The sequence below is a fragment of the Mauremys mutica genome, chromosome 16, assembly GCF_020497125.1.
Source record: "Mauremys mutica isolate MM-2020 ecotype Southern chromosome 16, ASM2049712v1, whole genome shotgun sequence".
In the NCBI taxonomy this organism is placed as follows: domain Eukaryota; kingdom Metazoa; phylum Chordata; order Testudines; family Geoemydidae; genus Mauremys; species Mauremys mutica.
Window position 1 is genome coordinate 17,063,877 of NC_059087.1, and position 71,155 is coordinate 17,135,031.

Below are 71,155 nucleotides of genomic sequence, written 5' to 3' on the forward strand. Positions count from 1 at the left end.
TTGCCCATTGAGCTAGTTTTGTGAGATCCCTTTCCTAACTTTGCAGTCTGCTTTGGACTTAACTATCACAAGTAATTTTGTATTATCTATAAACTTCTACCACCTCCCTGCTTACCCCTTTCTCCAGATCATGTTTGAATATGTTGAACAGCACTGGACCCAGTATGTATGTATTTGGGGAAGAAAGGTGCCATATACATGCAAAAGAGTTATTGTTCTAGTGTTACTTGCAAATGAAAGCCTAATCCTGCAAATTGTTCCACATCGGTATATCTCTGCAACCATATGAAGCCTCACATGGCACAAGGATCTGTCTGGTTATATAGAACAACTTATAAGATCAGAGCCAACGCTGCCTTTTTTTTCCCTTCAAAGTGACCTCACTGTATGGGGAGGGATGTTTTGACTTCACAACACACAAACTGATTGAACACACCCACACACACACACAAAAAAGAAGGAAAACCATTTATAAATGTCACTGTCCAATGTCTTTTCAATTTAACTGTAATAAGATTATCTACACATATCTATAAATATCTACAAGTATCTACACTGTTTGCAGATATGACTCTTTGGTTGTCTTGACTTTTTCCTACACTGCAACTATTATGAAAACAAAACCAAAAACATTTGTATAATCTCTGAAAGAAAAAAATAAATATAACAACTTCATTAAACAAAAGCTTTGGCACTAATCAATGTCCAGGTAACAAATCATAGTGAAAACTCTGAAATAACAGCGACAAAGCAACAGGGCATGTCAGAAAGCAGTTTCCAGCTGACTAATAATATGCACAAGTCTATTTCACATCAGCCTTTTTGAGAACAGTTATTATTGTGTAGTCGGACACTAAAAATTTCACAATTCACTGCAAATGTCAAATAAAAACACATGGTGCTTGCACAAATCTTCACAATTGATCCAGATTTTTGTAATGGAAAAAGTTACAGAAAATATTCACATCTGCCTGTATCTCTTCTGGATAGAGCCTATTGCTGAAGACTGGATAGACATTACTATGCGATCTTAACATTTGCCACCTTCACAAGGTAAGGAATCCTCTTTCAAAAAGATACCTAGAGAACACTGTGGAATTTGCAATGCAGAGGCACTAATATGGATGAATCAGAGGACATAAAATATAACCCATCTCTTTTCACAGAATTCTGTGGAGCGGGGGAGGAGGACGGAGGCACTTATAAACCCACATGGTCAATTAGCGGTTAGATCCTTCTCTGAAATACAGGACTGGCTTGACAAGTGGTGGAACACCAAGCCAAAATGTAGTCTGGATATTCATAATGTGTAGCTGGAGACATATGCCAGAAGCGACATTTTGGGATGTGGACCATCTCCACAAGAAAAGCAACCTGAGGGAAGACATAAAATGTACTTTCCAGATGTAAGAAGGGGCACACAGCAAGCAGCCAGTTGCAAAATGGTCACTGTAAGACTGCAGCTCTGCCAGATATAGGGCCAGCCCCTGAAAAGCATGTTGGGGGGGGGGAATTCTCTAAAAGGCCAGACTGCAATAGAGAGTATTAAGAAACCAGGAAATCACCAGGCAAGGTAGTGTTGTAGGGCTGCTTTGGTGGTGTTCTCATCACCAGCCATCATGACCCCTCTGAGAATATGAAAATATGGCCCAAACTTTAGCTTTTTTTCTGGATGCTTGTAATGACCTTAATACCGATTGTTGGGAAAAATAAAAATCTGTAGCACTGTTCTTGGCCTGGGGCTACATTAGAGAAGCACAAGGCCCCAAACAGTTGCTTGTGTATAAAGTTGCCCCCTACTCATCAGTCATGAAGAGATGGGCTCTGGGAAGGACCTAGCTGGAGGTCACCTGGCAACATCAAAACATTTCCTAACTTTAAGCCCTACTTCCATCGCTAGTCCCCTGGAAAATACGGTGGGGGGGGGGAAGGTCTAAAGCCAAGGGAGCCCCAGTCCTCCCACAGCAGTAAGTCACCACAATCCCACGTGGGTGGCTCTCACGAGGAGTAGGACCAGGCCAAGGGACTGCAGGTGCCCAGGGCCAGCTGCGGAGCACAGGACCCCGCCTCGTTCGGTGTTACCATGATTCCCGCCCAGAGCCCACGTGGGCCAGGCCTGGGCGTTGGGAAACCGAGAGTCTGCGGCTGGCTCTGCCGCGGGCGAGTCACCCCGGCCGGCCTCCGTCCCGGGGCCTCGGGAGCACGAACCATCATCAGTGCGAGGGGCCGTGAGCGTCGCTCACGCGGGAGCGGGACGCGCCCCCTCCGGCTTCGTCCCCGGAGCAAAGCGAAGCGCCGCGGCCAGTCGGCGGATGCCCCGGCCCCGCCCCCGCCCGCTCTCCCCGGCGAGCCCGGGGGCGGGTGGGCAGAGCCGAGCAGCCGGCGCGCGGGGCGCGGGGCGGGGGCGCACACCATGCAGGGCAGGGCGGGGCCGGGCCGGCAGGGGGCGGGCGGGTTACCGCGGCCCGTACTCATAGCTGGGCGGCGCGCCCGCCGCGGAGTAGACGTTGGCCGCCGGCGGGCCCATGTGGTGGTGGTGGTGGTGGTGGTAGCCGTGGCCCCGGATGCTGGGCAGGGGGTAGGGGGCGGGCCGGCTCTTCGCCCCCAGGTAGTGGTCGTAGGCCGCCGCCGCCGCCGGGTACTTGTAGGGGTGGTGGTGCAGGGGCTCCGAGGCGGGGGGCTCCAGCCGCAGTTCGTGGTGCGGGGGGCTGGGCCGGCTCCCGGGCGGGCTGCTCAGCTGGACGAGCCCCCCCGCGCCGGGGACGGGCAGGGCCGGGCTCAGCACCCGCGACAGGAGCTGCTGGTGCGCGGGGTCGGCGTGGAGAGGGGTCCCGCTGGCCGCTTCCCGCTCGTACTCCCGTCGGCTCTCCGCAGCGTCTGCAACACAGCCCGGGACACGGAGCAGGGCAGCCGGTTAGCGCCTGGCCAGGGCCCCCAGCGCCCCCCCCCCGGTCACTAGCACCCCAGCACCGAGCCAGGCCGCCCCCCCCGGGCCACTGACAGCCCAGCACCGAGCCGGGCTCCCCCCGCGGCCACTGACAGCCCAGCACCGAGCTCCCCTCCCCGGGCCACTGACAGCCCAGCACCGAGCCAGGCCGCCCCCCCCCGGGCCACTGACAGCCCAGCACCGAGCCGGGCTCCCCCCGCGGCCACTGACAGCCCAGCACCGAGCCCCCCCCCCCCCCGGCCACTGACAGCCCAGCACCGAGCCAGGGACCCCCCCCCCGGGCCACTGACAGCCCAGCACCGAGGCGGGCTCCCCCCGCGGCCACTGACAGCCCAGCACCGAGCCGGGCTCCCCCCGCGGCCACTGACCGCCCAGCACCGAGCCCCCCCCCCCGGGCCACTGACAGGCCAGCACCGAGCCAGGGACCCCCCCCCCCCCGGGCCACTGACAGCCCAGCACCGAGGCGGGCTCCCCCCGCGGCCACTGACAGCCCAGCACCGAGCTCCCCCCCCCGGGCCACTGACAGCCCAGCACCGAGCCAGGGACACCCCCCCCCCGGGCCACTGACAGCCCAGCACCGAGCCAGCTCCCCCCGGGCCACTGACACCCAAGCACCGAGCCGGGTCTCCTCTCCCCTCCCCACCCCGCGGCCGCTGGCACCCCGGCACCGAGTCAGCGCCCCCTCCCCGGTCACTGACAGCCCAGCACCGAGCTAGCTCCCCCCCCCCACCGGCCACTGACACCCAAGCACCGAGCCCGCCCCGGCCACTGACACCCAAGCACCGAGCCCGCCCCCCCAGCCACTGACAAGAAACCACCGAGCCAGCCCCCCAGCGCTCTCCCTGCGATGCGCTCCCGCCTCCAGCTACTGACACCCCCCCGCCCCCCCGACAGCCGCTGACCCCCCCCCAATCACCCAGCCAGTGCCTCCGGAAGGTGGGGGAAAGGGAATCCCACAGACATTGACCCCATTATCTAGCTACAGACCCCAGCGCCCTCCCTGAGCCTCCAGGGGGTTGGTTCCCCTAGACACTGACCCACCCCGTCGCTCACCCTGAGCCTTGAGAAGAGCCCTAGACAATCAGCTCTTCCTTCTCCTGGAGCTGTTCTCATGTACTGAACCCAACTTTACCCAATACGTTTCAAGCACACAGAAATTTTGAGGATTCAGTTACCCTTAAAACAGGAGGATGGAGGGCTGCTCTTAAATCCTCTCACACAAATCCTAGTGAGAATGTGCATGCCCCATGGAAACACCCATTGCAAAAACTGCTCGTTGTAAGCATGAGAAACTTTTAAAACTGCCTTAAAATTAATCCCAGAATGAAAAGAGTCTCCCGTGGAATGAGTGGGAAGCAGAGCAGATCTGAATCCATGAGTGTCACAGACTTTTAGGGAGTTCAGTAGATGCACAGATTATGCTGAAGATAGGGGTACAGAACGGGAGTTATATTATTTCATGTCCTCAGTAACAATATATAGCTGCAATATTTTGCAGCAACAGTCCAAACCTCAGCAGTTACAGGAACATTGCTGTAGCATTGTAAGACTTCCATAGCATTTTCTTCCCACAGAGGGGTCAAATGGTGTCACCCTAACTCATGTTTAAAGTAGATTTGTCTGTGAGTAGCTGCACTAAAAATCCGTGGGGGTAGCACAATCTGGTCTGATGAGTATTTTTTGTCCTGGATCTTTTAGTCTGCACCAGCCCCAACAATCACAAACAGGGAAGCTTAGAAAAACCTTCTCTCCCTCTCTACCCATGTGAACTTTTCCATTTAACGTCACCACTTTTAAAAAAGGAAAGCCTTCAATTCGTTTCGCTGCAAAGACTAGGTTAAAAAAAAACCAAAAATCTAAAGGCGGGGGGGGAGAGGAGAAAATCCAGGGGAAAAAAAGCAATGATTTTTAAATGAAGTGTTTAAACATTGTGTTCAACAGAAATCTGTGCTCCTGGGACAATACATTCTGACTGTGATAAATAGAGCTGAATTGACTGACAAGTTTGTACACGCTTGAAATTTTTGCAATTGTGTAACACTAAACAAATACAGACTTTTCTTTATTTTAATAGGCCTGGAGTGTGCTGGGAGAAAGGCCCCTGGTTGTCTTTGCAGTTGTTTACTCTGTGTAATGGAAAAAAAAAATCAATGAAAAGTTCCCAGTGTGTATGCTTAAACCATGCACTAGGTTAAATACAGCTCCTGAATATTATGGGATCTACACTGAAAACAACCAACTTGCTTTTTCAAAAGGGCAATGCATGCAAAGCATCTTTAGGATATATGTGATTGTGGGTATGTCTCCATTTGTAAACTAAACATTTTGTCAAAATGCCTGAGTGAAGGAAACTCAGAATTAGAAGCATATTAGGAAGGAGGGTGATATATCTTAGTTTAAATTGGAGGGAAAAGCCAGTGTCAGATACTACAGTGATGGGTGTTTTAGAAATACTTTAAAAGATTAGATTAGGCCCAAGATGTATGCTTTCTTTAAAATGAAAACAAGTTAAGATTATTTTTAAATATAATCCCAGTTATTAATAGAAATGTTTCAAATTTTTATGTCTCAAAATAATTTGGATTTAAGCATTCCTTTTCTGCCTTGTGGTAGTGTATGAAAACCCAAGTTGAAACTGACTAAAAAAATGAAATTCACCTGTGCAGATTTACAGCAATTATTGGTGGAAGTAAAAACAACAAACACCCAAGCAACACCCCCAACCTCTCCCCCGACCATAAAGGGTAAAAGGTAAATGAAAATGTTCAGCCTCTTGATTTTGATTGATTAATAACACAGGTAAGAAGATATACAGGATATTTATATGTCCTTTATGTAAACTGAAAGTGTGTGCAAGTCTGTGAAGATGGAGGAAGATGCAGGAAGCTCACCTTTCTCAGTCCCATTCTGATGTGCAGGGGAAGATACTGGATTCCTGGACCTGGCGAAAGCACTCATCAGAGGAAGGGCCCCTGGTCTGTGATTCCTGGGCCTAGAACAGGAAGAAAAGAGCAGCCGAGCACTGTAATTGTTTCAGTCTAAAGGGCACTGCCTACACATTAGGGAATTATATTGCTCTGACTAACATGGCCCTATTAATAACTCCAGTATGCAACTAGGACCTGATCCCACCCCACTGAAGTCAATAGGGCTACTCAGGTGCTTGAGGCTAAGCAGATGCTTAAGTTCCTTGCAGAATGGGGGCCTTAATATGGTTAGTAAAGGACAGCAGACTTACCAGTCTTCTGGATCACAGTCTCTGAATCCTTTAGCGAAGGGGTTGCTGGCAATCTTGAGTTGTGTGATCTGAAAGGAGGGGGGAGGGCTTTGAGTGGCACTTGCAGATATTTCTGATTAGAGAGTGCCTACTCCTTTAACCTGGCTTCGGGGACAAATCAACCGAGTTTCACCCAAATACTATGTGCAGTCCTGGTTCCTCTTGGAAAATTATAGGCACCAGCAGGTTTGAGAGCTCTCTCTGCTTTGGAATACAGACATGTGGTTTCCCTCTGCTCGAAAATGCAGCATTGTATGCTATCTAATATGAGTTCAAGGCGAAGGGAGAGGCAGCCCGAGTCTGCAGCTAAAGCTGTGTAAATGCACTTGTAAGAAAATGCCACATTATATGGGTCACCACCAGAGCAGCTAAGACAAATCACTGGATAAATCATACTTATGTATTTATTTAATTCGCCAGGGAGAAGGCAGGACATTTTCTATATTTAAGCAAATCCACGGATAAAGTATGTGATTGTGAGTTTCCGGAATGGGTTGAAAAACAAACTTTAAGCCCCTCAGTGACAGTTCCAGCCTTAGAGGTCAAACTGATAGAAAGCAGGAGAGAAAGAGCAGCTGTCCTGAGCCATCAGGCAAATGCCAACTTGGGAGGGATGGGGGAGCCCCTTAAAGGCGCAGCACCCAGCTCTCAGCCCAGACGTCTTTGAATATGTGGGTTTTGGATGTTGTCCAAATAATAATCGTGGATTTTTTTTATCTGTGTAAATTTGTTTATTTTTAAAAGCTTGAAACAATTACAAAGGGTGGGATCTACACCTTTTGCTTCCTGGGAACAGGCACAATTAACTGCTAACAAAAATATAAAAATAATCAAATAATAGCTAATAAAATAAGCGGTCTAACCTTCCTACAAGACCCAAGAGCTACAAAGGGAAGAAGGACTCTGGCGTTCAGGCAGCTCTGGGTGTTAGATAATAATATTTTACCTTGCACTATTGCGAAAGATCCTTAATTTGAAACCCTAATTATAGACACGATTTGCTCCTCGGTTTATGCTAAATGGATGTTATTTTAAAAAAAACGACTGGATTTAAAGCTACCCAAAATATGTTCTATGGTTCGTGTGTTCCTAACGAACAGACCCAAGGATGGCGAATGCAGATAAGTAAAATAGCATATTTGTCCAAACAAATTTTGAGTGACATTTCGCAGCGTGAAGGCTGTAGTTTCCCAACGAGCCCGGGTCTCGGGTTTACATAGGTAATGATGTCCCTCTGGATTTGAGGAAGTTTTCTATGGAGTTAAAATTGCAAATCTGGAGCTCACGCAGCTTCCTCAGAGTGCAACAATGTAGCTTTGGAGCAGGGCTCCCCGAGCTATCAGATTCCATGAAAAGTCAAGGAATGGCTTTAGCAGATGGATAGGAGGACATCTCCCTAGACACCTACCACAACTCGAATGGAGACTCAGAGACTGACACTTAAAAACCACAGTTCAGCTCAGCCGTCTCGTGCTCCAGACCTAGAGAAATCTTCAGCGAGGCGGCAAAGGCCAGCAGATTGTTTCAGGGAAAACAGGCAGAACTCAGTCAACGCTGTTAAACGGGTAGGCGGTGGCTCTGCTGGCCCATAAAAGCTAATTCAGGCCTGTTCCAAAGTCCAGTGAAATTGACTTCAGCGGGCTTCGGATCAAGCCCTAAATGGTTTGCAGTTCAAAGACTTATTATTTGGTCTCCTTGCTCCCTTTTCTCTGAAAGGAGGAGGAGGAGATCTCTAGCTCCTAGGCTTTGGGGCGACTATCAAATAATTTAGTACCGCAGCTTGTTGTACACATGAGAAAATTAATGCTTAAGATGGAACGTGTGTTTCTAATACAAACAGCAATTTAGCTTCTCTACAATTATAAATCACTCCGATGACTGTTTAAATAATAAAACTGTATATTGAAAAGGTTATACATTATCCTCCCAGACTAACTTGTGTTGTAGTCTGACATTTCAGATATTACATTGGTTTTGGATCCAATGATCAACCCAACGCAACGGAATGATGTCTGTGTTCCCTTTGTTATAATCACATCTTTGTTATTCATGTTTTATTTGGTTTCTCACTGAATGCTTAGTCATTTCTGCTGGATCACACAGACATATTTTCCCCTCTTCCCCTTAACTAAAGTCTATAGCATAGTAATATACTTGCTAAGAAGATTTTCCCTCAAACTCTCCTTATGCTTTATTATACACGGTAATATGAGATATACAACAATTCTCTGGAGAACATAACAAGGGGGATCCGTCTAGCAATCCCTGTTTCAGTCAGTGCCTGTGACCCCGAAGGGCTCTTGCTTCACAGTTGCTATAGACTTAACATATTTTTTTCTTACAGAATCCGAAATGCACATTTGCAATGCTGCTGGGGGGAGGGGAGAGAGAGTGCGTGTGCGCCTTTTTAACAAGCTCTAATTATTCTAATCGAGATAGACAGCAAAAACAAACAAACAAACTCAATATGACTCTTCACGTGCGTGTTTTAATCAATATGATGAAAAAAGTGCTTAAACCCAGAGCATCTGGCAGCTCTCTGATTAGAAACGGAATCTGAGTTTTGCAGATCTGGCATAACTACTTTTTTTTTTTTTGCATTGAGTTGCTTGAAAACCTTATTTAGAAAATCATGCGATCTTTTTTTAAATTAAAGAGAGAGTGTTGAAAGGCGATTGCATTTACCCAGTTCCAAGAAGCTAAAGACCCAGTCTATTTATTTGTGTACCAACAAAGTTTCCATTGGCCGGGTATTACCTTTTAAGCATTGACTGCTCTGAATTAATACCCCCGCCCCTCCTTCCCGGATCTCCATCCATCAAGGGGAAGGTTTTGATAAATGAAGTATCGGAGGGTTTGTGTCTCAGTAATGAACTCCAGATCCTCACCCTGTGATTCTGATAGGCGGTCACGGCGGTGAAGCGGGTCTCCTCGAACACAAACGTTTTAAAGTTCTCCTCCGCATACTTCTCGCTGTCTTTCCTGGGGTCCACGTAGACCACATGAAAACGGGGCTGGTATCTGTGCATGGAGTTCAAAATGATCTGAATGATAAAACGAGCAAGGAGATCATAATTGATTCATTCTACACCAGGCCGAGCGCTGAGAGGAGAGCACCGCGCTATGGGTATTGCACCCCTCCCTGCACAGTGTCAGGCTGGCAGCCTGGAAATGGTCTCCTGGGGGTGGGGTGGGGGTGTCAGAGAAACAGCAGGGTTGCAGCTCCTCTGAGGCTACGTCGGTGCATAGTATTGATTCGGGTTAATGAAGGATTGATTCTTGCTATGCAGTGAAACGCTCCGCACAAGCGCTGCAGAAGGGGGCTCCCGTCTGAGCGGGATTCCCCAGGGAGCCTGCCCCCTTTGAAGAGGTGACCTCACTGGGGGAAGTTTGCAGGGAACAGAGAGGAGCTGCTACAAGCCCATAGGATCCGCTATTCAATATAAAGAAAAGGGGGGATGGGGGGGGTGTACCTGAGCTACTGGGGAGCACTGAACTGAATGGAAATAGGCGGGAAATCTTGGGACATACCCAACATATGGAACAGGAATGGGAGGACCAAAATGGCTATCAAAAGAGAACAACGTTTAGTTAACTGTGGGCTCCAGCCTGTTTTCCTTAAACACTCATTGTTCCCAATGCAGTCAGTGCCCATCTCTCTGAAGCCAGTGGAAGTGGTGGGGATGCAAGGAATGAGGGACTCGGGCCCTCAGGGGAAAGTTCAAAGCTAAACTTAAAAAGTGTCCTATGCCTCCTCCCCCTGGGCCCGACCCAACCCCTGGCGTCAGCATTGGGGCTGGCAGCAGATATGACATTTGGGGTGTTTCCAGTCAGAATGAGCAGTTACTGAAAGGACCCGATCCACCATTGCCAGATCCTTGCTAGATCGTTCAGGCATTTTGACACCAGGTTTTATTCCAGTTAAACGTGTGCCCTGGGGGTTTCCTTTTCGTGTGTTCAAGAAAATCCACGTGCTGAAGATTTCACGTGCCATTCTCCTCCCCTTTCAGTGCCCCCGATTGGTTCCCCTCCCTAACACTTACGTGCCCGTTGTCATCCAATAAATTGTTGGTCAGCTTCAGTTTATCGAAGGACACTATTTGTTTCATCCACTGGGCTCCTTTAGCAGGAGAGTCGGGGTGATAGTGAACTCTCCCTGGGGTAGCAGGGTCAGCTTTGCCGGCCACCAGCCAGGAGGAGCTGTGGAAGGCATATCTGCAAAGGAGAGGCAAAGCTCTGTCAATGGCACTCGTGATCCAGTTGGTTAAACATGTGCCTGGTAACCCACAGTTTAATCGGAGTTCTGCTCTGGACTAGCCACGTAGGCAAGTCCTTACAAAAACTCCAGGGTTCTCTCAAGTCTTTCCCCATCTACACCATGGGAGGAGAACACACGTGGGCTGATCCTGTTCTTAGCCAAGTCACTGGTAAAATTCCACTGATTTCAATGGTGCAGAATCAGGTCTAGTTAGCTAAGGCCAGATGCTAACATTCCTACTCACGTGAGCAGTCCCATTCAAGTCAAGGGAACCACTGGCTACTCAGCCTGAGTAGCCATATCAGCATTTAGACTCTAAGATTTGAGTTAAGTATTATTTTTGTCGGTGGATTCCCTATAAAAGCCTCTAGGCTGCTCTGGGAAGGGAAAGTCTAGTTTTTACACAATTAAATCTAGCTGGAAAGCTAGCGGAACAGAAGGAGAGCGCTTCCGAACTAATGAACGGCCTCTCCTTCCCAGAAAGCCAGCGGTAAAACGCCAGACTTGTTGACAAACAAAAGGTTTTCCTAAGCTCTCTGGTGGAATTCGCAAAAAGGAAAATTTGCGCGACAGGGAAAAATTATAGCTACCTGCACATATTTGGGATGGAAGCCAGAAATGCTACCGAATAAATACAATTTAAAAAGTGAAAGGGCACCCTTTCCACAGTAATGTTCTGGCTTTAAGTTAAAAGTGGACATTTATGTGCAGTTTAATAGCGGCTCCAGAGTTTAGCAGTCTTGCTACAGGTTTCAGAGTAGTCTTGCTACAGTCTTTCAAAGTCCATATTCAACGGTAAAAAGCAGAGAGAGCAATCTTCTATGCACGTGTTTACTTTAAAAGCCAGTGTATGCACAGGGGGAATTATACACCATTGGAGTTGAGCAGAAACATTACTTTTTAAAAAAAAGATATTCTCAATTGGATGTTACACATCCCATTTCCCCTGACAAGCAAACATTTCTGTAGCGCCTTGAGAATTTGGATATCTGTCTAAATATTTATATATTCGACGCTGAGATTCATATGCACACTGGCTTTTAGGCGTCCTGATCTGAAGCGAATTGGATAATGAGCCTTTCACTGTCTTCAAATTAAAGGTGTTACAAATCAAACCGCATCATTGATTTGTGAGCCGCCTATTTCCCAGGTCGCCTTCCTATGCGCTCACTGAAAACAGAGAAAGAATTTGGAGAAATATGCGGTTGGCTTTGTTGGTGATTTTCCGAAGTGGCCTCAGGCTAGGACAATACAAGCTCTTTTCAGTGAAACAGAAAGAAAACTAGTCTCGGAGGTTAGCGCGCACACAGAGCAATACCCATTCCCTTGCTGTCCACAATCACCCCCCAAAAGCAAAAGCCTGTGGGGTTATTTAATACGAGGTGAAAAATGAAATGTGGTTCTTAAAAGGAGGTCTCTCCGGCGTGGAATCTCCACGAACATTGATAAATAGCGAATTCTACAAACACTTTTCCTCCTAAAATCGCTGGGCTATAGTTATTATGCTGAGAAAGCAATTTTACAGGCAGCAATTACCTTGTTTTAGAAGATTGACATTTCTCCCTGCAGATGCAGTTTATTAACATAATTTTAATGTTTTTTTTAATATGAGAATTTGGGGCGAGTTGTTTTTCCCCCCGAGATAAGTAAGAGTCTCATAGTCATGAATTAAAATGATTTTATTTTTACCCACTAATATCTATGTTTTGACTGTGTGTACCTGCAGAATATCCTGTTAGGATGAGGGAATATTTTACTTTAAAATATGTTAGGCCGAATTCTGCTCTCAGTTATACCGACGTAAATTCGAAATCACTCCTAAACTCAATGGAGTGATATGGAATTTACAGCGAATCACACCGAATCTGACTGGCTGCTCCCAGGGCTAACTACAAAAAGAGGTGGCACCTTTTTATTACAGCCCAGATATTGTATTTTAAAACAACCTCCCCACCACCACCACCACGTGTGGTATTTGGAGAAATCTTTCCTTGCAGTGAGGAAGCCGCAACGGATTCAAAACAACAAATCGAGTCCACTAGACTTTTAACTTCAGCCCAGACTTAAAGCACATCGAGATTCAAACTAACTAACTGTCCCCGTGATAGAGAAGAATGCGTCTATCATTCGAGTCCTGGGGCTAATTAGGTGATGTCATAGACCCTGGACATTTGAAAGCCAGGTCAAAAGGGGAGCTGGAGGGCAGGGGAGTAGTGTGAATCCATTGCTGGGACAGGAGATATAGATTTAATGGCAGAAGCCAACCTAGACCCAATCTATTTTTTTAAAATACATATTTCACCTTTTTTCTGCGAGAATTACTCAGGCTGTCGTGCATGAACTCTAAGCACTCGTGTAGCTGTAACCAAGCCTAATTTATGAGCTGTATGAAATATTAGGAGTAATTTTAAACCCCAGGTTCAAATACGTTTCAATTAAAAAATTCTCTCACTCAGCATCTTGCGCGGAGTAGCCGGTCACTGGGGTGCGTTTCACACCGGAGAGCTGCCGGGGTTAAGAACAAGGCAGGGAGGGGCGGGGGGGATCGTGTTAGCGTTTCTGTCCTCCCTCCCTTCGCCATTCAAAAGCAGGGCCGAGCCGGATCCAAAGCCCACTGAAGTCAGTGGAAAGGCTCCGACTCGCTGCTTTGGGCACTGAATCGGGGAAATGTCATTTCCATGTGTCTCTTCCCCTCGGTTCTCCATCGCAGTCCCGGCTAGGGGACTCAAGGAAACGCTTATTCTACTTGCCGATATCTTTTGTCGTCCACGGGTACAAAATCCATTAACAACATGTAATCAGCCATGGGGTCCATTCCAAAGATCTTCACCTGGAAAGTAGGGAACATGCGCCTGGGGCAGGAGAGAAAAACCACAAGGCGTGTGTCAGAACAACCGCCAGCTCCTCGCCCGCAGCGAGCGGGGACTCGCCTCTGGCCACATTTCACTCCGTTCCCTCTGCACGGGGATAGTGTCTCTCTTGCAGCTAAAACCCGTTCCTCCTTTCTGGCTGCAGATCGATGGACCAAGCCCAGAATAGGTGAGGAACGAGGGTGAGTTAGAAACACTGTATTCATCCCTGGAGCCGGGGGAGCTGGAGGACTTGACAGATCAAAGGTTTACAATATTGTGGACTAGAATCAGCTCGCGGGGACGCTGAAAATGCAACAGATAATGGGAGTGGGGGGTTCCACTGAACAGACGTAGGGCCCAATCCTGAACGCCTTCCCCAAACAGACCCCACAAGATCAGCCCCTAGCGCATGCATGAAGTTAGGTTAGCCGAGTATTTTTACACTGATGTCAAATTGCCTTCTAGGAACCGGTCAAACTTTCCTATTTAAAGAAGTCGCCGAAGGGACATGAAAGAGCTGGGAACCGCTGAGAAATTAGCTTCAGTTCAAAATACCTCTATGGGTTAGCGAGTCTAGATGAAGCTAACACAGGGCTCCTGTGTTTTAATAACGAGCTGTTATTCCTGGGGGGCGGGGGAGGCTTAGAGATGCGCCAGGCTGGCGGACAATCCGAGCGTCTCTCTAGAAAGCTGCAGCTCTTGGTGGCGCTGTCTGTGTCTCCCCCCGACCCCCATTTCAATAGCGTGTGAGAGAGGGGGGTTACTTTCCCTGCCATTTGGCAACGTCCCCCCACCCCGCGAGCTGTTTGCACAAGGTTGAAAGCTCGTTAGTTTCAAGAGTCTCTTGCAGGGTTGTGCACAAATGCCTGATAGTTCCCCGGGGCTGGTGGCGGGGGGGGGGGGGAAGGGGGCTTTATAAAGGAGCTCCCGGGAGAAATCTGCCCGTGAACTCGCACATAAAACGTTGGCTAAACATTCAAGTTTGATTTCTGTGATTATACCTACAGCTCTAAATCCTGTGAACAATCACCTAGAAAGCAGAATGTCACTAGGACGGGAGAGTGGCGATCTTTTTCCATTCCCTTTCGGGGTCTTTCAGACATATCTCCACAGCTCATGCTCGCTTTCCAAAAAAACCAAAACACAACAACAAAAACACACACAAAGAAAAACAAGCCAACCAAAAACCAACACAGACACACACACCCAATAAAACAGACGAAATCTGTGCGGGTAAATAGCAAGAGAGGAGACCCCCCAGCCTCACACACGCAGTCCAACTGATCCTAGCGCATCTCTCCTATTAACTCCCAGCCGAACAGCACCGATCTAAAGAACTGCTGCGTTTGTGGGGTCTGAACACGCGTCCGAGCCGCTCACACACTGCAGGGAACGGAGAGGCTCCAGTTTTGCTGCTTCTCTCTCAAACCCTCCAGGAATGTCTACCTTTTCACACCCACTTTGCTCGGCTCCCTGAGGTTAAAGCAGGAGTGAAGTGTGTGTGTGTGTGAGAGTGTGAGTGCGCGCTGCGAGCTCTGTATCCCTGTCTCCTCTCCGGGACTAGCTGGACTGGGACTGTCGCCTCCACAATGGCAAAGGAAGACCCGTGAAATACGCCCAGAAGCCCTTTGAACTCATTTACTTTCTCGCCGGGCTAGTGGGGTAGGTGTCATTTCTGACATTCCATCCCCGCTGTACCGAACACACACGCTCCAGGCCAATGGGGCTGGGGGGGGTGTCTGTGTCTGTCCTGGGGGGTGTCACAGCGTTCCCCCAGCTCCCTACATTTCCTGACGCGATAGTCACTCGGTTCCCACAACGGTGCTTGCTCCTCGCACTCGCCCGGCGCGCTCGGACTGGGGGACAGACGCTCCTTTCCAGCGCCGAAGGGGCGCAAGGCCCCCAGCTCTCTGCTCATTTTGCAGCCGACTGACCAAATTGGGTCTCGGCATCTTTACGCTTTCCAGCGAGGCGCGCGCTCCGCGGCACTGTCCCCAAGCCGGGCAAGCGAGCATGGGGCAGCTCCCCTCCCGGGCAGGCTACCGAGAAAAGCGGAGAGGGGCTTTTGTGGGTCTCTCGTCCGCATTTCCCTCTCTTGACTTACACCAGGAAGGGGCTCGTTCTGCTTTGGCACCTTGACCCGCACACACAAAACCACCCAGCAATGCGTTTGGAGGCCAGAATTCGCCAAAGGCTGCGAGGTAAAGGTGAACTCAGACGAGCTAGTGCAATGGAATATCAACCCCCCACACACACACACCCTAGTACGGAACAAATGCGCCAAGTGACAGTGCTGAGGGGCTGTTTACCCCAAAGCTCTGGTCTGCTTCTCCTTCTGTGGTAGGTTTGCTTGTTTTGCAAGGCGAGCAACCAGCGTGTGGGGTACTGCAGAAAGCGCGTGCAAGGGAACTTTAACCCACCCGCCTTTAAATTTATCCACACTGAAGCTCCAGGGGAAAAGTAAAAACCTACATTTAGCAAGGAGGGTGACTAAGAAACCGAGCCCGCTTCCCTTGACTTCATTGGAACGCGGTTATTTCTATTACACCTTTTTTTTTATCTCCAGTAAATTTTAGCCCGGTTCCAAACCCATAAATTCCCGGAGTTTTTGTAACAACAACAATTACTGCTGCTTATTCTAAACAGCCTAAAACGACACAAGCCTCCATGAAAACACAGGGCGCTCCAGAAACCAACGGGAGGTAGCAAGCTAGTTAAGAAGCCAATTGTGACGCTTTTGGTTGTTAAAGTTATACCAGCTCCCGAGGAAAGCATAATATTGTCATACGTTACTGATTTGTTTTAGCAAAGCAACACGGGCATTTAAACCGCCCTCTAGTTAAAAGATTTAAACCCTTATTAACCTTAACTCCGGTGTTGTTTTTTTTTAAATGAAGCTTTAAACAAACAATTTAGCTTGATAAACCCCAGCTAAAAAAACACCTAAGGCCAACACAAGCCACCGTGAAAAGAAATGAGCCCATTAACAGGGCGCAGTAGGGCTACCTGGAAGCAGCAATCTGCCTGTCAGATCTGTTTGCGTGTTTTATTTTACCACCAGTTTTACATCCCTTGCTCGGTCAATTAACCCGTTCGTCATTTAAACCCACTCTTCGTTTTAATATCAGCTCCGCACCTGGACAGTTATTTCACAAGAGTCTCCTGTACAGTCCTTGCCGAGTTATTTATAATACCGCAGTTCGGATTTCTCCCTCTGTCTCACCCACCCCTCGCTTGTCTGTAAAATCAAAAGGACGCTTCAGAGCTAAAAAAAATCCTCTTTCCCCGAAAGGCTCAGCTGGTAGCTAAAATGGCCTTTTCCGTTCAAAAAATTAAAGCCAGAGAGACTCGGATGCGATTTGTATTCAGTGACGGCGGGTCATGGTGACACTAAAAGCATTAGGGGAAATAAAAGGAACAATCCTGAGCAACATAGTAGCGGCTGCAACCCGGCGCGAAGAAATCTCCCGTCGGAAGGGCTAGTCAAACCCAGAGCCCCGCCGCGAAGACTAGGAAGGAGACTATACTCCGTATAAGGCCTGGCGCTGAAGGTACAGGGCTGGCCTGAGAAATGCTTTGTCTACATGAGAACAAGCACGCGGGGGTCTGATTTTCGGATTCTCCCCACCAACCCCCGCACTGCAACCGGACCAAAGCGGTGACACGAGCCTGAGCGCTACAAAGCTCCTGCACCCGGGTTTGGAAAACTGATTTTTTTCCCCTCTCCCCGCCATAACCCTTAAAATCAACAGAGGCATCTGGCCTGTCTCTGGGCTAGAAAGCAACAGCCTGGCTTGTGGGCTTTAGAGATGCTGAAATCTTTGCCTGGTGTATTGCTCACAACAGACAACAGCTCGAAGGACACGGGGCATGATTGCTGGATTCCGCAGCCTTTTAAAGGTGAAGTTACAGGGGGTGCCATTTGCTAACCTGCTCATCAAGGTATTGCTAAGTGATAGGATCCACCACATCAGTAACGACCGGGGGAAGTCACTCTACAGACTACAAGCCACAAGTACAAACTCCCATGGCTAAAGTCAAGCCAAGCGGGTCTTTGTTACCGCTTGAAGAGCAGAGCGCGCCTCAAAAGGCCGCACAGAAAGAGTGACACGACACGGTGTTTGCAGACACGGCCCCAGCGGGCAAAGATTTTAGGAAGTCTTACAAGAGACCACATCGCAGTGAACCCTCTTTATTCTCTCTCTCAAATGCTCTAAGAAAACGAGGAGCTCACAGCAGCTCAATACCAACGCAACTCAGGGTCAGTTTAGCTATTTCACTTGAGATCACAATCCGATGGAGTCTAATTAAACAGACAGGGTCATAATCCTGCCCCCCCACCAGGGTAGCTGTTGAATTAGCCGTAGCACAGAGCTTTCCCTTTTAAACACGATAAAACGTTCGCTTCCTTTGTTCATTTCGACGACGAAGCTTTATGCTAACTGGGTGTGCTGCCTTCTTGGGTTTACACGGATGGGTTCGATCCGGCTTTGCTCAAACTGGTAAACTACCCACTGAAATGGCTGGGAGATTTACGGGAGAAAAGGATGCTGGATGGGGCCCCGTAATTACTATTCTCAGCGCTGGTAATTTGTGGATTCCAGAGAAGGAAATGTGGAAAGTACTGGGAGCTGCTGTGGCTTCTTATCTGTAATCTCTTCACGCGCGCTCTAAAACATCCGAGCGGGGATCCATTTCTGCCCCAGAAATACGTTTGACCGGAGGTGGGTGTTAAACGGATCCTGCTAATCTTGTTCGTAAAGAACAGTGTCCTCTGCAAATAAATCTGATTTTAAATCTGGCGTTTGAGTGTCAAAGGCAATGTTAATGGTACTGACTCTGGTGCAGTACGGTAATCAGTCTTCGACGTGTTACATAACTTCCCCCCCCCACACACACACAAACACAACTTTCCTATTCGAATCCGTGCTGGGGAGTTGTGTACATTGTAATGCACTGCTGTTAACTCGGGTATCTGTACGGACTTTCACAGAACATTAGCTCCACAAGAAAATTGCCGATTCTGCTCTCAAAGCAGCGCGGGGCTCGAATGACTTTGTTGAGGGCTAGCAAGCTGATTACCCCGACAAAGGGGATAGTTTACAATTGTCCGTTTTCTTCTGTCTTTGCTCGCTAACATTTCACAATGTTAAATGTGACGGGAGCCTCACGCTGCTCTTAAACGCAGCACTAACGTGTACGAGGCATGAGTCAGAGACCGAAAAACAACAGCGGCTCATTGGGTCGGGATCTAACCCCGCAGCCCTCGGCAGAAAGGGCCGGAGCAGGGCCCCCGCACAGCGAGGAGCAGCCCACGGGGCGCTCTCGGTTATTTCGTTGTCACACCGGGACATTTCCCGCTGGCGGGATTATAAACGTTACGATGCTTTAAGCGCGCAGTAAAAACGTATTTTCCTGCGCTCGTAAAACCGATCACAAACAAAAAGCCGAGGGCGCCCTAGGGTAGCGAATTGGGTGGAAGCGGGGTTCGCTGGGCTGACAACTCTGGGTGCAGGGCTGAGCGGGGCACCGGGAGAGGGACCCTTGGGGGACACCCCTAGGATTGCGGGCTCTGGGGCGCTGCGTGCGTGCGGAGGGGCCGTGAAATGGCTTCCACACACACCCACCCCCCAGCACGAACCTGCGGTTTAAAGCTCGCCCTGGCTGAAAACTCCCTCCCTGGGCCTGCCGCAGCCCCTGCGAGCGGGAAAGCGCCACTGACCTGCCGGCCTTGGTGACGATCATCTCGGTGCCCAGCTGGTTGAACTCGTCCCACAGCGCCTTCATCTCCAGCTGCACGCTCACGTTGGCCACCTTGGGGTTCTTCTTGACGGGCGCTTTGGCCGCCGGCGCGGCGGAGCAGCCCGAAGCAGCAGCCCCGCCGCCGCCGCCGCCGCTCTCGGCTGGCTCCGGGCCGGGCGGCGGCGGGTTGGGGCCCGAGCCCGGGCCGCCCCCGAACGGGTAGCCGTGCTGGTGCGGGTGCTGCTGGGCCGAGCAGGGCTCGTAGTGCGGCGGCTCGGGCTGCCCGTAGGGGTCCCCCGGGGAAGGGGAGAGGTGGTAGCCGCCGGAGGCGTTCAGGCTGCTCAGGCTGTTGGCCGTGAAAGCTGCAACATCGCAAAAATGGGACAGCTGGGTGAGCCAGGGGCTGGAGATGGCTGAAATCATTCCAAAAACAGGCGGTCAGGGCTCGGCTCCGGCTCCCCGCTCCCCCTGCTCTGCGCGCCCGCCGCCGCCGCGCCCGCGTCTTCACTGCGCTCCCCGGGGTGCCCTCCCTCGCCCCAGCCCCGCCTCCCCCCCTTTGGGAGCTGCTCGGCTCCCCCGGGCGGGCGGGCTGAGCTCGCGCTGCCAGGAGCCGAGGCGCTGCAGAGCCCGGCTTATCTCTGCAGAGGGCCTCCCCTCGCCGCAGAACCGGTTCTCATTTCTATTTAGATAAGGCGCTGCAGGTAATGGGCCTTTCCTCGCCTAGGGACTGGAGCCCTGACGAGTTGATTGACAGAGGAGTGCGCCTTTTTAATAGCCCGCCTGACACCCATTTTTCACTCCCGAGCCAAAAAAAAAAAAAAATAGGCATCGCCCACAGGACCCTCCACTAATAAACAATCTACACGCGCACCGTGCAGGGAGAGCTCCATCCCCCAGCAAACAGGCATTGGAATCAAGCAAACTGCCTGCACAACAACCGCCTAGTCCCCGGGAAGCGCTGGAATTTGTGTTCTAAAGTTGGGAATACAATATTATTTGCTTTGCATAAGATGCAGGACTGAAATATTCCTGGCCACACGCTCTAGCCTCTCTGGATGTTTGTTTTCTTAGATTATTATCCTCCCTCAGCCCCCCCCCCATATTTGAGAAGGATTTTTTTTTAAAAAGCCCAATCAACTCTTGAAAAAGCGAGAGAATTCCTAGAGGATGCGTCCATAGTCTGCAAATCGGTGATTTTTAGCCCTGTCTCATTTGCCGATCCCTACAAAATTTAGAATGGATCTGCAGACCCCTTTGGGCATCTTAGACATCGTCTGAGGACTCCCCAGGGGTCTGCGGAATACAGGTTGAAAGCCACGACTCTCGAGGGATATGGGTAAAACTAACAGAATGGTCACTGATCGGGGTAACAGAATGATAAGATACCGAGAGAGAGTTTTGTGTTTACAATAAAGTGGGGGAGGAAATAGAATCGTTTAAAAAGACGAGGGTGACCAGATCTTTCTAAAGAGCTTTGACACGAGCACAGGATTGTTTTAATTGCGGGTTTAGGACGTTAACAAACCGCTCTTCGGGTTCCAAGTTGTGCTGTCTGATTAAATCTCCTCGCAGTCAAAACGTCATTAAAAACAACACCGCTCTTTGATAAGCCTTCCTAGGCCTCTGCCATTTCCACCTCGTTTTGTCTCGGGAATACTGTCTTTTTCCTGACGTTGTTAATATTATTTACTCACTACAGCTCAGGGCTGGTCTCTTAAGTAGCCAGGAGTTGCGATAACCAGTTTTTTTATTTCCGTTTACCGACTGCAATTATTATTTAGTATTTTGACACTTTGACGCAGCCATGGCAAGGAAATCGGCTGCAAAATACACATTCCCCCACTTACATTCAAAAACAAAACCCCGGCACAACTGCTCAGAGGTAATTCCCCTAAAATCCTGCATCCCCCGGATTTGCTCCACCCGCTTTTTTTTTAAAATGCATTTTCCCTCGCGCTCCAGCGGGGCTCTGACTTCTCAGCTCCCGGGCTCTGATCTGCAACTGCCCCAGCCCCAAGGTGAACGAAGCTCAGGTCCGGGCTGCACTTACCTTCCATGTCTCTGGTGACGGTGCTGAAATGCATCCTCTGCGGGTGGGAGCCGGGGCTGAAGTGCTTGCTAAGGCCACAGCTGGGCTCCTCCAGCGCTTCCTTCCCTGCGTGCTCGGCGGCGACTGAAATCAGAGAGGCGATACTGAAAGCATTTGCCTTGGGAGACAGAGGGCTGTTCTCGTCCATAGAGGAGACCGATGCAGCAGCCTCCCCCACCCCCTGGCCTCGCCAAACGCTCCCCCCGCTACCACACCATCCAGCCAGGCACCACGCGCCGCCAAGATCGAAGCAGGGGCCGCCGGAGGACGCCGGAGAGGAAGTTTGCAGGGCGCCTCCCCCCGCCAGTCTGCGCTCCAGATCCCTTCGGCGTCTGCGGAGCAGGCGGATCGGGCCCGGCCAGGCGCGGCTCCCGGCGGTCCCGCAGCGTCTTCCCCCGGGTGATTTCTGGCCGCTCTTCCTGCCCCTCCCGCTCGCAGCAGGGAAAGCGGCTCCCTTCCAGGCGCGCGGCCCCGCTCCGGGGGCGGCTGATGTCACATTGGAAGCCTGGCGCGTTCGCCTGCCGCGGCCGGGGGGGAAGCTGCTGCCGCCGCCGCTGCCCGGAGTCTGTCCAAAGGCTCGGGCGCTTTCCGCGCCTCCTGGGCACAGGCAGGGAACCGCCGCCGCGCGCACGCCGCGGGGGTGGGGTCGGGGCAGGTTGTATTTAAATGGCCCCCTGTCAATCACGGCGCCCAGGCTGCAGGGAGCCGGGGAAGGGAGGGTGGGGGGAGAAAAGCGGCACGTCACTGCGGATGTCCGGTCGAGCTAAATACTCAGTGCCCCCCCCAGCCCCCGCCCCCTCCAGTCGGGGGGAGCCGTGACACTCCGCCGGTGGCTGGACACAGCTCCCCGCAGAAGCAGGAGAGGGACCGTTCCGCAGCCCTTCCTTCGGCAGCACGCCAGCCAGGGCTGCGAGGGGTTCTGCTCGGGATGGAAAACCAGGCTCATGGTGCATTGATTGTTATTACCCGCAGCGCTTCCTCGGGCAGACTCCAGCCAGGACGTTCAGCATTTTGCTCGTGTCATAATGAATTCGTAAATAACAATAATTAATAAATCAACCGTTCATAATGATCAGCAGCATTGTCATGGGCCGGGCCGCAAAGACAAACCAACCCTGTGTGTCCTATCAAGCTGTATGTGTGGTACAGATTATTATTATTATTATTCTAGCAGAGGATAATCGCCTTGGTTGGTGTTTTTATTTCCATTTAAAGCTATTTTCCTCCCTGCTGAATCAGAAAAAAAGTGTGACTGTGGTTTGTTCTTTAACATACAGTCTGTTGATTTAAAGATTTGACGGAGACGTACTTAGAAAGTTTGCAAAAATGTCTGTGTGAACCGGCTTCGTATTGTATCATGGTATAGTTCAGCTTGAGTAACAAAAAAATAAACGCCTTCCAGGGAAAAATTCCGTACTTAGAACAGGACTTTACAGACAGGTGTTCCATAATATACTGTTTTCAGATTATATTCAGATTATTAATCTAGATCGCTAGATATATAAATCTGCTTAATTGGCAGTCACGTGCAAAAAGTTATCCTTGAAAGGGTTTCACCTTTATCAAATGCAACGTTGTAAGGCCAAGCAGGGAAACAGTATCGCCTTTCATTGCTATAACAGACCCAGCATATGTGCAATGCGATACTCTCTCCAACCATATCAGCCCATAGGATAACCCAAGGCAAACACACCTTGTTTAGCCGTCTCTCCTCCTCTGCGTCAAAAAGGCAGAGGCATTGGACCCGAAAGAGTCAAAAACTGCACCTCTGGCTGCAAATTGAGGAACACAGCCGAAGTCCTGCCAAGTTGCTTCCAGGTGTGTGTCCAACGTGAAACCCATGGGCGCGCTCCTGGAAGTCACAAAGCGCTGGGGAATGTTCTCAGAAACAAGCCAGCAGGGAACGCAGTTCTGATTGCATAACGCCATCAATGCAAAGGTGGTGCACTGGGTTTCTATATAATTCCCCTGTACATAGCCTGAGGGGTCGAGTCTCATACTGAAATCTTATTATCTTTGGATGCGGTAAAATATGAGCAGAGAGAAGTTCCAGAATCCTGTTACATATTTGACCTGTGGTTTTCAGCTTAAGGCTTTACATTATATTATGTTAGATATTATTGTACATTGTTATTTCAGTCAGCAGCTTTTCAGTTCCCCGGTCTAATAACTGAGCCATGGAGGGGGGACAGAATATTTGATAAGCCTCCTGTCTTTTGGAGATGAACCGCACTGATTTTGTGTACACGAAAAGTGGATTCAAAACGGCAACAGTAAAATCGTTGGTGTGACAACGAAACAAATCTAAAATCTCTTACTAGACCGTTTATTCTAACAGAATCTCAGCTATATGGCACGGAGCTGGGGACTATTACCTAGAAAACAATTCCATCTCAGCATCCGAATTTACTTCGGATTTCCCTTAAATGTCCATTTTCATGGAACCGAATTTACAAGCATCTAATTTTATCACCCAGTCGAAAAATCGCTAGGTGAAAAGTAAATATCTCCCAGGTGCGGGGGGGAAAGATCCACCCAATCCAAAGACCCCAAGCTATTTTTAAAGAGGAAACATTTCACAGGGCCTTCGTGTATCCTTTTCTCTCTCTCTCTTTTTCACTTTCATTTGTCTGCACGAGCAGTTTTATCAAATCCCTCCCCGAGTCCCCTGTGATTTGTTTTGCTAACTTCACGGAAGGCTGCTTATTAGGATTTCTCCCTTTTCCATTATACACTTTAAAGAAAGGGCCTTGACACCACCCTAGTCTCTGGCGAGCTCCTTTCTGACTTTGTGTTAGTAGAAGTCTCAGTTAGGAGCGCTCTGTTTGAATGGGACTGGGCCCGATCCTGCTTAGTCGAACACTTTGTCAATTAAAACTTTACCTATAAGGGGAGGATTGACCCACCCCCGCTAGTCCATCAAGATCGTTAGATTAAGTCTGCAAAACTGCGTTACACTTGGGAAGCGGGCGCGTCTTCAAACCCTCGGGCAGCGCCGAGCACCTCTGTGAACCAAAGATCAGCTCTTCGCAGGTTTCAAAGCAGTTCTCTCATCTTTAAAATAATCAGCCCGTGGCGGGGGGGATGGAGGAGATTTCCGATAACACGTCAACGTCTAGGATATTATTGACATGACACCTCAGAGCTACTTTTCTATTTCACGCCACTGAAAATGTCCCAACACGGATGAGCCTAAAACCTCACCCGCACGTGAAATGAGCAGCTACTCAGCCATGTACCCTCGCCCAGAGACAGGAGCAAGCTTCCTCCGTTACTTGCCAGTCGTTTGCACTGGATACTGCACTAGGAAGTCATAAAACGCCATCAAGAAATGGAAGAGAAAGCCTCCGTGTTCAGCAATGCCCTGGAGGTTAAAAGCCATAAACCTATCTACAAATGGAATACTTTCACTCGCCGGCTACTCGCCAGCCGCACGGTGCGCGGGGCTTGTGGCAAGGGTTTACCCCCGTTGACCCTCTCCGGGTCCCCAAATCCTAAATAACCCCGAAAGCCCGGATCCAAGGACAGAGCTCCAGGGACACTTTCCTCGCTGTCGGGCAGAGATTAGGGACACAAGGGGACAGTGGCACCGTCACGCGCCCCCAAACTTTTCACTCGACCTTCTCCGAGCAGCTGCCCAAAGCGGCGAGTCTGCGGAGACGTCTGGTGAGATCGGTGACACACGAGGAACTGCAGGCCGAACACTGTGAATCTGGCGTCAATTCGCAATGGAGGAGAACCAGGCCTTAAAACAAAGCGACTCAGTTCCTCCCAGCAGAGCCTGCAGGACTAGGGTGTGAGATCTCAGAGGGAAATACTCCCTGCTCATCCTGTAACTCGGGCGGATGGAGGGAATCCTCTTCCACAAATCCTGGGGAGTCCCCAGGCACTCCTCAGCCGCAGTGAGGCTTACGGCGAGCAGGCCCTGGGACTAGCTGGGAGCGCAGGCCCGGGGTTTGGAGACGTCTCTGAGATAAGGGCGACATGAGGCTGCCTTCCTGCTTCACGTGTGTCACCTACCTGCTGCCACAGAGCCCCTAAACCAGGAACTATCCCGGTGAGAAAAGACAAGAGTCAAGCCTCGGGGATGCGGAGGAGGGGGGCCGGGGAAACCCCCTTGCCAATAGGAGTCAAACGGAAGGAAAGATGCAATGAGCCAGAGTTGGGGTTTTTTTTTGTTAGAATTGTCAGGCCGGGATAAAACGATCCCGCCAGATTGACTCCAATGGATACAATGTGAATTCCTCGGCAGAGACCTTCCTTTCAGGCCCTGCCAGGCGGGTGAGGCAAAAGCCACCGGTTCTCCCAAAGGGGACCACGTTAAAAGCTCGGCTCGGCTTTGGCTGAGTCCCCTGGATTCTTGTTTAGAGGCGCGCAGCTTTCCGCTCTCCGCCGTTTGCCCGCTGAGTGCGGTTTCCCCCGCTGCGCTGTTGATTTTTGCGGATCTGCCTTTAGAGCGTTCTGAAAACGGGACGGGAAATTGAAACGGCCGCTGATGGGACCCCGCTGTAAACTGCGCCACTGGCAGATGAGAGCGAAGGACAGAAAAATAAAATCACCCTAGTCCCATGCGATTTCCCAGCTCCGCTTTCCCTCCGAACGGATCGTTTCCCGTTTCTTCTCGAAATTGCTTTCCAGCTCCGAACTACTGGCAACTACGCGCTGCAAAAATAGGTGCTGCCGCAGATGCGTACGATGGGAGAGGGGTTTCTGTATCTTTAACCAACCGGAGATGTCGTAAACCAGCCAGGGGAAAGCCTGGCCAGTTCACGGCTAGAGCGAGCGTTTAAAGCGAGGAGAACCTTCAGTGCCAAATACTCCGCGAACCAGAGCTCCCGATATTTGCGTGGAAACCATTCTGCACGCAGCTGTTTAGTATTTAGCATTAGTGGGTCCTAACTGAGGGGCTCAGAGTTACCTGCTCGCCTTCCTCCCTATGTAACTTTCGTTTGGTTTCTGCTGCGACGGCCGGGCAGCGGAGTTTATCCGTAGGTACTAATATCTGACGGGTCGGAGCAGTTCCCTGTCCCTTTTGCCGTGAGAGGACAGACCTGCCATCCCCACCCCACCACCGGATTGGCCAGGACAAGATATTTCCATTTATTTAATTTCAAAAGGTGCCCCCAGGACCGGAAGTGGGGGAAGCTGGCACGTCCAAACGGGGGGTCGCGGGGTGCGCTCGGCTTCTGCCTTAGCTCCTTTCGTCAGCAACTCGAGCTACCAACAACAACGCGGGTCACTTAACCAAGACATTGGCTGGCTTCGCCTTTGCAAAGGAGCCATTGGGGATGCGGGCTGCCTTCATGCCTAAGGCAGGGGACACCTCCGGTTACTTTCTATATCACTCGGTAGCTGGCCCAGGATTGCACTGCAAGGGGGTTTACATGTGATAAACCTCCCCCCCCCCGGTTTTTGCCTCTCTTGAACCAGGTAATTGCACAGGAAAGGTCCACTCGCGGTTAACCATTTCCTTCCTCCTGCTGATGACATCAGCTAGCAATTGACAGTGTCACAGTGAAGCACATTCTCCACTCCGGCCTTTACAGAAAGCGCTAGAAACGTTTATTTCGTACATCCTCGAGATTCCCACGCAGGAAACACAAATCCGTTATTAAAAACTCAGCACCAGATATTTCCTCTCCAGGGATCACGGCTTAAACGCCCGCGAAGGCAGGCGGGAGACCAGATAAAAGCAATACACGATTTTTTTTAATTGCAACCCCCCCCACTCCTTTGATGTTTCCCCAACTCCCAGCCATTCCAAAGACAAGCAGCGATCCTCCCCCAGCCTGGAAAGGGTCAATGCCGCCTACGGAGGCAGAGGGCTGCGAAAGAAAGGGATACTCACGACACCGCTCACAGAGGGTCAGCATTCGCTGCAGCTGCTTCGGGTCTGAGCCCCGGCCCCGGGCGGCTGCCCTGTTTATTGGGACGCTGCCCCCTGGGCTAGGGAGTGGCGGGACTTTTGCGTCCCCATTGGCCTAAGCCGCAGGGAGCAGCCGGTGCTAAACCCCGCCGGCGGAGGCTGGGGGCTTGCCGCACGCCTGCCCCCGCAGCCCCACTCGCGATATGCTCCCGCGAGGGACTAGGACTTGAGAACGGGCCGCCCGCCTCTGCCGGGCGCAGAAGGGACAGCGGAGCTGTAGCGAGTGGCACCGGGCCCGGAGCGCTGTCAGTGAAGTTCCCCGGCCGGCTGCCCCCCCCCTCGGCCCCCCAGCCCCTGCACTTCCTGTTGGCTGCGCCTCTGGCGCCTCTCCGCCCCGCAGCCAGGTGCTCTCTGCCTGCCCCGGCAGCTGTGTCCCGCCAGCCCGGCCCCCGCGCCCGCGATGGCTCAGCCGCCCGCACCTCTGGACGGGAGCTGGGAGCCCAGGTGAACGAGACCCCCCCCCCACACACACACTGTTCTGCAAAGGGATGGACGGGGCGGCGCTGGGAAGCGAGGCCTACAGGAATCACTGCGCTCCGGGGACCAGACGGAGTCAATCCCCCAGGAGCGCTGAGCGGGGCGGCTGCTCCCCAGTTCAGCGCAGGGGAAAGGATCGAGCCGAATCTGTTCTCTGCCAGGCGGTGCTGCTCGATCCGAGAAAAGTGCCCGGTTCTTGCAAATCCCGCTGTTGTTTGCCACTTCTTTAGCCAGCTCCCGATTGCTGTGATCCAGGGGTGTCTTTCCCTGCCCTCCTTAGACCCATCTTCTCTTTCCGCCCCCTTCGGCCTCTACCCCACTGGCCCCCTTTTCCTCCCCTCCGCCGCTTCTCACTCATAAATACATAACCCCGTCAGTGCTACCGCGCTTCTACCGACCCCGTTGCCGGGCAAACCCCTTTCGTTTAAAGAGCTACGACACGTTAACCCACACTAGGCTTGCCTGGGAGCTCGGCCCTTTAAAACTCTTTCTGGTGCCACGTTCACGCCGCTCTTAGCTCCACATCACCGAGGTTCTTCGGCTGCCTGCGGCATGCAAAGATTCATCCCCGACCAGCGAAAGAGGAAGATTTATAGCCATGTTGGAGCTGAGCTGAGGTGCTGGGGGACTGGAGCTCCCCCAGACAAACTGCGATCGGACACTGCAGGACAAGTTTCTGAGCTATTGCTTGTAATATGGACTCACACACACACAACTGCAGCAGTAATTATATTCTGGCTGCTGTGCAGAACTGGCACAGGAAACCAGCTCGTTCTACAGAGGCAGCTGGATTTTGAAGAATAATAAATAAATACACGGGGGCAGATGTCTGCAGCGAGCACAGAAAACTGCGATTTGAGAAACGATTAATACTAACAAGGGGTTTTATGCGTTCTTGCAAAAACAGAGCAGGGGACGGTAAAACAGGCGGGAATGTACCAGCACATCCACCCGCCGGTAGAGCAGGCGGTGTCCTCTGTGTCTTTAAACAATCAGTCCCCGGGCCCTCGCTTTATTTGTACAACATACAGTTGCTGCGTGAACTCAATCCCCTGCCCGCTGAAATGCCACTTGCCCATTTCAGGAAATCTAGGCAGGACCACGTGAGAGGCTTTGGCAAGCTCAGGGGTTGTCTTGCTGTTTAGAGTGGTATTGGCTGTTTGGGAAGGGAGGGGGGAGATGGGGAGATCCAGACGGTGTAACCCCCCCCCCGGCTCTGGGAGAGCAGGAGAAATCGGGGCTTAGCTAGATTTGAAAACGTCCAGGGCAAATGGATTCGTTTTAGTCATAGTCTCCATACCAGCAGCAGGAGTCAAATCCCATTCACTACATACAACGAGCAGGTTCGTGCCCTCAGCTGTAACGTTGGTTTAGAGATAGATCGTTGTTTGTGTGGGTCTCCAGGCGCACTGCACACAAGGATCTTTCTCTTCTTTCCTGCCACTTCCCTATTCAGGGTCCACGACTTTCCTAGCCTGCTTCCAAAACTCGCGTGTCCAAAACTCCGGGTGTCTGCTGTGCAAACTGGTCTCTCTACGGTCCGCTGACATCCTGTCCATGTAACCTAAGTCTTTGGTCTCCCCCTTAGTCCTCCTCCGTCCAGGACCATTGCAAGGGCCAGCCTAGCCTCCCGCAGCTTGTCTTCAATTGGGACAATCCGTATCGATCTCCTTCTCCACACACATGTACAGATCGGTGTATATATGTGTTATATGTATATATGATATAGACCACATACACGTATACGTATCATAGCTCACATTCTTACACCTAACACGGGTGTATCATGTTTAACAATACAATTCACACACATATGAGTGGTGTTTAAAATCAATAGCAATTCTGGAAGGCTCCATTCAATGACAGAGACAGACGATTAAAACCTATAATTTTGCTCCGTATTTACAAGTATTTTTGGTTCTGTAAAATGCTAAGCAGTCCTGGTCCCGGATTATTACAAAGAGCATCAGCCCGACCTGGGGCGCCCAGCGATTCAAAACTTGGTTTTCTCTCTGAATAAAAGATGTAAGGCCGTTCTGCTAAAAGGGAGGGTAGCCTTGGAGTTATTTGTCCACCATTTTAAGAGGGGGCGAGGAGGGGATTTCCTGTCATGTGACAGTGCATGGACTCCCCCCGCCATGCAGAAGATGTGCATGTGTCCTGTGATTCGATATACGATTCGATTACTTGAATGCTCGGCGATCTTTTGTGACGCGAGTGTGAAATGCAGAAAACACAATTCAAAGCGGTTTTAAACGCACACATCCACAGAAGACCAATCGCACTAGGGCTTTGGGATGAATTGCTCGTTGACTAGACGATTTATTTGGCTTTCAGTGGTTTTGTCAGCGCGAGTCATTTAATCAGCGACCTGTTTAATTTTTCTTTGTATCTTTCTGCCTAATGGATCCCTGTGACACATTAAAATTAAGGTGTTTTGTCTGCTAAATAATCCTCTCCTACAGAGGTAGATAAACATCTAGCTGCAGCTCTGTCAAGGCTTCTAATCATAAAGCCCTTCTGAGTGACAGGGCCTTAGGATATTGACATATTCCGCCTCACGTTAAAATACACTTTCTTTGTCACGTCTATTAAAGAGCCTCTGCTCCGGTATAGTTGAGTCCCGGGTCCCACTCACTCAAACATCCACTCGCGTTGTTAGGAAGACATGGGGGGGGGAGCCCTCCTTTAGCCTGATTTCATTAAGTCGGTCGCGTAACTCTCCCACTGATTTTCGTGGGAGCAGAATTGCATCTTCCCGGCTAATCTGCTCGTATAAACCTCAGTGTTGCTGCAGACAGCCTGCGCTCAAACACGGTACTGTGTGCGTTTAGCAATTCGTGTCAAGCGGGATGTATTTTTTAGATGAGCATCGTTTGGATCGGAGAGGTTTCAAACTAGACTTGATTCCAATTGACCCTCGGGTAGGAGTCACTTTGCTAAAGATCTGGAGGGAATTTTCAGCAAGTGAGCGAAGGAAGATCTGTGACTTCGGACCGACAGACACCGGCTTTGACACCGACAGACAGCTCGTGGATCAAAAAACTGTAAAGATTTTCCTCTAATGCCCGAGCTGTATTTGAAATTGCCTGATTCCAAAAAGCGCCGCGCATGTCCAAGAATGTTATTTTAAAATCGAACTTAATATATGGGGTCCTTTAAAGGCTTCCCCCAAATCACTATTACCTACCTGTTGTCGTTTTTGCCGAGGACAGGGAGTATTTTTTAGAGGATTCATGACTCGCTGCCCAATCAACAGCAGAAACAATTCCTGGGAAGCCGAATCTTTCTCATGCACACTCACAAGAACGTCCAGAACATTCATAGAGTCTGTAGTTTGTAATGTGCTCGTGCCGTTTCTCCGTGCGCTCGGATTGCTAAACCCGATCTTGCTGTCCCGAGTAGTGTATATGGAGCAGGCACAGGGAAGCCTACTTTCTAATGAGTCGGGTTTTCGCATTCTTTTCGAGCTCGGGAGAGTTTGGAAACATACGATTTCAACAGAGTCCTTTCTAACCATCCCAGGTATTGAAAATCCCGGGCACTTCTTGTTCATAATTTAAGTTTTTTTTAAAAAACATCATTTGCCTCCACTCGTTATCTGTCTCACGATCGCTTTTCCTGCTCTAGCTATATTTGCAGAAATGTAGGACAGGCCCTGAGAAATCCCCACTAGCCTGAACCGCTGCATATCCCTTTGAAAGAATCGAGGGAGTGCAAGGGATTCGCACGGGGAGACCTTTAATGTTGGTTCTCGGGGTGAGGCTTTGCAACTGGAATAATCAGCCTTCGTTTATTTTCTTAAATCTCCCCAAATACGTCTCCCACCTTTCACCGTATAGATTCCGCTTTTTTTTTGGTTTTGTTTCCACTGAGGGGTATTTTAATCTAAATTACCCCCGTCCGGACAGTACACCGCACATTCTGTCTCGCTATACAGGCAATGAACCTCATTAGTTTTATCCGCTTTGTTAACGGCACCGGGCAAATCAAAAGCCTCATTCAGCTGAGTTCCCTCGTCCAGCAGGTGTGGGGCCACACGCGATTTGCTACAGTTAATGGGCCCTTTTTAGTAAGTGTTTGTTTATCCCTTCTGCTGTTGTAATAGTGTTAATCAACACTACCCAGCCAGCCTTTCACGTGGCTACCTTCAAGAATGATTCATTGATGCTTGGGTTTCCTGCGGAGCCTTGATAGTCAGAGCAGATAACGGGGTACCTGGCACAAAGTGAGCCATTGAGAATAACTTTAGCATGAAAAGGACAAACAAGGAATAGAGGGGAAAGGCTGGGGCGGGGGGGAGGGGGACGTGCGGGGCTGGCACCAGGAGCAGAGGCGCTCGGTGCTGAGCCTGTCAGAGCAGATGGAAGGTGGGACCAGGCGGGCTTCCCAGCAAGTGGTTAAATTCCAAAGGACCCAACGTGAGAAGCAGAAAGTTCAGCTCCGCTGAGTAGCTAAGCGAGCCCTTTATCCTCCCTTCTTCGGGCAGGATCATAGAGATCCGGGCGCGTGAGAGTCTAGCGAAGGAGACCCCCCAGGCACGCTCACCTGCGAGCTCCTGAGCGCTTGGCCAGCGAGCGCGCCCCGCAACCGAACGGGCTCGCAGCTCGCGGCGCTGCAATCCGGTCCTTCCTTCGCCAGTGCTGCGGGCCCAGCGCCTCGCCCTGGGGCCCGGCCCTGCCTCCGCCCTCTCTGTGCGTGCGGCACAAACTCGGGAAAGAGCCACGGGCTGCTCGAACCCACGCGCGTGTTATTCCTGCCCAGCGTTCGTCACCTCCACGGGGTCTGACTAGACCCGGCAGCCGCTGCGGGAGGTTGGAAAGCCCACGTCTGGGTGGAGGTGAAAACCTGCGCTCAGCCTGGGGCTGGGGGGACACCAATAACCACAACTAATCACTCTCCTGAGGTCCAGATCGCGCTGCGAGCACATTAATGACAGTAGCTGCACGCTGCTCCGCGGCAGAGAAGTGTTCTCCCTTATTCACACGTGGGGAGAAACCGAGGCACGCAGCTGAAGGTACTAGCCCCACCTCACATGGCAGACCGAGCCATCGAAGCCATGTCCCTGTGCTTTAAAGCCCATTACACACCCTTCCTCGCCGATTTAGCGGCTTAGAATTAACCACAGAGCGTTCTTTCCAGGTGACAACGCCTCAGCTCTCTCGAGACTGGGATGTTCTGCCTCCCAACAGCAAAGATCTGAATGGAATAAAAGCGTTGTCATAAGGAGCCTTTTCGCTTCCTGTCCGGCGCATTTTCCCTATTCCAATATTCTGCGGCAGTTTGTCACTATCCGTGTAGACAGATTCGAACTATAGCGTGTTTATTCCTCGCGCGGACACTCGCTTGGTCAATTTCGGCTCTGTTTGATTTGCTATGGGGATTTTGGTTTTATTTTATTGCGCTACGAGGCATATTTGCTACAGATACAAACCCAGAAAGGTCACACACCGAGGAATTCTGAGCCGTAAAACGATCAGCCTTGATTCCCCCTCCTGTCATATTCCCCAGCACATATAATTACACCGATTTCGCGATCGCTCGTCTTTCCACCAGAAGCCTGTCATTTCAGTGTCGATTGTTGAAATATACAAGACTGGTTTTAGTGTCAGGTTTGCAGAGAATGCAGGGCTCTTCTCACAGATACAGAAACTCCCCCACCCCCAACAGATCAGGAGTGTCTCGACCTCATTTAGTCACCTTCAAAAGCACAGACCAACCGAAAAAGAAACAAGCGAGACGGCTTTGGGACAAGTCCATCTTTCTACACCCCCACCCCTTCAGCGGCCGGATCTCTGTCTCTCCCGTGCAGCCACGGCTCTTAATCCTTAGTGCTACTTTTAAAAAGCAAACTAAGAATGGTTTCAGCATGGGAACGAAAAACCCACCCTTTAAGGTTCTTTGTGGCAATTCTGTGTGTGTCTTTCATCATCTTCCTTGGAAAATAAATGACCATTGTTCGGCGGTCTGTGGGGGGGGAAAGGGGTGTTTTTAGGGAAATTGCTTTTTCCCTTCCAAATCCAATCCCCCAGGGAGGTTTTATTTATTGACGTGTTTGTATAAGGAGACCGGATGTTTGTAAAGCCAATCATTTTTGTTTTTAAAAATGTTTTTGTTTCTATAGGGGCGCACACCAACCAGTGATGTATTTCTTAGGCCACTCGGGCATTCTGTACAAAAGGGAGATCGCTCTCTGTGCGATCGCTTTGTACAATGGAAGAGGTGTGTGTGTGTGTTGTAAATATCCGACTTTATTTTTAACAAATCTCTTCCCCCGCCCTTTAAACAAGAAACTTGAAGGGTGGAATACGTACACGGCTCAAACCGAACGCAGCGACGAAATGTAACTGTAATGGCTAAATGGCTTTGCAGAGAGTTTTGCCGGAGAGTGAGGACTGCAAGTTTTGATTTTGGGGTTGTGTTGTTAAAATCTTAACCTTATATTTTAATGCCCTTTAAAAATCTCAGCATTTATTTAGGGGGCAGGACCCCATTTTCCCCTCCCTCCATTTTATATGCAGAAAAAACAACAACCCCAAAATCAAAAACAACAAACCAAAACCTCAGCACAGCACCCACCAGCTCGCAGTTAAGTACGTGGTCCGATTTTCCAAAACGCTCCCGCTGAGATACCTAAAGAGGGTGGCTAGATTGAGCCGCTAGGAGTTAGCTCTTCGGGGCTCTCAAGTTTTTGAACCCACCGCAATTTATTATTGCACGTGGGGATACAGCCAAAGCTTTTGCAAGGGCTGGGATCTAATTTTTTACTTAGACACTATAAAACTGTGGTGACCCTACAACTTAGAATCAAGGGAGTTGATCGAGTAACGAGGCTGGATTTGCACAAGCTGTTTGGAAAACGAACAGAAAAACCAAAGTGGCGGTGGATAACAACGTCTCTTCTGCAAAACCCGGGAAAGTTGGGTTTAGAAATGAGGAACAGGAACAGAAAATAAACCCCTGCCAAGCGGCTAGGTGAAAAATACCAATTGCACTAGGGAAAAAGCAGCAAAGAGTCTTGTGGCATCTTATAGACTAACAGACTCTATAAGGTGCCACAAGACTCTTTGCTGCTTTTACAGATCCAGACTAACACGGCTACTCCTCTGATACTAGGGAAAAAAGCAGGTGCCCAAAACGGTCCTTTTACAACACTGGTGTTGGCATTTTTGTAAGTTACCTCGTATCACTCTTGTGTTATTCAATATTTTTTGGTAGGGCTACCCGTTCCCCCTACAGTCATTGTCAGCGTCTTCTGCCCATGCAGAGAATCAGCACCGTACGCCCAGCATGCTCCTGCATGCACGTTTCTGTCGCTGGGCAGCATCCTTCCTGTCCCCGTGCGAGACTAGAGCAGCTTGGCTGAGCCAAGGTTGGTTGGTGGAAGCCGGAGGATTTGCCTGGTTTTTACCAGCGAAACACAAGGCAATTCATCGGGCAACACGCAAGGCCTGTGTCAGTGGCCAGACAGAGAAGGAGCCAAGAGAAACGAGAATACATTGAAAACGGAGCCTGCTGGGAGTTGGGAGACGGATCCTTAAGCCCGGCAGAAACATTCCCCCCCCCCACCCACATTCACACTGTCCTATAGACATAGGGCATTATCTAGGGCAATATAGAGACATTCGTATGAATTGTGTTTTGGAGCGAAATCGTTTTTTTTAGAGGAAAAACGGGTTCTAAACCGTTGGCTTTCCTCGTAGCACACCAGGCTATGGAAAGCAACGAGAGCTCCCAGCTTCAGCTTTCACACCGCTCGCCCCAGCAAGTAGCTCATCTCTTGGTCTGCATTCGCCGGCCAATGCCGATCAGAACGTGAAACCCTCGCCAGACTTCCGACAAATAGAACGTTGGGTGTGTTTGTGTGTAGACAAACACACACACACAGATACCACCATGGAGAGTGAAAATCAGACAGACCGACATAAATATTGCCACTAATTGAAAGCCGAATTCGACATAGTCCTTGATTTTCTAGTTTATAGAAGGCTGGACAAGGCAGGGATTGTTTCAAACTAATAGGACTTTATTAACACCTCTGCTTTCGCCTCTGTTTTTTGGTGTCGTTCGCCAGCAAATATGACCTTTCCGTCCCTAAAATCAGCGGGCTGAGGGAAGAATTCCACCATTGGATACAGCGACAATTCTGCTGCCTTGGGACGTGTCAAAACCCGCAGGGCGTGTTCAAGGCCAATTTGCTCTATAAATAATCACAACAAAATGGGGTCCTGTCGGGCTTGTGGCAGCAGACGAGAGCGCTGGGAGCCCCCACCCCCGTAAATGCGAACAAATGTATCATTTAGTTGCTATTAAACCGGCTCAAGTCGGCTATTAATCGGGAATTGAGATCAGTTCGCACATAATAAATCATCATGTCTGCTGGGCACACGGCATCCCGAGTTCCCGCCGCTCGCCTCGCATTGTATTCGGGGCCAGGGCGTGATCCCAGGATTAAACGCGACACTGTGCAAATATTTGTATTTTAGCCCAGAATTAGAGAGGCAGGAAACCCAGTTTGATACGTGGCAGGTGAGAGCGGGAGCGAAAAAAAGAGGGTTTAGAGTGGACGTGTCACCTGGGCAGCTTATTGGAGCCCAAACTGGTTTGTATTAAATACTGCGAGCAAAATCCCAAACCCGCATCTCCTGCCAGGCACCACCCCACCAAAAAACATCTGTAAGCATCCCGGGAGGCATGAACCTTCGGTTGATTTTCACTGGCTCGGTTCGGTCCTGGGGTGGTATTTAACGCCGCCCGTATACAACCGGTGCCTTTAATTCCTTTCCGCGGTGACCTATTTTATCACGCTCCCGCATCAGAAACGGCTGGAAATCAGGTTGGGGAGAAACTGGCGAGCCAAAGGATCGCCGCCTTCTTCCGAATTGAAATGAGTAGAGAGAAGCATTAATTTCCAACGCGACAGATCAAGAGCTCCGTAGAAAGGTAGCGGCAGCAATCCGCGTTCGAAGGGACGGGGATTTGCATTAGAAACCATATTAGGAGCAGGCTCAGAAGGAATCTCATACCTAGAAAGAGGATTACATTGAATGGATTGATTCCCAATCCGTACAGCCGCGTCAGGAATGGAAATAAACTTTAATTCGATGTTGAGATTATCTAGCGAGGAGCCGTGGAACAAAGCTAACCGCTCCAAACGCAGAGAAACGACACAGTGTCAGATCATTTCTTACAACGCGTCGGGGTTTCATCCGTCCTATTGTTTTGATTATGTAACGGAAAATATATTCCCTTTGATGATTGTAGCCATTAAAATATTAACTGACAGAGAAAAACCCGCGCAGGACAATATTGTGCGGTGTTTGGAAAGTGAAGTGCAAACCTGATTTTTCATCGAGCAGACAATGAGCGCCTTGATGGCGCTTTTCGGGCGCTGTTTGCACACCTGATAGCCTTATCTTTAGTGGCTTTGCTAAATCAGCCAATGCCCAGGAAATAACAAGATCCGGAAGAACGAAAAAATGAGCCGTACAATTTTCCAGTGCTTGAAATCGAGTTGCTGGAGCTGCGGCACTTCTGTGATAATCACTATCTGGAGACAGAGAGATTGGAGTCAACTTTCACTAAAGAGTTTGCTGCGGCTTCCCTAATTAGTACTAATTAGCAACTAAAATTCTTGAATCAAATCAAACCCGAAAATCCCGCTATTTTGATTTAAACTTTCTTTTTTCCCTCTTTCCAATACCGCATAAGACATAAGGGCACGATCCGGAATGACTCTTGGTAAAACTGTCTCCTTTATCTGCACATTAAGCCAGACACATTAAGACGTGTCAAGGATCAGAGGGGGAGCCCTGTTAGTCTGGATCTGTAAAAAGCGACACAGGGTCCCGTGGCACCTTATAGACTAAACAGACGTATTGGAGCTGAGTTTTCCTGTGTGAATACCCACTTCGACTGACTTCACCCACGAACGCTTCTGCTCCAATATGTCTGTTAGTTATTAAGAGGTGTGTACGTCAGGCGCGGTCAGTAGGCGAACCCATAAAATATTTACCTACCTATCTATCTATTTGTAAATTTCGTGTGTGTGAGAGAAACGGATCTTTAATAGGGCAACACCCTGATAGCTTTCTTTCCAAAGAACAGCGCTTCCTCCAGGTTTTGTGTAGGGTTTTCACACCTCAGCTGCTAGAAGAGGACCTCATCCTCCCTGCTTGAACTAACCTCCTTATCTCTAGCCTGCTTCTTGCTTGCTCTTATATATACCCGCCCCTGGAAATTTCCACTACATGCATCCCAGGAAGTGGGTATTCACCCAGGAAAGCTCATGCTCCAAAACATCTGTTAGTCTATAAGGTGCCACAGGATTCTTTGCTGCTTTTAAAGGAATATACATTTAATGAATGAAACGATACAACATGGAATTGCTCGATCCGGGTTGTGGTCTGGGCTTGAGCTCACTTTTCCTGGCTTATCAATTACACTCGGTTTTCTCCCCTCCACCGAACTGCCCCTGAGGAGTTTGCTACAATGTTGCTGCTCCCCTAAAGATTTCTAGGAATTCGCCCCCTAAATGGTGGGCAAAACCGTGCATAAAGGACCATTTTACCAAATCGCCCAGCGCAGCCGAAGTATTTATTATCTAAACGTCCCTGCGTGGTCTGCGCTGACAGATCATTTGGGGCTTTGCGCTTTCACAGCGCCAGCGGGCAGGAGAAGAAGGAACCGAGACGCTGGGCGAGGGGACGTGACCTGGGGCAGTGACCGCCTGGCCCCGCACTCCCCAGCTGGCGATGCACAAGCGCGGACGCCGCGCTCCCTCCGCCGAGCCTCCCAAGCAGACCCCAGATCGTCGAGGAGTTTGTTTCTGGAGCCGGGTTCACTCAAAATAACCCGCTGGGCCAGCTCCCGTCCCACGGCTCTGCGAAGAGAAAAGGGGCTTTTCAAGGGCTGCCAGCTTTTGCTGCCGCCCTTGTTACCTGGGTTCCCAAACGGGGGGTGGGGGCAGATCTGGACTGAATGTGTTTGGTTTCGCTTCGAATGCCCAATGAGCCCCCCGCAGCTCGGACGCCGCAGCTTGCGGACCGGCAGAGCGCACCGCCTGCGCGCGTCCAAACTCTGCCCCCCGGCCCCTGGCCGGGCAATGCCGTGACATGGGTGTGTGTGTGTTAATTTTCGTCTTCTCTGGATCTCACTTCTGTCCTAGACACCGAGGGCAGAGGAACTAGGACTCCCCCCAATCCACAGCTGTTCCATCTCCAGAGCTGGCTCCTTTCCCTGCAGGGCGGAGCAGCGGCAGGACAAACGGGACAGGCCCGGGGTGGGGGTGGGGAATAAGCCCCTCCCGTATCCCCAGCGAGTCTGGGCCCAAACCCGCAGCCACGGAGGCTTGCAATGGGCGCAGGCCCTGGACTGTGGGGCCCTGCTCCTGGGGGACAGAGCTCGGGGCGGCTCTTCACTCCCCCCGCCGGGGAAGGGCAGCGCGGGGGCTGGCGCGGCTGGCTTGGAGGGACTCGGCTGGCGTTTGCTGGAAATCGAAGAGCTGGGACCGGGCGCCCCTGTGTAACTGGGGACGCGGTGGGGGAAGGGGGGTGACCCGTCCCAGGCTCGCTGCAGCCCGGGGATGGGCGGCGCTAGAGTCTCCTGGGAACACACCCGGTTCCAAAGGGATCGACCCCAGCCCGTGTCGGAAACGCCCATTTCCCAAGCGCCCCGCTGCCCCTGGCTGGAGCCTTCCAAGCCCCGGCTGCAAGGTGCGAGGCGGCCGGGCTGTCAGCCTCCCCACCAGCCGCCCGCCGCGGCTCAGCGCCGGGGCTTGAGTTCCTGCTGACGCCTGGTGTGAAAGGCTCGGAAGCATCGGCGGGTTCCCGCTCCGCGCGTGTCCTGCTCCAGCCCTGGGCTTCAGCCTGGGACTGTCAGAGCGCGGAGGCTCCCAAATCCTCCCCGCTGCGCCCCACCCAGGGCTTGATGGGAGCCCGGGCTCCTACGCGCAGCGCCCGTGGACCCGCAGTTGCTGTTTTCCGCTTGACCCACACGGCCCCTGTGCGTGTAAACGCTGCTCAGGGGCTTGTCCGAGATTATCACCCGCGCAGGCCAAGGTGCGTGACACGGTGAGAGCTGCCCGGAGCCGGGACGCTTGGCAGGAGATCAGAGGCGAAAGGGGCGGTGGGAATGGGCTGGTCGGCGGGGGAGGTGGAAGGTCACCGCCCCCCCCAGGGGAAGGTGAATGGCGTCCGGACAAGGCCTCGACCTGCAAATGAAACTGAGTCCGGGGCAGATGTTACGTTGGCAAAGTTTGTCTGAAACTTTCCTAGCGCAGCCATGAGCTATGGGGGGGGGGGTGGTGGCCATTTGCTGGGGGGGGGGGGGAGAGTGGATTGGCTCAGATCTCAGTTTCTTGATCTCTAGCAAAGAACCCCCAGAACCGCCCCCAAAGCTGCCAGGTTTGCTAACGCCCCTGCGTCTTTGTGGCCCCTTCACACATGGGTGTCTGATGCGGGGTGTGGGGGGTGTCTGATGGGCGGTGAGGGGGATTGGTGCGGGTGAGGGGGTGTCTGATGCTGGGTGAGGGGGGTGTCTGATGCAGGGTGTGGGGGGTTGGTGCGGGGTGAGGGGGTGTCTGATGCGGGGTGTGTGGGGGTGTCTGATGCGGGGTGAGGGGGGGTTGGTGCGGATTGAGGGGGATTGGTGCGGGGCTGGGGGTGTCTGGTGCGGGGTGAGGGGGGTTGGTGCGCGGTGAGGGGGATTGGTGCGGGGTGGAGGGATGTCTGATGCGGGGTGTGGGGGGTGTCTGATGGGCGGTGAGGGGGGGGTTGGTGCAGGTTGAGGGGGATTGGTGCGGGGTTGGGGGTGTCTGATGCGGGGTGAGGGGGGTTGGTGCGGGGTGAGGGGGTGTCTGATGGGCGGTGAGGGGGGGTTGGTGCAGGTTGAGGGGGATTGGTGCGGGGCTGGGGGTGTCTGATGCGGGGTGAGGGGGGTTGGTGCGGGGTGTGGGGGGTTGGTGCGCGGTGAGGGGGGTTGGTGCGGGGTTGGGGGTGTCTGATGGGCGGTGAGGAGGGGTTGGTGCGGGGTGAGGGGGTGTCTGATGCGGGGTGTGGGGGGTTGGTGCGGGGTGAGGGGGTGTCTGGTGCGGGGTGAGGGGGGGTTGGTGCGGGGTGTGAGGGGGGATTGGTGCGGGGTTGGGGGTTTCTGGTGCGGGGTGAGGGGGGGTTGGTGCGGGGTGTGAGGGGGGATTGGTGCGGGGTTGGGGGTGTCTGATGCGGGGTGAGGGGGTTTGATGCGGAGGTGGGGGCTGCCCCTGAGATCAGTCAGTAGCAGAGCCCTCCGCTGGCCTGTGTCACTTAGCAGCTCCCCCCCCCCTTCGGCTGGGCTGCAGGCCGCACTGCTCACGCCTGCCCTGCAGGGTGGCCAGTGGCTCGGACTTCATCACCAAGGCCCAGGAGGGGGCTGATGACGGGAGCCGTCTCAGTGGTTAAACACCCACCGCGGCGGTGCGATCCTGCTTCTGCAGCCGGAGCCGGGCGTTTTCCCTCCCTGCTGTAATAACATAAAAGCGGGCGGCGGGGGGCGGGGGGAGCCCCCCTGCGCCCAGCTGAGCGGCCGTCGGCCTGGGGGCTCCAGGCAGCAGGTTACGGCCGATGCCCATGGTGGGAAAGGAGCAGGGACAGCGCGTTCTCCGGGCGCCCCAGGGCGCAGCGCTTGTAGTTCGTGCTCCGGCCTGGGGTTTCTTCTCCCGCTGGGCTGCCTAGCAGCTGTTGCACCCCAGCAGTCACCAGAGCCTCCTTATTAAACCACAACAGCGGGAGAATGAACCGAAGCCCCTTTGCCACCGTGCAGCCAGCTTGCCGGGATTTGTGGCAGGTAATTTAAACAAATCCACCTTCACCCTGTTCCCTAGCGCAATGTGCGCACAGAAACCCCTCCCACCCCCAAAGCCGACCGCAGACGCTGGAGTCTCCCAGCGAGAAATGCCCGGACCCCCCGCTCTATCTTGTGTCTCTAAAACTCTCCCCCAGGGCGAGCGATTTTGTTTAAATCGGGGCAGTGGGACTTCCCTTTGGTGGCTTGACAAGGGCTGACGACTGGCAGAAGTAATTATTGGAGCCCAGGAGCTAAGCCCCCCTCGCAGATGGGAACAAATTGGGCTGATCTAGGAGTCTGCTGGGGAAGAACAAACAAGCAACCCCCCCGTGGCCGTTCACACTGTCCAGAGCCACTGCCAGTCACTAACTGAGTGCTAGAAGCCAGGCTCCCGATCTCCTTCGCTAACTCCAGCGTGGCCAGGATCGGGCCCTAGATGTTTTCTGTGTAATGCTAAGAGGTGGCTATTGAGAAAGTCCAACCCGCCCGGTTGTCCCCCCAGCCTGCTGCTCCTGGCAGGTCCGGCTCCCTTCTCTTGGTCATCACACGCGGAGTCTTCCCCTTTGTCACCCAGGGAGACTGGGTGCAGTCCCACCCCGAAGTACTGGCTGGCTCACAGAGAACTGGGGCGGGGGGAGGCACAGCCAACGTTTCCAGGGGCCAAGTGACCTGGATAACAACAGATCCTTCCCAAGTGCTGCTGCTGCTTTGGGCCAGTTGGTCCTTTGTTTCTCCTCTGCTCTCCTGTTTTCAAAGGGGTGTGCAGGGTCTCCAGAGCTTTGGATGAGAGCAGCAAAGAGTCTTGTGGCACCTTACAGACTAACAGGCGTTTTGGAACATGAGCTTTCGTGGGTGAATACCCACTTCCTCGGATGAGAGTGGAGCTGAGATAAGACTGAAATCTAAAGCAGTGAGTGGGCCAGATCCCAGCCGGGCATCAGTGGGCATTGGCTTCGGTGGAACTTCTCAAGAGAGACCAGCCGAGGATTTGGAGAAGGGGAGTCAATTGACTAATGTCCAGTCTGATCCAAGGCCCCCTGAAGACTCTCCTTGGAGCTGGCACTCACTCCAGTGGCCTCCCAAGCACCTGGCTATGTGTATGTCTGGCACTGACAAAAAAGTGAATAAAAAATGTAAGTATTTTGGGTCCCAATGTGCTGCTCTAGTCTTTAAATGAGAATATTGCCTGGGGGTAAGAAGGGCTAGTTACACACACCTTGGGTGTGGGCCACCACCTGCTATGGTAGTAGTGGCATCCCACCGCTTGTGTTGTCTCCCCTCACTGCTGCCTTCTCTGCCCACATTATTTATTATGATCAGAGCATTCTAGTGTCTTTAAAAAAGCTACTTACACCACTTGCTCCTATTGTTGCCTTGTAGCCTAGGTCAGACATGAACTGCTCTGCGGGTAAAGAAATTCCACCCAAATCCCTTTCGGGCCTAACCCCGTCTGTAGCTTTGTGCGGTCTAGTCTCTGTATTTGGACCAAGACCAAACTGCCTTGCATGGCTTCCATCCTTTCCAGTCTCTTTAAAATTGCAGGGAAAAAATGACTTACGCTAAATGAAATGAGACACCTTTATTCCAAAGTCAGTGTCTACCCACTGAAATGACAAAAGGGGCAAATTGAAACCTAGTTATTTCTGTATCAGAAAGGGACCAGTCTCCAGACACCACAAAGTTCAGCCTGGGTGTGGGATGTCGGGTTCCTGATAAATCCCACTGTCAGGTTAGGTTACTGAGAACAACAGTAAAATAAAGCTGTTGGTTACAGCTAGAGCATGTCATCAGGGCAGATCATTTTCAGGCCATCAGCGAAACATTAGCAGATTGAAGTCTAGTCAATAGGGGAAAATGGTCTTTTGTACATGAGGAAAAAAACCAGTGTTTTAACCTAAGGTGTGAATTTAAACACATTCAGTTACAGTGAAAATCCCTGTGTAGACACTCTTTTCTTCGTTTAAACCAGGCTTAGTTCAATTTAGTTTCAGTTGATCACTCCTGGTTTACACAGGAGGACCTCAGAGTTACCAACACCTCGGGAATGGAGGTTGTTTGTAACTCTGAACAAAATATTCTGGTTGTTCTTTCTAAAGTTTACAACTGAACATAGACTTAATACAGCTTTCAAACTTTGCTATGCAGAATGAAATTGAAACCATCTTAATTTAAATGGAACAAGCACAAAAACCATTTCTGTACCTTGCCCATTTTTAAAAAACTTTTCCTTTATTTTTTAGTAGTTTACCTTTAACACAGCACTGCACCGCATTTGCTTCTTTTTCCTTTGTCTCTGCAGCTGCTGATTGTGTACTTCCTGTTCCCTATGACCAGTGTGGTTGATTGGCGCTGGTAACTCTGGTGTTTGTAACTCTGAGGTTCCACTCTCGTTCATTTCAGTTAGAGATGCGATTTTTTAACCAAAACAGTTATACTGGTACAACCTGTAATTTGGACACAGCTATGATGGTATAAAGGCACCTTGCAGGAGTATAGCTTCTTCTTCCTCCCTAATGGAATAAACTATCCTGGTGTAAGTGTCTTTATATTGGTATAACTGTATCCACACTAGGGAGCTTGTACTAGTTTAACTAAACTGGTATAAAGAACCAGGAATGTAGAAACTAACAAATTTAGTTGGGCATAAGCGTTCATGGGCTAAAACCCAGTTCATCAGATTCTAAGAACCTCCCACTTGGTAAGGCAACTCCCATCTTTTCATGTATTGTGTATATAGATCTGCCTAGTGTATTTTCCGCTCCATGCAGCTGATGAAGCGGGTTTTAGATCAGGAAAGCTTATGCCCAAGTAATTTTGTTAGTCTCTAAAGTGCGACAAGGACTCCTCCTTGTTTTTGCTGAGGCAAACTAACACAGCTACCACTCTGTAAACTGGTATAGCTAAAGTGATACATCTTGTAATTGTTAAGACCATCTTAGGATCAGGTTTAAGCTAAACCAAAATAAGCCACTGAAGTACGTGTCCACATGGGTTTGCACTGGTTTCACTAAATTAGTTTAACATCCGATTTGAGTTAAATTGGTGCAACTTCCAGGTAGCTAAATCCTATGTTAGAAGGAGATGCAGGTTTTAGCTTTGTTCCTGAAGCCCCACCTCCCAGCCAGTTTATGTGTCTTTGCAGTGAATTGTGACTAATTTAAGAATGTTTTTCTCTCCCCTGTTGCTGTGTGAAACATTTACCTAAGCAGGGGAAACTGAAAATAGAGAAACGGCACCCAAAGTTCTGTCAAGTGCTCAAAGTGAAACTGAGAACACAAAGACCAAGAGGATTAAAGACAAACACAGAAAACAGAGACAAATTCAGTAATGCCAGGTGTTAATTCAGACTAGTGTGTAGGGGTAGGAGTGGGGACACAAGAGTTTTTTTAAGTTGCTGGGTGTCCATAGCATTCCAAATCTTCTGGGACACTTCCATCAGGATTGGAATAGGAAGTGCTGGCTAGTCGTTAGAGTACTGAATTAGGAGCCAGGATTCCCGGGTGATATTCCCAGCAGTGCCACTGATGTCCTGGATGATTGTGGGCAAGTCAGTTTATCTCTCTGCTCCTCAGTTTGCCCTCATTGAGCAAGAAATGGTAATATCTAGCATACAGTGGCATTTGGGAGGCTTGCATGAGAAACTTTGTACAAGAAACGTATCATTCATAAATAACCTGAGATCTGAGCTTTCTCACTAAACTTGTCATTTACACTGGTGTGACAGCCGAAGAAGAAACTCAGCATTAGTTTGTGGGTTACAACATTGTGTCAGAGTAACCATGCATGTACTCTACAACCAAACAACAGTCAATACCATAAAATAAACATTAATAATTTATTTTCTTGTTGGCTATTCTTATTGCAAGTAACATTGCAAAATCCTACTCCTTCTATGGACTTGGGTGAGCTAAGCATTTTAAATGGGAGAATGAAATCATTCATAATTTCCCCCCCCCCCATTATCCACAATTGACATGGTCAATTGATCCGGTAAATTTTCAGGAGAATTTTGCATGGCTGATTGCATCATATATGGAATTAATACATAACCTGGCTATTAATGATCAGCAGAGCTCAGCTGATCCATGTCAATACAAATGACAGCAGCAGCCCAATTTATATGGATCCCACTGGTATAACATGTCCGTGAGCGGATTCATGGGTATTTCATTTGAAACACCACAAACTTGACCCCAGTACCAGGAGGAGCTGATTGCTTAGTGAACATCAACTGCTTCTTCTGGACCAAAATCCAGCATAAAAACTACCCAACTATATCCCAGAGAATGTTCTTCTTGCATGAATCATGCAGCTGATTATCTGGAGCTTAATCAGCTGCAAGGCAATCAGACTCTCCACTTTCACCACAGGCAGGGCATGCATGTTAAAAATGCTGGGGAAAGTCAAAATGTTAGTAGTTTTGATCAGAGCTGAACTGCAAGCCTTATTACCAAATGGTCCTCTATTGGAATCTGTATTGTTTAATAGCTGCTGCATTTGGTGAAACAAATAATGTTATTCTGGAAGACTGGGTTAATAATGGATGTCTGTGCTAACCACCATACTGCACTTAGGGCTCATTTCCACTGACACCAACAGAACGCTCGCAGGCATTCAGCTCAGATGACATGCAGATCTGAAGGCAGTAAATAGAAATGCTGGCTTTGCACATGTCCTTGCGTGTGTGGATGTGTTTGTGCGGGGAGCAGATTCATGAACACAATACAGTTGGATGTAGATGACAGCCAAGGCAGGAGAGCCTAGAGTAAAATCCAACGCTATAGAAAGAGTCTGAGATAAATAATCCCATTTATTCTTCCATGTAGAGCTGTTTGTGCAGAGTGCCATTAAACACTGTACAGAGAGACAAAGACCCTGATGTACATTACCCGGGTGTTGTGAGGCTTAACGGTTATAAAGGGCTTCGGTTGGGAGGTGTTAGGTAAATGCTAAGTATTATTATTGTTGTATAGGAGGAAAAGGGGAAGCGATGTATGAAGATGGAGTGGAGGAAAAGGAGAACAAAGAAAACTGCAGCTGGTAAGTGGAGAGGCTGAAGTTGGCTTTTCCAGTGAAAGGAGATTTCCTTGAAGAATATAGTAATTGAGGAAGCATTAATCTGCACCTACAGCAAACGGAGAGGATTCAAGGTGAGCTTGGGAGAGATGAAATAGCTCGCCGGCTCCGAGGGATCCCCCAGCCTGCGAGTCAAGGGGATGGGGTGGAGAGGAGGTCAAGCCAAGAAAAGCAGAGTCAGCAGGTGGGGGAGATGGCAGAGGTGAGGGCAGAGGAATGGTGAGCAAGAAGAATTTGTAACCCAGGCGGATAGACATGAATTCGATGTAGCCTATTCTGGTCTTAGATGCCTTCATCACCGTAGTATCCGAGCACCTTCCAGTAGTGCAGGGGTTCTCAAACATTTTGAACATATTTCAGGCTGTGATGACCCCCCGCCACACCCCAAAAGTGGCAATCCCACCAGACCATGCCATGCTCACTTCTGCACTGCTGCTGACGGCAGCGCGGCCTTTAGAGCTGGCCACCTGGCCAGCCGCTGTTGGTCTCCAGCCATCCAGCTCTGAAGGCAGTGCAGAAGTAAGGGTGGCAATACCATGAACCCTCTACAACAGCCTTGCGACCCCCTTTTGGGTCAGGGCCCCCCGTTTGAGAAACCCTTCAATAGTGCATTAAGCAACGTGATTAACTTCTGTCGCATGTGATTGGTTCTTTTTGTTATCCTCTTCCCATGGAGAGAAGTGTGTGCAGTGGAGTGTTGTATTTTGGTAGGTTTTGGGGTTTTTTTGGGGATGGGAACCCAGTGATGATATTGGAACATGGGGGTTGAGAACCCAGAAAATATGGTGATGGGCCCTCTAAATCTGTATAGAATAAATAATAAACAAATACAAGCCAATCCTTTGAGAGGCGCTGATCACCTGTGATTGATAGGAGTTGTAGGTGCTAAGAATCTCTCAGGATTTGGCCTAAATAAGAACCTGGTGCCACTGTCTGAGATGTGGGAGCAGTCTAGTCACAGCCCTCTGAACCCCATGATGATTAGGGAGCAGGGATCTGCGGCATCTGGCAAAGAAGCAATTGCAATAGGAAGAATGGGAACTGAAGAAGGCACGAATGAGCATTGCAGAAGGAGCAGAGTGTTGGCAAGAGCGAATGACAGTAATGACCCAGAAGTGGCAAGAAACAACAGATATGGCTGGAAAAAGTCGGTTTGGAAAGGTATGATGAAGTCCTGCTTGCCCCTAGGGTATCAAATTCCAAGAAAAATTCTGGCCTTTGGGGCAAAGTAAGTGAGTTAAGGAGAGTGAAACATGGAGCAAAGAGACTTTTTGACCCAGAGGGAGTCATTGTTGTCTAGTAGCTACAGCAGCAGGCAGGAAGTTGACACTGAGAATTCTATTTTTGGCTCTGCCAAGGCTGCGGGACCTTTACGTCCTCTTCTATCTACCTGTCTCCCTCTCTCTCATATGACCCCCATTCTCACTGTCTGAGCACCTTCCACTTATTTAAAAATAGAAGTAACAGGCTCTTTCGTCGATTTCTCCTGCAGGCTGGCAAGGCATGATTAGCTGATAGTTTTATGGGGTGGGGGGTGGGAGAGAGGGAGAGATTTGCAGGTGTGTTGGGTGTTTATGTGCGAGCGTGAAGAACCTTGCCTCACTTTGCCCATTTGTAAAATGGGTATATTAGTAACTCTAACGCATACTATTTATTAGTTGTAGCACCTAAGAGCCCCGGCCTGGATAAGGCCCTCGTTTGTGCTATGTGCTGTACAAACAAGGAACAAAAAGACGATCCGTGCCTCAAATGGCTACACTGCAGCTGGGGAGGTGTCTCCCAGCCCCGGCAGGCTGACTCAAATGAGCTTGGCTCGGCCTAGCACACTAAAGATAGCAGCGTGGCCGTTGGGGCACTGGCGAAGCCATCCAGACTCGGACCTGAGCTTAAGCAGAGCTAGTGTGAGTCTGTCTCCCCAGGCTGGCACACTCGGAGCTGCAGTGTAGACAAACCCCAAAGCGCTTACAGTCTAAGTCATAACCAGCTCACAGGGTTCAATAGGACCGGGAGAGATGGCAGAGGTGAGCTCAGAGGGATCCTGAGAGGCCTTGGAGAATTTGAAAACTAGGAGGACAGAAATTAATTGATTTACATTCTATTCTATTCTATTGTAATTAATTAATGCCTGTAAAGTAATTTGAAATCATTGAGTGAACAGTGCTACATATGTGCAAAGTAGTATGTGAATCTAGGGTGACCAGATGTCCCTATTTTATAGGGACAGTCCTGATTTTTGGGTCTTTTTCTTATATAGGCTCCTATTACCCCCCACCCCCCACCCTGTCCCGATTTTTCACATTTGCTGTCTGGTCACTCTATGTGAATCTTCAGTAATAAAATGTGGTGTCACCAGGAAAGAATCAATATACATACACACGTGTGTAAAGGTGTATTCCATAACCCATTGCACCTCTAGCTATTGGTGCAACAGGTTACGGAAGGTACGCACCTCCACAACAGGCTGTGGAGTCCTTTACAAGATACTGATTTCTCGCTTTTGGCTGTAAAGGATTAGTTCATGTTCTAAGTTTATGAAGGAAATTGGCTAAGTTGGAAGCCATAGGCGTGTCAGCAACAAAGAGCCTGTGAAGGCCAGGAGCACAGTATTCAGCTAAATAGACTTCAAAATTCCCTTTTTTCAGGTTTAAAAACGCAAGCAGAAAATGTACTAAGGACAGTACAAACCCTTGAAACTCCCAGCGAATGACAGCCCAGGGATTGTTTACTTTCGTCAGCCAGCTGGCAGCCCCATGGGTTTGCAGGCTCTGAATATTCCGTCTGGGCACTTCCTTTGCGGTGGAACACACACTGAGCTGCACCCCCTGGGGACGAGGAGGGGAAGTGAGACAGAGACAGAGAGAGCACAAGTAGGAGCAGGCTACAATAGCCGCAGAGCAGCAGTTACAGTGCCAGTGTTTCAAAGTGTGCTAAGAACAATCGCCTTGCACTTTGATTTGTTGGCATTGCATAGATCTGGTTATGCTTGGTGTAAAGAGGTTCTAGATTTCATACAACACCCAAAGAATTCACGACCTACAAAGCAGGACTGCTCAGAATAATGACATGATTTCCTCCACAGGGAAGCAATGTTTATCTTCCGACGGGAACATCCAGGGCTCAGAAGCACTAGGCTAATTTTCAGGGTTAAAAACAAATTCTTTTTTCCCCTTTTATGAACGAAATGGCTGTTTAGGGATTAGATCAAAGCAGGATGTGGATGTGTGACTGTTTAGATGAAGCAGGCTGTATAACGGCTATACAATGAGTGGGGATGTTCGTATACACATGGACTATTCTTGGCTCTATTTGTGTGGCTGGAGCTAGAGAACTCAAACCTGTATCTAGTGGACACAAGTATAACTAAAGACTTTGGCCTTCTTGGGGTTTATATTAAAGTCCCTGCTGTTTGTGGATAGCTGAGTGGCGAAGCAGTTAAACATTTGGGGTGACATCCTGGCTCCAGTGAAGTCAATGGGAGTTTTGCCACTGATTTCAGTGGGCCCAAGATTTCAGCCTTGGGCTTTCGAATGGTATTTAAAAGTTCAGGGTGTGTTTGCAGCTGCCAGGGTGAAAGGTGGCAGAGGAAAGAAAGCCACGGGGCTGAGGGCACAGGTCACGTTTGCTCATTGATACACTTCAAGCGTTGCTAAATGACGCTACTGCAGTTTGCTTCCAGACACATTCACTAGACTTTGCTATAGAGCATCTAAGGCTCAAATCCTGCCATGCCGGGGGTCCAGCTTTCCTGCATTTGGCACTTGGCCTGGTGTAGCTGCCTGGCTGCTTTGCTGCCACTACTACAGTCCAGGGGCCTGAGGCTCTGCCTGCTCCCCATGGAAGAGGTGTAGGCCTGTAAATCCATGGGGTGGCAGATTCACTGGCCACACCAGCCAGGCTTCCAAATCTCTCCTTTCTGTTCTGAAAGAGTCCCAGCTGGGGACAGCGCAGCGTCTCCCCCCGGCAGCAGAAATGCTGTGTTTTGTTGGTAGGGTACATGCCAGGACTTCTTGCATTCGATACCATTGGGGCAAATACAACAGCAGAAGTGATGGCACTGCCACAGCATCTCTAGCCATCAGAGGAGCTACAAGACAGGGGACTTACATCCACTACACCCTCTTCAGGTTGAATCAGCTGACGTGTAATGTATGCTCTAGCCTAGTGTTTTCCAAAGTGTGGTACGCGTACCCCTGGTGGTACGTGAAAGGGTTTCAAGGGGACGAGGCCCGTTCACCCCAGCTGGCAAGGGGCCAGCAGCGGGCTGAGCTGGGCCGGTGGCTGGGACCCCGGTGGCAAGGGGCCGGCAGCGGGCTGAGCGGGGCCGGTGGACGGAACCCTAGACCCACGGCGGGCTGAGCGGCTCAGCCTGCTGCCGGTCTGGGGTTCCATCCACTGGCTTCTGCCAACCAGGTCCCGGCCGCTGGTCCCGCTCAGCCCACTGCCGGCTGGGGGTCCCGTTCAGCGGCGGTGGGCTGAGTGGGGCCGGCAGCTGGGACCCACGGTGGACTGAGCGGCTCCTGCCAGCCGGAGTCCCGCTCAGCCCACTGTTGGACAGTGGTCCCGTTCACCCCGCCAGCAGCGGGCTGAGCCGGGCCAGGGGCCGGGACCCCGTCTGGCAGCAGCATGCCAGTAAAAATCGGCTGGTGTGCCGACACAAACCATGCGTGTGGCGTTACCGCGGCTCAGGCAATACACGTGCCTTTGTGGCATGCGCAGTCATACTGATGGATAAAAGATAAAAGTAAATAACTACTCCTGGCAAGCATATACTTGGTGTGTATTAATATACAACATTTCTCTTTTTGTTTTTGTTAAATCCATTTACAATGGATCGCTGGCTAAAAACGGGAAGTTTGAAATGTACAAAAGAAAATTATGAAGGAAATACAAATATTAGTGTTAATTTCGCTGAAAAATGCAGTGATATGGCTACATCAGACAATTATGACGACAAAATTAGTGAACCGTGTGAACCTGTAAGTTTATTAAACGTATCAGCTGCAAAGAAAACGAAAAAAGCCTGTGAATATTTTGAAGAATATCTTAAACTGGGATTTTTGTGGACTGGCGATGAGGTGGAGCCTGTTCCACTATGAGTGGTTTGTTACGAGACTCTCACAAATGAAAGTATGAAACTATCCAACCTAAAACGCCATTTCGATAGCAACATAAAGAATACGAGGGAGAACCTGTAGAATTCTTCGAAAATAGGAGCAAAGATCTCCAGAAGTCCCAGCAAGCAATTCATAATGTGATGGGAGGTGAAAATATGAACGCTTTTGAAGCTTCATATAGTGTGGCGTACTTAATTGCAAAGTCCAGAGCTGCTGAAGTGATTGGCAAGACATTAGTAAAACCTGCAGCCAAAGTAATGGTGCAAGTGATGATTGGAGACAAGGCTAGCAAAGCTATAGATCGTGTTCCCCTCTCAAATAATCATCGCAGAATCACAGATATGGCCAAAAATGTAAAGCAGCAATTATTGTCAAGAGTACAAAAGAGCCGCTACTATGCACTGCAAGCAGATGAATCCACTGATGTTGTGAATTTAGCTCATCTTTTGTTGTTTGTCAGATATGAGCTGAATAATGAAGTCCACGATGATATTTTGTTCTGCCAACCTCTGCCAACACATACAACTGGAGAAGCTATTTTTAAAGTTCTTGATGACTTTATCAAAACCAGTGACTTGGATTGGGGTTGTTGTGTTGGAATAAGCACGGATGGTGCCAGAGCCATGATTGGTTCAAAGAAAGGAGTTGTTGCATGTATTCACGCTGTTGCGCCAGAAGCAAAATCGACTCATTGTTGCATTCACAGGGAAGCACTCGCCACCCAGAACATGCAGGCAGATCTAAAGCAAGTACTGGATGAAGCTGTGAAAATAATCAATTTTGTGAAAGGCTGAACGCCCAGCTGTTTTCTCAGCTTTGTGATGAGATGGGCAGCGATTACACACAACTCCTATTTCACACTGAAGTGTGTTGGCTTTCACGTGGAAAAGTTCCAAAACGCCTGTTTGAGCTGCGAGAAGAACTGCAAGTTTTTTTAGATGAAACCTTTAACCTGCGAGACCGTATACACAACTGGAAATGGCTGTGCAAACTAGCATATATTGCAGATATCTTTGCTCATTTAAACAACTCAATCTATCCTTGCAAGGGAAACTCATATTCATATTCCATGTTCAAGACAAAGTGAGCTCCATGGTTGCAAAATTGAAACTGTGGCATAAATGTCTTAGTCGTCGTGAACTGGATTCCTTTCCATCTCTTCATGACTTAGTAATAAACTCGACTAACGAACTTGATAGTGATGTGTTAGCCATGAAGCAGCATTTGGAAAGCTTGCAGAAAGATCTTTGTAAGTATTTCCCTGAACCGGATGGCACCTTTGAATGGATAAGGAACCCTTTTATCATCAATGTTCAAACATTGCCAAATAACCTCTCTGCTTCAGAAGAAGAACAGTTCTTGGAGCTGGCTTCAGATAGCTTCCTGAAAACAACATTTGAGCAAAATACACTGACGTCATTTTGGTTGGGGGTTAGCTCTGAATATCCAGCTCTATCGGACAAAGCTGTCAAGTGTCTTCTGCCTTTTCCCACCTCGTATTTGTGCGAGATCGGATTCTCTGTGCTGGTTGGCATCAACACAAAAAAACCAAATCGTCTTATTGACGTGGAGCCTCATCTTCATCTTAAGATCACAAACATCGAGCCAGATATCCCCGCAATAGTGTCTGGTCGAAAGCAGTTCCATTCCTCGCACTGAATAGTTTGGTTTGTACTGAAAAATTTCCAATACCGAAATAGTAAATATTAAAACGATTGCTTTCTTCACTACCCTAACCAAACCAGCGTATTTTAATTTCAGAATGATACGAATTCACCATATATATATACGCTGTTCTGCCAGACTGTTGATTCGCTTCCATTATTTTAATTATTTCTAGTACTATTTCTATATGTAACTATTATTTCTATTAAAAGTTTTGTTTCAACTGTATGTAATATAAGTTTGTATTTATTTCTAATAAACATTTAATCCAGAATGATGCAAATTAGGAGCGTGTTATAAAAATGTGGCTACCACCCCCAAATTAGCTTCATCGGAGAAGGGGTACACCGGTAAGACATATGTCCCAAAAGGGGTACGCACGTGTTGTAAGTTTGGGAAACACTGCTCTATCCCATCTCCTACATTAGAGACGGTGCCATCTAAGAGTATCAGAATCATACCAGGGCCAAGAACTTATCATGAAAGTGGGTACCCGGTCACCCACCATAATCCTACTCCAATTGTGTCCACTGGGAAATACAAAGTGTGAGATCCTGGTGTCATTGAACATAATGGGAGTTTTGCCGAGGGGGCAGCACTTCACCAAAAGGTGAGGCCCGTTCCAAAGGGGAGGTGCAGGGTTTGTGAAATAAGATAGGAGCAGGCACCACGCTCCCTACTTGGATGCCTCCGTACTAGTGATGGGCACATTAGAAACATCTAAGGAAGACTGAGAGATACATGATAGGCCCCCAGCTCTCATTCTGCCAGGGCTTGTTGCTGGGAGTGGAATCACTGGGGTTTAGCACTTTAGCGTCGGAAAGACATTACAGAACAGATGCTTGGTAATGAGTGACATAAAAGCTTAACATTTGTCCGCTTCCCTCTTGGCTCTGATGGTCTCTGCCCCTGGAGTTCCCCCGTCAGCAAGACACTGGGCTTCTTGAAATATTTATTTTATGGCCCTCGTATCACAAACCAGACCGAGTCTCTCTGAGTTGCTCACTTGGCACGGGGGCTGACTGTGTCCCCTCCAATGTGTGACAAAGGTGTCAAGGTGATTTATTTCCCGCTAGCTGTCAGGGAATTAGGGGGCAGACACATCCAGTGACTCAGGAGGTAGAGCGCTAGCCAGAAAGCTGGTTTTGATCATGTGATTTTTTAAAATCAGGATGGGCAAAGATGAGCTGAGGTATTTTAAACAAGGGTTTACAACTATAACTAATTCATCTCAATCATTTTAATATAACGTCCAACAGTGCAACATGGCCTGGTGGTTGGAGCACTGGGCTGTGCGTTGGGAGACGTGGGTTTGATCCCCTGCTCCGCTGGTCACTCAGCGTGTGATGCTGTGCATGGGGGGCTGGAGTAGATGGCCGCTCAAGATCCCATCCAGCCCTACGTGGCTACGATTCTATGTCTCAAGCTGGGCACTCAGAAATGGCAGCACCCCAAATGTTCAGGTTTTGACAAAAAATGATCTCGGGGGGAAAAAACAATCGATTTCAGCCCAACCCATTTTTTTTTCATTGCTGAAAACTGAAAAAAAAAAGGTGTGTGTGGGGGGTTGTCAATGGAAACCCCACACATTTAATGGCAAGTGGATGTTTCCTGTGGAAATGTTGGTTTTGATGAAAAAAAGTAATTTTTGTCAAAAATGTGTTTTTACTGAAATATGTTGACCAGCTCCAGTTCCCCAATTCTAACGTACCCGACTGATGTGCCGGGAACATCTTTCTTCTAGCATCACAATCCCCCCAGACAGAGAGTTAAGAAATAATTTAAAGAAGCACATTAAAACTCACTGACTTCACTAACAATCAGAAAGAAAACAATTGCCTAACGCCCATTGACCCTGAAGTCCTATGGCCACATTCTGGTCCCACTGAAGTCAATAGCAAAACTCCCATTGATTCCAATGGGGCCAGTATGTATTCTTGCGTCCATAAATAGCATGATTCAAGTGGCACTGACTCAGACACCCCCCTTCAAGAAGAGTATTTTAATTCCAGAACTGCCTATTTGGCGGCCGTTCTCTTCTTTGCCAGCACAGCTCAGCTCACTTCTTCCTCTACAGAAGTAGCACAAGGACAAGCTAAAAAAAAATTTCCTTTCTCATCAAATAAATTCCTTCTGGAGCAAAGAAAACCACGAGCTCTGAGCTGATGCCCTATCCCGTGATCTGGTGGTTTGCTCTGGCTGGAGGCGGCAGCTTTGGAAAAGCCCAAGCCCATTTCCTGCTGCACACACTGCAGCGTGTATCCTCAGTTCAGTCCTGGAAATGCTTTGATGGATATTATTAGGCACGGGAAGCATTTGGAACTCTCCTCTTCCGTACAATCCGACCAAATGATTCCAGGATGAAAGGGGCAAATTGGAAGGGTTTGTGGCTATGGCAGTAGGGTTTCTCCTTTCAGTTGTGCCTGCTGCATGCATGTAGGGAACCGCTAAAACAGCCTTTGGAGCCCCTTTGCTGGTGCCGTTAGCCCCTGGGTTTGGGGGATGCTGTGACATTTCTTTCAGTCTTCCCTGTCAGAGGAGAGCAAGCTGTGGTGGGAGCGCCCAGTTCCCAGCGTCCCTTCCTTCTTTTCTTGGCGCTTGTTGCCGTGACTCATTCTGCGCCACATGCTGGATTCCAGCCCCTGGCTGGCCCATTTCAAGATGTGAAGGCTGGAGGTGTAAAACAAAACTCGTTCTGATAATAGTCCTGTTTAGCTGGGTTTCAAATACTCTGACACTAGGAGGAAAGTTAAAGCATCCTGCCGTGTGGTTTGCATTGGCTACCCTTGCTGAATATTACTCCTTTCTCTTAGCTGCTGAGTGGCAAGCCAAGAAGGCGCCTGGAGAGGTTGCTTCCTATAGACTTCTATCCCTCTTTACAAAAATTGTTCAGGTTCCATTTATGTGAATGTTATTCAGCAATTTCATCTCCAAAGCACTGCAAGGCACCAGCATTAACTAACGTGCTCCTTGCAACATCTTTGTTGAGATCTTGAGGGCTGTATCCTCATGCCTATTTGCCAGATGGGGAAACTGAGACCGACAGGGCTAGTGGCTTGCCAATTTGGTGTGGGGAAAATCCTGAGCCCCAGGCCTATGCTCAGACCACTAGGCAATGCCCCTCGCTTTTAAATCCATATTTACTGACCTTTTCACGAGCCTAGATAGTCATGAATGCAGTTGCACCATGGTCAAATCTATTCAAGTGAGCGGAGAATCAGGTTTAGCATCTATTAAAATTGCAGCATTTGGATTTCCAAATCACAACGCATGAGTTATGGCAAGGGAAGTCTGGCAGAGAGTGGAAAGATCTAACTTCTGAAAGTGACATGATGGTTTTTTTTGGGGGGAGGCAATTAATTTTTGACTCTACATTTAAATGTTTGGGTGCTTTAAACCGAATTAGTTGACCAGCATTGGGAGCCATCAGGGAAGGAGCTTGTTTTGTCTATTATCTTGTGGTGTCTTGCTCTAGTATTATGCCTGTGTAATAAAAGTCGGGACTCCCTCACATCAAGTGTTGCTGTGTTTGAAACATGGTGCCCCATCACCTACTGCTCAACTCCTTCTAAATCAGTTCTTCACCGGTCAGTCAGACCCACCCACCTCCTGTAAACATGAAAGAAACAAAACTCAAAAGAAGAACAAACATTTCTGTTTTTCCTGTTTTAAAAGAGATTAAAATTCTGGTCACTGCACTGCCCTCAAACCAGCCACTGCCCTCTGTCACCAACAGAAATCTGTCCAATAAACGATACTACCTCACCCGCCTTGTCTCTCTTGGTTTCTAGGCAGGAAACGATCTGAGACAGTAGAAGAGCTGAAGAAGCAGAATCTAGGCTCAGGCAAAGGGAGGCATAAACACAAGCATGGGGAACATTAACTATAACTACGTCTTCAGCGATCCTGGAAATGTCTTCCTAATTAGAGGAGTCAAAGATTACCCAGCGTGCAGTATTCCTACTCCCAAGGCTCTCTGACGTTCAAAGCCTGTGTCACTTTGGCTCCCATCTCCACTGACGTCCACTGTAAACTCTTTCAGAACAGGCTTATGAAGAGCAGGGGATGGTGCCACCAGATCTGTGCGCCAAAACCAGTCCTCACAGGTTGGAGACACTCAGTAATGGGTGGGTTGTTGTATTCATTCTGCGTCACCTTCAGGCTGTTGGTGCACTTGCTTGGTTTGGTTCCAATGAGTGTTCTTTCCCTAGCGGGTTATTGTGCTGCTTTCAGTTGTGATACTGAACATGAAGGTGGCCCCAACCAAGAAGGGGAGAAGGTGCTGAATGTTGATGGTGCTTCTTGATTCCCCCTTGTTACGTGACTCTGGTGGCAGGCACAGAAGGCGACAATCATCGGCTCCAGAACAAACTCAACAACTGGAGATTAAATAGTGGAAAATTCAAAAGGCGGCTGAGGAAGGAGCTTTGTATTCCTGGGCCATGTTCTGCATGCAGGGCCGGTGCAACCATTTAGGCGAACTAGGCGGTCGCCTAGGGCACTAGGATTTGGGGGGGGCGCCGTTTTCTTCGGCAGCGACCGCGGTGGCTGGATCTTCGGCCGCCCCGGTTGCCGCTGGCATTTAGGCAGAGGGAGCTGGGGCAGGGGGGCGTGGGAAGGGCCGCCTGCAGCAAGTAAGGGGGGGCGGCACGCAGGGGAACTCCCCGCCCCAGCTCACCCCTGCCCCGCCTCCTCCCCGAGCACGCCGTGGCTGCTTCACTTCTCCCGCCTCCCAGGCTTCAGCGCCTAAGCTGATTGGCGCCGCAAGCCTGGGAGGCGGGAGAAGTGAAGCAGCCATGGGGTGCTTGTGCACGGAGCAGGGGTGAGCTGGGGTGGGGGGGCACCTCAGGGCGGAGGGGGGAGCTGCCGTGGGGGGGGGGGCTCCTCAGGGCAGGGGTGCAGTGGGGGGAGGGCGCAAGGTGGAAGTTTCGCCTAGGGCGCGAAACATCCTTGCACCGGCCCTGTCTGCATGCTAGCGGTAGAGGTGCAGTAATGACACCTAGGAATCAGCAAACAGAGATGTTGTTATAGTGATGGAAACAAGGCTGCCAGGGGAATGCAGGGAAAGGAGGGATGAGACTCAGGACAGACCTCTTGTGCTTGATGCCTCAAACCCTCTGGGGATTGTGCCCCCTCGGCGTCATTCATTTCATGTCTTCTTCACTCTGGAGCTCTTGCTTTGCCACTGTGCTTACAGCGGGTGTATCTGCATTGTTACAATGGGATGAATCTACTCCCTGAAGCTGTGGTTAGCCCACCCTAGAGGCCACTGCCCCTCGGCTGGAAGATAACTGAGCTAGAGTTCAATCGTGACTATACCATGGTTAATCCAGAGTCACACCACAGTGAATCTGGATTTACCCCACAGTAGCCATCATCAGAACCTGGCCTAGGTAACTCTAAGATGAACCTATTTACCTATATATGAAAAGGCTGTTCCCAAAATGAATGTGAAATAGGCCTTACCCATAACATGCAGATCCAGATTGCGCCCACCCTAAAGGATGGGGAAAGTTTGGCTGGGTTCTGATGTCAGGTCTACAGAGTGGAAATCCATTGACTTCAGCTGAGTGATTTTGATTACCACCGGTGTAGTAAGTGGGCTCAGAATCTGTGCCACAGTCTAGCCCTGACATTCAGATCCAGAGGAGGTCTCAGACCTGGGGATGCGGCTCAGGCTAATCTAAATCAAGGGAAATGCTTCTGAGAGCAAACAGCAGCTTTACATCAAGCCAAATAGGGATTGTTTTGTTATTAATTATATTATTATGATTTACTGTTATTTTTAACTATAACATAGAAAGGGAATTTAACAAGGATCTGAGCTCCTGGAAAGTGAGTTGGCATTATTTGGAACTTGGAGAGTTTTAAAAGCATTAATTCATTAAGCTTCACACTATCCTTATGAGGTAGATAATGTTATCAATTCATTTTACAAATGGGGAAACTGAGGCACAGAGAGGCAAAATGACATGCCCAAGGCCACATCAGTGGCAGAGTCATAAACAGAACCCTGAGATTCCTGACACTCAGTCCCCTGTTCTAACCACTAGAGATCGGTGGTGGTCACGACCACCTTCCCTTTCAGTAGGGCTAGAGGAGACCAGAGGCCTCTCAATCTTCTTCTGCTGCAGCATGAGATCGTGGTATGGTAACGTCTGAGAACTGCTGCACTGGGTAATAGGCACAGAAGCTTGGTGATGTACCCGGTGAAACTATGGGATTGCTTCCAACAGAGCTGGCTTGTACTGAGCTAACACCATTTTTGAATGGTTTTGAAGGACACCTGTGTACTCAAAATGCCCCCCCCCATGTTTAAACCAAACCATCTTGACCCCTATATGAGCTTTAATCACTAACGCTCACCTTTTGGACCCTCTCTTAAGTTTGATGATGTGCTGCCATATTTAAATGGACATGACTCACTGCAGGGTTTCTGCTCTTCAGTTGGGAAAAAAAAAGATTAAGCCCAGATGTTAAATACCAGCTAATCACAAAGCGGCCAGGCTTTTGAAGGCTCTAGCCTGCTAAGGTGATCTTCAGATACAGATTTTGACTCCACCTGTAATTTCAAAATACCAAAACGTTGCTACCTCTAGAGCTAGGTGAATGAATAGCATCTTCTCCCCCAGTCACTGTCCTTATTAGCCATTTATCCCTAGAGGACACAACTTTGGAGAGGCTGAGGAAGAAAAAGGTGACTGTAATATCAGGCCAGGCCTTTTGCCATGCAGAAGTTTGGGACATTTGAGACACTTGTAATCATCCCCCAGCATTTTCAGTTTCTAGGCAGGGCACAACCCAGGGACGTGGTGGCTTTTCAAGACATTTTTCAAGACGTTGTTGTCGGGTTTTTGCAAAGTGTGAGGAAGTTACAGAACTTTAAATTTTTTTTAAATCGCTGTTTTCCATGGGAAATTTCCCTTTGCATCATCACTGGCTCCAAGCAGGCTGCAAAATGTCCTGGAAGGGCGTGAATTCCAGAACCCACTGAGTCCAAAGACTCAGCGTTATTGCCTTTGGTAGCTCTCCTTTTGAATAACGAAACCACGGTCAGACTATGGCGTGAAGGGTAGGCTAGATCCTCCGCTGATGTAAACCAGCATAGCTCCAGTGACTTCCGCGGAGTGACACTGATTTATGCAAGCGGAAGATCAGGCCCAGTACCTCCGTTAAGGAACATTAGACCCCACACTACCACTGCATGTCTGACGTCCTTATCGGACCTGGAGAATTCATGCTCTTGTTGGAAATGGAGGTCTCTGAGACCACGTTGTTACTTGACTCAATGAGATGGGGGTTTTCTTTGTATTAGCTCTGACGCTGAGTATATTTCTTGTGGGTGCATATGCGTCTTTCCCTCTCGTACCCCCCATCCCCTTTCCTATTTGGCCTGTTCAAACACATGGCTCTGTGGCTCTCTCTCTTCACAGCCGGAACGTCAATTTTCTGTCAAGATTCTTCTCACCAAACCTGGCAGCTGTCAACACGCCACTGTTTATTTGTTCAACAGGAACTGGGGGGAGCGGCGGGAGGGAGCGCAGTTTTGGGTGACTCATCTCCTCATCAACAAAAACCCCAGGAGGAAGGCAGGGGAGGACTTCGTGGGCTAAAGAGAATGAGCCTCACATCCGATGGAAAAGTCTGGGAAAGCTGGGTCTAGCAGCTCCAATTGCTAGGAAAGCAGAACCGCCTTCCACTGGACGGTCACCTCAGCCTGAGTGGAAGGGCCTGGTGCTGCCACAGATGGTGCTAAATAAGAAATGCAGATTTGCTGGAAAAGCAAAGGAAAGTCATTGTTTTAAGGCCTGATCCAAAGGCCCTGGAGGCTTGACATTGACTCCCTTGGGCTTTGGATCCAGAATGATTTTTAAAATCTCCTCATTGAAAACTTGCTGCCACAATCATGTCACTCCGCGAAGCTTTTAGGTACATTTGCAGAGATTTCTCAATCAAATTTAATTTGACCAAAATTTTAATATTCGTTTGTTTACGTAACCAATTTATGTCGCTTGAGAGTGATCTTTTTGTCATGGGTTTGTACAGCTCGTAGCACAATAATGATAACAATGACCCTTAGCTCTTACATGGCACTTTTCATCCATCCATCTATCTCAAAGTGCCTCATAAAGAATGCGAGTGTCATTAAGTGTCCCTGAGCCATGATTGGGGCATTTGATGGAGCATGGTGGCTTTTATAGTGTCCTGGGCCGGGTCCTCTATCCACCACAGAGGGATGTGTACAAGTAAGGATACACTGAGTGTTTCAGAGGAATTAAATACTGGATAAACTAGGGAATGTTACGTTCCTGGGGCCTTATTCTCATCTCAGTTATACCTGTGCAAAGCTGGAGCAACTCCCTTCAAGTCGATAGCAGGCGCTAGCAAACTTTTAGCCCCGTAATAGCCCCAGCCTAAGTGGTCTCCTGGCTCTCATGAAAGTCAATGGGAAGGTGCTCCGCACATCCCAGAATCACACCCTTGCTTGCTATTTACCCAGGGTCGTGGTGAATGCTCCATCGCTGGCCATTTTAAAATCCCGAGTGGATGGTTTTCTAAAAGCTCTGCTCTAGGAATTACTTTGGGGAAGTTCTCTGGCCTGTGTTATACAGGAGGTCAGACTAGATGATCACAACGGGCCCTTCTGGCCTCAGAATCGATGAACAAGGGTGGCAAAGTCTTTTACAAATGTTACTGAGTCAGATCTTGCGGTACTTAATTAGACAAATCTCCCCAATGGCCTGAGCCTGCCACTGGGTGCAGCGTCAGATCGGCGAGTTTTACCTGAGCAAGGTTTGAGTAAGGACTGCTAGGTTTGGCTCATTAATTCAATGTACTTGCAGTGAAATCAAACTGAGAATCATGCATCAGAGGCTCCCTTTTCAACCTTGACCTTCCCGAACAACTAGAAACACATCTTGAAACGAGCCTCATTTGGTTCCTGGGAAGCATAAGACTAGCACAATCCTGTCCTTTCATCCCGGGATCTCAAAGCACTTTATAAATATAATTTAAGCATCACAAGATGGGTAAACTGAGTCACAGAGCATTGACGTGACTTGCCCAAGAGCTAGGGAATCAGCGTTAGGAACAAAGCTCAGGTGGTGTGACTCCCATTCCTATTCTTGCAGTACAAGGCAAAACTCAAACCCTCAGGACTGCAAAGTACAAAAAATACACAAAGCCTGATATTTTGGCAAAACGTCACCTCTACAAATCTCTCTGCTCGGCATGTAAAAATGGTTTCTGTAGTCCAGGGGTCGGTAACCTTTCAGAAGTGGTGTGCCGAGTCTCCATTTATTCACTCTAATTTAAGGTTTCGCATGTCAGTCATACATTTTAACGTTTTTACAAGGTCTCTTTCTGTAAGTCTATAATATGTAACTAAACTAGTGTTGTATGTAAAGTAAATAATGTTTTTAAAATGTTTAAGAAACTTCATTTAAAATTAAATTAAAATGCAGAGCCCCTCGGACGTGTGGCCAGGACCCGGGCAGTGTGAGTGCCACTGAAAATCAGCTCGCGTGCTGCCTTCGACACGCGTGCCATAGGTTGCCTATCACTGCAATAGTCTGTTCTCAGCTCACTAGCTGGACTGATAGTGTCTATATGATGCATTTCTAGTGATGATGAGGACAAGGTGGCTTTAGACTGTTCAAGCCATGTGCTGAAGATTGGACTCCTGGTCAAATCATTGGCAAGGGGGGCGGGGAAGGAATAATTGTATTTTGCCATATTCACAAAAATCTCGAACTGTTACTATTTTTTGCCCAACGTGTTCCTATTTTTCCATTATGGGAAAAGCTCGTTTTTTAATCAGGTGTAAACTCCCTCTTTGTTTTTGCTAGAGGACATGATTTCATAGGCAGCTTTTCTGCATCCATTGGGCTAACAGGGACCCTGGTGACACACTCCCCAGCTGCTCTGGGACAGCAAGAGTTCTAACGAGCCAGCTCTGACTTTGACATTAATAGAGGGGCAAGGAAAGGAATTAGATTATATGTCCTCTCTCCAGCTTCTCCCAGGAAAACGAGTCTCACAAAACAAACTAGAGGAGGTTTAAAGAGTGAAAAAGCATGTGCTCTGTTTAAGATTTGCAAATGATCCCCTGCATGTTAAGGCCTTTTTAATCTCCTGTCATGGCTGAATCCAGGAAATGTGAAAGACGACTGCCGCTGACGGCATGCAACGGTGCCCCTTGTATCCCTCACTCCTTCCTTTCCTGTTGCTTTCTAAAAGGATTCTCTCTTCTCACCCACATGGAGCCTGGACAGACATCATCACCTTAGCCATCGCCTCTTCTGATTGGCTTATCCGCAAATAACTTGCATTCCACTCTCAGAGAACCGATGACATGGGCTTGGGGCCTCACCGTGTCCCAAATTAATTAAGGCTTTTCCCCCTCCTGAAGCCAACCTCCTTTACTTGGTATTTTCCTAAACCATTGGAAAATATTGTTCTTCTAGGAGGCAGAGCCCATAATCTGTTCCGTCCCCCCTCCTCTTGGCTTCACCTCTGGGACTAAGCAGGCACTTTGCGTGCATCTGTTGAGAACAGCCGGCCACCCATGTTCAAACATGCAGGACTGAGAAGAAGAGCCCCCCCGGATAATGCTGCCATTCGCTCTGATTCTAATGGGTGGGGATGGGCCCCAGTCAAGCAGGAGATCCTAGTACCGCCGGCTTCAAAGGTGTGTGATAGCTGGGAATCGCTGGTGATTTCTGTGACTCTAGCCCGTCTGGAATTTAACTGTAACGCTCATTTTCTTCCCCTTTCTGGTGGTGGCAGCACATGGCCCTATGCAGAGAAATGTGTGGGTATTCTGGCCGCAGCAGGGCCAGACGCCAGGGTGAGCTTTGCTGCCTGAGTCAGTAATTAAACAAAGAGTTAACTGGCCCAGGTGTGTGTGTGTGTGTGTGTGTGTGTGTGTGAGACCTTTCACCCTCCCTTTCCTTCTACACCACCAGGTCCATGTCCTCCTCTCCCCCTTCATTGTAGGCCACTAGGCCGATACCCCTACTATGGCACTGCCTGATTTGACAGTCCTCAGGCTCCCCTGCATGGTACATTATTTGGTGGTGGAGAATTTGGATGGTCCAGTGAACGGCTGGCTTCTGCTGCGGCTAATGTCGTCATTCCTTCTGCCGATGGCATGAAACACGGGATGGAATGATGCTGTGACGTCTCTTTCAGCAGTACCCCAGAGGTGAGTGGGTGACTTGAAAGATGGTGACCCTTGGTATCTTGTAAATCGAGAAGTTATTTGGGGGGAAGCCATGGGCAGCTGTGAAGCTTTGTCCTCACCAACCATTTCCAGGGAAGCAGATTTTCTGGAGCTTGAACCCTCTGAGAAGTGAAGCTGGAGCAAAGTACTTTCATGCGCCTTTGTTTATACAGAGTGATGGGCAGAGTCAGAGAGACAGACAGACAGATAACCGCTCTCACATTGGGAACTCAGCCTAAGCATGTAAGAGAAATGACATGATGATGACACGTACTGTACAAAACAAAGAGCCAACCTGGTTCTTGGCATCAACCTTTTAATTCCTAAACATGCTACTGTCGGTTTGTGTTTGTATGTAGGGCTCGTGAAGGGTGCCAGCCTGGCTGACAGCCATGGGGACTGATGGCCACCTCTAGCCTCCGACTAGGGCATTTCACACCCCAGCATCTCCTGGTGAGGCTGCAGCGAATCAGTCCCCAGAAAGTGTGTTTCATCCCAAGAATCCCAGAGCATTTTGCAAATGTTTAAAGAATGAAACATCACAACAGCCCAAAAGACAGGTTAGGCATCTTAGCTCCACTGGCTATGGGGAGCTGAGGCAGAGAACAGTTAAGTGACTTGCCCAGCAGCATATAGCAAGGCTGTGGCAGAGCTGGCAATAGACCCTAGATGTCCGGACTCTCAGGTCTATCTGTTAACCGCATAACCCCCTTCTCTTTCCGCACACAACACAGGCAGTGGCATGGCAGTGTCCTGCCCTGACAATGGGCTCAAACCTGACCGGAAGGGACTGGCACTAGGGGGCTAGAGGGTGCTCAGCCTTTCTGGCCCCATTTGTTCAGTCCTGGGCCTCTCTCCCGACACTGACAGTCGTGCTGGGGATTTCCAAAGTGATCCACAAACACCCACCAATGACCCTTCAGCAGGCAGGGAGGGAAATGATCGGGAGCCTAATTTCACTGATGGGGGCCCGGAGCCCAGCTGTGATCTGTCCCTGGTGTAAATCGGGAGTAGCTCCCCTGAAGCCCGGATGACACTGGTGTAAATAGCTAGACGCGAGCTCAGCATCGGGCCTGCGGAGCAGTTAAGTGATTTGCCCAAATCAGTGGTGAAGATGGAATGAAAATGTAGGGGTTCCCCACCCTGCGCTCGATTTTCCCACACTCATTTTGCACGGCCGGTCTGCACTAGACGTCACTCAGTTTACACAGCCACTGAATGCCATGCTGGGGGTGGGGGCGGGGGCTGCACACCTCTGTCATCTACCCTGGTTTTCTGGCCAGCTTGTATCCAGCATGTAACTCACGCGGCCATTGACTTCACTGCTACCATTGGCCTAGCGATTCTCATGGCAATTGTATCTGCTTGAGTCAGGGCTGAATTTGGCCCTTGATTCTTGAGGCTTCACTGGTTCACCAGGAAAGCAGAAGGAAAATGGCAGCCCAAGTAGCTTTGCTCACCGCTTTCAGAATTCCCATGGCCACGTTCTGAGCCGCTGGCACCCAGGGGTGCTCCTTCCCTGCTCTCCTTTAGCGTGGAGCCACGAGGACCCAGCAGAGCCCGAGGGGTTGTGTGCGTCTTGGCCTCACCATGCAAGCTGCCCATTGTGCAGAAGGAAGGGGCTGGCTGGCTAATTGAGGCCAGCAGGTGATTGCTGTGCTTCCGGTAACACAGGCAGGTGGCAGACTAGCAGGAGAGGCAGGTGGCCGGGGATAACTGGAAGGGGAGCGGATCACGGTTCGGAAGGATCAGTGGCAGCCCTTGCTGTGGGCTCTGGGGCGTGAGCAGAGCCGAAGGTTTGATGCAGCTGTTGCTGCTGCCCCAGGCCTTGCTCAGGGCTCCTGCCGCTGCTGCTTCTGCCCTGATTGCATCCACGTCACTGCCCCGGGTGCTTCTGCCATGATTACAGGGTCCTGCCTTTGCGGCGTCTGCTGGGCCTTTCTCTTGGTCAGCTCCCTTCCCGCCTCAGCCCTGAGGTAGCCGTGGCCTGAGTGAGGGGATTTAGCAGGGAAGGGTCACAGTGTCCAAAGCTCCTCTCGTCTCTGCCCTGATACACGGGCTGGGTGTTTCGCTTTCCTAAGGCGGCTTCACTGGCCCCACCTGCGTGGTGCTTATAGGGAAAGGGAATGAAAGGGCACCAGCTAAGAGGGGGTTTCAGAAGCAGGGCAAGGCAAACCTGGCTGATGTTTTGGCTTCCCATGAGAAATTCTTTGCCCTGCTCTGCTGCTGGAAGAAGATCCAGAGCCCTCCACTTCCCTGCTCCTGCCTCTGCGTTTTCCTTCTCGGTGGTCCCCCCGACCTCTTTATTCCAACCACCTCACAGGCTCCAGTTCTCAGCCACTCTCCCTCTAGCTGCGGGGATGGAGCTGGCTGTAACTCCATCCAGGGGCTGTCAATACCATCCAGACAGAGCAATGCAAGGTGCTCTCTGCCCCCGGGGCTGAACACGCAGCCCCCTGTGCTCACTAGTGAGTCTCTGATTCCCTGCATGGCCGTGTAAATGCGCCTTCCCTAGCCCCATCCCCGCGCCTGCGTTCTTACCCCAAACCCAAAAACACCAGGCAAAGGGGTTGATCCGCGCAAACCAAAATCAGAAAGGAAGTTTACCAGCACCCCTGCAAAGTGCCCTTCCCCCCATTTCACAAAGCTCTGCCGGAGCCTGGGAAGTGAAAGACTAGGGCTGGATTCAAACTCAGATCCCCGTCTGGTAGGAGAACAGAGCAAACCCAGATGAACCCAGTTCCAGCTTTACAGAATGGCCCAGAGATAACGGCCTTCCTGCTGCAAATGGGGGAATTTCATAGGGAGTTAGGGAGGGAAAAAAGGGCACATTTATGGAAAGCTTGTTTGAATCATGTGTCACACCCTATTGTAAATAAATACCACAGTGAAGCCCACTGAAATGCCAGCTGAGCAGCGGAAAAGGCTTGCTAATTAAATGCAGTATAAACGTGCCTGTTTACTGTCATGTAAAGAAGAGGGAGGACACTAAAGACAACTAGCCACGTGTGTGTAATAAGACTAACAATAATAACATCCTAAAGATCTTAAAATACATTGCAGACATACGTTAAGCTTCTCAAGCTAGGTAAGTATTATAAGCGACATCCGAAGAAGTGAGCTGTAGCCCACGAAAGCTCAGGCTGAAATAAATGTGTTAGTCTCTAAGGTGCCACAAGTACTCCTGTTCATTTTACTGGTAGCGAAACTGAGTTCCTGAGCAGTTAAGTGATATGCCCAAGGAGACACACACTGTCGGCAGTTCAAGCACTAGGCCACACAGAACACCTGCAAAATAGAAAAGAAAGGCGAGCTTTTCCTCTAGGTTCCTGCTGCCTTTGAAGTCAATGGAAAGACTTCCTGATTTCACTGATCAGGCCCCTGGGTGAGCTCTGTAGGAGACAAATATTAAATGTTATATTCAGAAAACGGCAGTGGGAATGACTCATCACATATCTGACTATCAGTGCTCGTGATATTGGTACCACCTCTGTTGAAAAACATGGAGACATTCTTCATCTATCTCAGGGGTAGGCAACCTAGGGCACGCATGCCAAAGGCGGCACGCGAGCTGATTTTCAGTGGCACTCACACTGCCTGGGTCCTGGCCACCGGTCCGGGGGGCTCTGCATTTTAATTTAATTTTAAATGAAGCTTCTTAAACATTTTAAAAACCTTACTTACTTTATATACAACAATAGTTTAATTATATATTATAGACTTACAGAAAGAGACCTTCTAAAAACGTTAAAATGTATCACTGGCATGCGAAGCCTTAAATTAGAAGGTTGACTGAAAACTCGGCACACCACTGCTGAAAGGTTGCTGACCCCTGATAACTAGATTCCTAGGCCAGAAGGGCCCATTATGATAATCTAGCCTGACCTCTTGTGGAACACAGGCCAGAGAATTGTTCAGTGAAATCAAAGGATCCACTCCTGCCAAACCTTCTGTGCCTATCGGGCAACTGAACTCCAGGGCGCCATCCCCAGAAGCGAGGACTGCTTGGGGGAGGAAGGATCAGTCCGTATGTAATTCTATAAAATATATTTAAACTCACACAACGGCCATGTCCCAATACCAGTTAAACTCCCTGGTAGAACACAATATATAATAATTAGAGCTAAGTATGTCAGCTGTATATTGTGCCACTCCAGCCCTTTTAAAGAGTCACGGCATTTATCAGCTCGATTGCAGTTTGAATCAGTGTTATCTGACCTAGCTGCATGCCACTCTGTCTCCGTATGAAGAAGTCGGTGTAAGAAGAGCTCTGGGTCGCCTTGAAAGCTTGGCTCTTTCGCCAACTGAACCTGGTCCCATAAAAGTTATTACCTCACCCACCTTCTCACGCTCTCTATAGACACATATATGATCTTGATCCTGCTACTTGCTGCACATGGACTAAGCCCTGCACCTGTGCAGAGCCCTATTGACTTCTGTGGGACTCCATATGATAACAGGGGGTCTGTCTGCCTGGAGTCAGCAGGATTGAGGCTTATTATTACATGCATTTATAAGATGCCCATCACCATAACACAGTGTCTGTATCAATTTATCCAACGCTTACTCACATGAGTAATACTTACTCACCACCGGACCCATTGACATTAATGAGTTTGACTTAAAGGAGACAACTTGCTTGCGTAACAGTTCCAGACCAGGCTGGCTGTCTCTATGCAGAAGCTGATCTTCTTCAGCAACTACTCTTGTTTTGTGTCTGTTCCTTTAACATGGAAGCCACAGGAGAGAGGAATTAGTAAAAGCCGTGGCCCCTAGCGCTACAGGAAGTTACACAGTGTATACAGAAGAGATTGATTTTGATTGCCTTTGTCTCAGGGGGATCCTCCATTATTATTTGTGTCATGGTGGTGCATAGCCAAGGACCATGACCCCATTGTGCTCACACTGTGCACCGCCAGAACGAAAAGATGGTCTCTGCCTCTCTGGGTTCTGCATCTGCTGAAATCCCAGGTTCCTGCGATTACCTCCACGTTCTAGTTTTCAGCCTGGGAAAACCCCAAACCCCGTCTCCAACACGCCAGCCCAACGAGGCAAAATGAAAGCAGGTGTCGGCGCCAACCCAAAAGGCTGCTTGGCATGAAAAGGGACCATTCAAACGACCCTCTCTTGTCTGACCCCAGCACAAGCAGAACAGACATTGCCTTAAGGAAAAAAAAAAGAAAGAGAACGTTTGAATCTTGTAGATAGCTTCCTTCTGGAAGGAGTAATGTTGCAAGCGGTCTTTCTTTTCAACAGCTGGCCAAGGGAGGGACAGATCTAATGGCAGAGTCAGTCACGTAAACATGAAAGGAGGGCTGCTGTTCCACATCGTGCAGTCCTAGACTGCTGCAAACAGATGAGGCTGAAACTTCACCCTAAGCATGTATAAGGACATTAAGCTCTTGGAACTAAAGGATAATTTGAAAAGTATTTTTCTTAATACTGGCATTAGGTTTCCTCAGCTTTACGGTTGGTAAAGAGAAAAAGAATGTCCTTACTAAGGGAAAGAAGGTGAAAACTGAAACTCGGAGGAATTAGCCTGTGGTGGATTCATTTATTTGGATTCCTTTTTTCGCTCGGTGACTGGGATCACGCCTGGGATGATGTGAAACGGGCATTTTGTCATTTCATGATGTTACTGGAGACCTCGGGTCCACTCCGGCTCCCAGTCAAGGCACTGGTGAAATACCCATTGAATGTAATGGGACCTGGGTGCTCGGCACGTCTGAAAACCAAGCATCTTTGGACTTGACTTCACACAGACGTTGCACTAGTTTAACTAGTTTTGAAACTGATTAAGTTAAAACAGCACAAGCCCTGGGTAGACACTCTGATTTCAGGTCAGAAGGATAAGGAATAATTGTGGCTCATTTTGGTTTAGCTAAAAGCTGTTTCTAATTGATTTACGCTAAATCAAGATAAGCCTGATGGGAGGGTGTTTGCCCAGCCTTTTGTACTGGTTTGATTAAACTGATTTAAAAACACACCAGAAGTTACGTGGGTGCAACTTAGCATGTGGCCAAACCCTTACTGAGGTGCCTATGTATGGACTGAGGAGCTTAACTTTAGACCCCCACTTTTGAAACCCACAAAACATCCCTGTGTGAGCTAGATGCATCTTATTAATCCTCACTGGGCAAACTGGAGCCTGGTGAGAGGAAATGTCTTGCCCACGGAGCTAATCAGCAGGAGAGAGATAGGAGGTGAAACCAGGAATCCAATGCAGTTTTGCTTTTTAAAAAGTGTTTGTTTGCACGTGGGGATGCTATAGGAAAAGGGTACCAGTGGGAATAAAAATCAATTATTGTTTAAACCAAAGACCAAATAGAGTTAGGCTATTGCATTTCAACCTTCCTCCATGCTTTCTCCAGCCAGTGGTCTCCGTTCTGACCTACAAGGATTGGGTCTCTTTAAAGAAGAGAGATCAGCCACTCTCTATAATCAGCCAGTCGTCGGCCTCCACTGAACAGAGACAGGCAGCCAGACTGAACCGATGCAAACAGGGAGTGGGGTTTTCATGAAGTGGATTCCTCTTTCCTGGGGTCCTGTTCTGAGATCTGCAAACTCATTTCACTTAGAGCCTCAGCCTGTAAACCACCCAGTCCGTATTCCACGGGCTAAAAGAAAGGGTTGACTATAGACTTTTCACGGAGTGTCAACTAAAACCAGCAACCACAAGTTGAATTC

The 71,155-nt window shown here is 49.6% G+C and overlaps 1 protein-coding gene across 5 annotated transcripts; it reads right to left on the reverse strand.

Moving 5' to 3' along the window:
- Window positions 1–464: 464 nt before the first annotated feature.
- TBX1 (T-box transcription factor 1) lies at window positions 465–27,129 on the reverse strand. Of its 5 annotated transcripts, none has more exons than XM_044990498.1 (9): window positions 25,186–25,265; window positions 21,127–21,249; window positions 19,057–19,489; window positions 13,233–13,334; window positions 10,268–10,439; window positions 9,113–9,268; window positions 6,186–6,253; window positions 5,839–5,939; window positions 465–2,877 (listed from the first exon to the last, which is right to left on the reverse strand). In XM_044990498.1, the coding sequence occupies exons 2-9, from the start codon at window positions 21,158–21,160 to the stop codon at window positions 2,456–2,458; spliced, it is 1,488 nt and encodes a 495-aa protein (XP_044846433.1). In that variant the 5' UTR covers window positions 21,161–21,249; window positions 25,186–25,265; the 3' UTR covers window positions 465–2,455. The 5 variants fall into 5 exon arrangements, with proteins under 5 accessions (XP_044846433.1, XP_044846431.1, XP_044846430.1 ...); XM_044990496.1 differs by lacking the exon at window positions 25,186–25,265 and adding an exon at window positions 21,381–21,646; XM_044990494.1 differs by lacking the exon at window positions 25,186–25,265 and adding an exon at window positions 27,014–27,129 and having other exon boundaries at window positions 466–2,877.
- Between the last annotated feature and the right edge of the window lie 44,026 nt (window positions 27,130–71,155).

Bases quoted from the DNA above. Each gene is read 5' to 3' on its own strand.
- TBX1 (XM_044990493.1), bottom strand. From the start codon at position 21,313: ATGGACGAGAACAGCCCTCTGTCTCCCAAGGCAAATGCTTTCAGTATC. The intron at 5,940-6,185 runs GTAAGTCTGCTG...TTCCTGTTCTAG, and splicing joins GACTGTGATCCAGAAGACTG to GCCCAGGAATCACAGACCAG. The intron at 2,878-5,838 runs GTGAGCTTCCTG...GCTGTGTTGCAG, and splicing joins TCAGAATGGGACTGAGAAAG to ACGCTGCGGAGAGCCGACGG.